The 64,733-nt window shown below is 40.7% G+C and overlaps 2 protein-coding genes across 3 annotated transcripts; one reads left to right on the forward strand and one right to left on the reverse strand.

Annotated features, from left to right (window-relative positions):
• Positions 1-408: 408 nt before the first annotated feature.
• ptpa (protein phosphatase 2 phosphatase activator) lies at positions 409-38,353 on the forward strand. Of its 2 annotated transcripts, none has more exons than XM_084383036.1 (10): positions 409-475; positions 1,369-1,478; positions 1,582-1,668; positions 2,399-2,524; positions 3,761-3,878; positions 4,816-4,915; positions 11,655-11,779; positions 14,608-14,708; positions 28,249-28,356; positions 35,916-38,353. In XM_084383036.1, exons 1-10 carry the CDS (start codon positions 439-441, stop codon positions 35,988-35,990), a joined length of 987 nt encoding a protein of 328 aa, XP_084239162.1. In that variant the 5' UTR covers positions 409-438; the 3' UTR covers positions 35,991-38,353. The 2 variants fall into 2 exon arrangements, with proteins under 2 accessions (XP_084239162.1, XP_084239161.1); XM_084383035.1 differs by having other exon boundaries at positions 422-475; positions 11,655-11,716.
• Positions 38,354-48,534: 10,181 nt separating this feature from the next.
• ier5l (immediate early response 5-like) lies at positions 48,535-51,029 on the reverse strand. Its single transcript, XM_084384022.1, has one exon. It carries the CDS (start codon positions 50,859-50,861, stop codon positions 49,980-49,982), a length of 882 nt encoding a protein of 293 aa, XP_084240148.1. The 5' UTR covers positions 50,862-51,029; the 3' UTR covers positions 48,535-49,979.
• Positions 51,030-64,733: the final 13,704 nt, after the last annotated feature.

Below are 64,733 nucleotides of genomic sequence, written 5' to 3' on the forward strand. Positions count from 1 at the left end.
TACATTTTTGCCGCTAATATTTTTGAGCTTATGTGAAATTGAATGCAGGGCATACTGTACATGTACGTATAATTAACTTTTACTTGAACTTTCACTCTATACATTTAATATCAGATATTTTATGACTTTTACTCAAGTGTATAGGTGATTTTCACTGTTACCAAAGTAATATATTTTACCATGACATTCTTTGAGGCACTTTTTACAACACCCGGCATTTATTTGTTTGTTTGTTTATTGTTAGATTCATCGGTTATTTTTTGCTGGATGGGTTGATTCATTGATTGTGATTATAGCATTCACAGAAAATAAACCATAAAACGTGAAACTGGGTTTGTAATTAGGGGTGTCACAGGATGTCATCAACGTTTTCAACAGTGGAGGGCAGTAATGAGCGATGTCTGTTTTTAAATCTGCCTAGAATACACGAAGAAGAGTATGAGCCTCGCCATGGCGGAAACAGAGAAGCAGTCAGGTATAGTAAACTGAATGATTCTGCTCAGTATTAACAAAGAACTGTGTCGCGTTTGTCTTGTTGTGTTAAAAGCTGGTGATGTTAGCAGGTACACCACACCGCCACGCTGGACATGTTACCAATTAACCTTTGGTTTAATGCGCCCAGAATGTATATCACCGGTATCTTAGAGCTCATAGATATACATATCTATATCTATAGCAAAGCTGTCCATAAACGTAATGAATAACGTACGTTGCCATTTTGGTGGGTTACACACTTGAATACCAACTTGAAGTCATACTCAAACTCTGAAACAACCCTTTATTAACGTCACTTGCTTTCTTGTCCAGATGTGTCAGCTAGCATGTAGAGTGAATGTGGAGAAGACTTCAGTGTTGCACCAAAGAACAACAAAAGCATCCTCAGGACAGACTCTTATTTGAAAGTGTCAGGGTTAGATTATTACATTATGTATGCTGTACACATGCAAACCAGCCGTGCACGAAGACTTATATGACAAATGGAGACAAGTATTCACCTTATCATTGATTAAAACGTTGCGATTAAAGGGCTGCTCCTGCACTTTACTGTTTGCCGTTTGTAGAGGTACCCCAGTTGTAAGAGACACATTTAAACATTAACATGTCAAAAGTGAAGCAGCAGATGTGGACTGCTGCTGGATACTGGATTATAGTCCCTATATTGGGACAAGCTCGAAAATACTGGATCCTACATATCCTGTGATGCAACTCAATTGCATATTTACATAAAATGTCTCTGCCTGGTACTCATTCTACAGTAATATTAACAACATCAGATTTATTGTTTACTTATTTAGAAAAGCTAATGTTAGCTTCCAAAAGTATCTCCTGCATATCTAAAACTCTTCAATCTCTACTTTACTTATTTAGGATCCACTCCTGAGGATGAAGCACCTGAAGTCATAGTCAGCAACACCTTCATGGTACCCAAGAAAGAAATCAGCATGGTTCCTGACATGGGCAAGTGGAAGCGATCCCAAGTAGGTGTTTCAATATCTTCCGTTTTTGTCTGACTTTTCATGTCATGTACAAAAAGTACTGAACCACGTCAACTGACCACATATATCACATCTCTTCTTACAGGCGTATGCTGATTACATTGGCTTCATTCTGACGCTGAATGAAGGTGTAAAGGGAAAGAAGCTCACATGTGAATATAAAGTGTCAGAGGTATGTTGTCCTTCTTATCATTGGCTTATTGCTGGACTATATTACTTTGTTGCGTGTGAATCAAGCATATCATTGACATGGACAGGTATAGAATAATGATGGTGTGCTCCGAACAAACCCAAACCTAAGTGAACATTTCCACTCTGTTTTGGCCTTATGTGCACCAAAGTAAAACATTTTTTCCACGCTCAAAGCAGAACCTTTTTTTAATGACACTCTCCAGAGTTGACGAACTGTTAGATGGGCATGTTGACGAAGAATACTGATGACGTACTGTCGTAAAAAAAATGCACATACCAAGTACCAGAAAACCCCATATGTACAGTGCACATAATATACACAGAATGTACTGGGCTCCATGTTAATCTATCAAGTGAAGGCCTTGCACAGCACCTAGGGTTAATCAGAACAACTTGTATATCAACATGGGATATTAACAATGTTTCTATCCCTCTCTCAAACTCGTTTACGTCACCTAATGTTACCCCCATGTGGAGCAGCATGCAGAGAGAGAAGATTTTTATTCCAACCAGAGAGAAATGGATTAAGGGTTTACATGCTTACTCAGCGATAATATCTTCCTGTCGATCAGGCTGGTTGGGCCAGTCTCTTCTGACGAGGCATTTTTATTCTGTTTATGTTACCTTTCAAATTATAAGTGAAATATTATTGTACTACATGTAAATGCAGCTTGTGTTGCTACAGTCACTGTTGTCTTGTTGTGTGACAGACAGTCGAGAAGTTACTAGATCTTCTGGGAACTCTAGACCGTTGGATAAATGAGACGCCCCCTGTCGACCAGCCATCACGCTTTGGTAATAAGGCCTACAGGACATGGTACAGCAAACTAGACCAGGTTGGTACACACACACACACACACACACACACACACACACACACACACACACACACACACACATATCCAAGAGCTCTATTTTCTTTCAAATAATTTATCAATACCTACCAATCTGATACCAGTCCTGAATGTGAAGTCTGAATCTGTTATTACTTTACAGCAGTTCTTAACTTAAGTTCTTAATCTTAAGTGAGGCTGTTCACAACATCTCATTTGTACACACAAGTTTGTTAAAAGTTTGCTAAAATCTTCTCCTGTGTCAAGATAATCCATCCACCTGACAGGTGTGGCACATCAAGATCTGGATTAGATTAAATTAACTAAAGTGCTGTGATAAACAGTGATCAGGGCCGATGATGAACTTGCTGTTCTCTGTGTCCACACAGCGGCTGGAAAAGGCTAACTGTAATGACATGTTTCTACATGGCTTTATCAAAACGCCTCACAAACCAAAACCGACCTGTTAAACAGCAAAGCTCTTCTGTAGTGCTTTATGACTCTAGTTGTTCAAGGTCATTGTGAATTAGATGTAACATCCGTCCTTGTTCTCAGAGCTGTTCTTTTTCATCAAGCTTTCATGTGATGACATAAATCAGATGTTTTGTCTATACAATGTTTTAAAACTCTTACTTGCCCAGAATCGCAGAAAATTACTAAGGCCCTGTCCACACATGTACGGGCATTTTGTACACTCATAAATGACATTTTAGGTCACCGAAACAGACCATTTGGAAAACTCCTTCCATGGTGAAGATAACAGAAACTCTGTTTTCAGTGTTCACGTCTGGACAGACAGATGGGAACTCAGAGTATGTGTTATGATATTGGAATATCTGAGTTTGTACCGTGACAGAGTCAATATTATATTGTTTGACATTATATTTAGGAAGATGCCTAAATCTACTTAACAAAACCGCACAGAGTATATTTAAGTTCATATTACCAAACGGCAGACATTTATAAGATACATATCCAATTTAAAGTAATGGTCGACCACTGCTTTCACATTAAAATGCATTTATCATGGAGCACAAGAGTGTGTTTACTGTGGATCAGTCACATCTGACTCATGGCCAATCATCTTAATTAGGTCAGTGTCTGCGCAAATACAGTGCATCTCTAAAGGACACTGCCACACACTTTCTTACACAGCCATACATATGACCACTTGCTCTGTATGAACATGCCTAGACTGACAGGTGATGTTGCTGCCTGTGTGTGTCTGTGTGTGTATAGGAAGCAGAGGCCTTGGTGTCAGCAGTGCTCCCTGCTGACAGATGTGCTGCAGCTCGTGAGATAGCTGTCTATCTGAAAGAGTCTGTCGGGAACGCCACCAGGATAGACTATGGAACAGGTAACAGTGCTGTTTTTCAGTATTATCTTTCTTCAGTTTCATGCTTCATTCAAAAAAACTTATATACTAATATAATGTATAAGGTGGTAAGGATGACATATTAGGTAGGACAACATGAAGCATTTACACGTTCACACACCTAAGACATAAACCACAAGATAAGTGACATTCGTATCACATTCATTTGTCTTATACAAAACACAAATCACTGTCATCCCATACCTGATCCCAGCACTTGTGCCCATAACCCTGCTGTCATCTGTCATGTCAAGCTGAGAGGTAATTGGGTAGCTGCTGTGTTGCCATATTTCATAAATGTGATGCTTTCTGCAACTTGATACCAAGTATATGATACTGTAGATATACATCACAGACAGTAGTATATGTTTTGCCACCAGGAGGTGCAATGATGCACTGAGATACTATCAATGATTCAGAGCTGTACAAAGGCAGCAGGCACTTAGTCCCACAAGTGAAAACCTAAGAAGAAGTTGCACTATGCGAGGAATAAGACTGAAAGTTCAGCTTTAAGGTTTACACATGGATTTAAAATATTTAAAAAACATATATGTGTATACCAATAGTGTGTGGAGCAGGAGTGTCACAAAGAGTCCAGTAATCCAAAATGGATTCCCTCTAGCTTTAGTAAAACATTTGGACAAAAGGCCAAATATCCTGTTAATATTACACTGAATAAAAAGAAATAATGAAGGATTGAGCAGGCACAAGTAAAAACAGTGGTAGTATCAGTAGTAGTACTATGTACATTAAAAGTAACGTAATTGATAATAGCAGTAGTAAGCTGACATTATTATCGGTAGTTCAAAGCAGAGGTAGTAGCTTGATTGATATTTTTCTTCCTCGGATCCAGAAAGGACCACTTGGTGATCCTGAGCATGTCAGAACATCTTTCAGGTGTGTGAATTTATCTTCTCAGGTCATGAAGCTGCTTTTGCTGCGTTCCTCTGCTGCCTCTGTAAGGTCGGAGCCCTCAGGGTAGACGATCAGCTGGCTATCGTTTTTAAGGTTTTTAACAGGTGAGCTGTTACTGCTGTTGTTTACTTCATGTTACTGTAAAGATGAGATTGTTTATAGGCACACAAACAGTGTGGCTATAAGGTCACGATAATTATGTTAACAACATATCATTTTTATCTTATCGACTGACTGATATATGTACATAACCTCCATCATTTCTGCTGATCTTGATACTGCCTGTTGTATTACATGTACATTTACATGTAAGAATGTGCCCAACATTTTATCCATTTTAAAACATTTTTATATGTTTTGTTTATTTTGGATAGTCCAATTCTAATAATTATGGTAACACTTTATAATAACCATCATAAATAAATGGTAGTTTAAGCGGAAATAGACAACTTTTCGTTTCCCTGTGGTATTACTGTTGGCACCACTTTCACAAACACAACATTTGTAGCATGGCTACAGCTAGCAGCCTGGCTACTGTCCACAGCAAATAACAACTGTAAGAATCCCAGTTCGACCTAGAAACCGTGGTCTCAGTGCTATGAAAAGGCAGAGTTACACAGCCCATAAGTTAACTCTTGTTTTACCTCGGTTTCTTCACCTTCTGTGCCCCCTCCATTAGTGGGCTTCTTTTTCTTTTGCAGCGTAAAGTTTCCACAGTTATTCCAGTTGTTCCACTGTTACCTGGGGATAGTGATCGGGGAAAACAAGGCAACTCTTCCTGTTTTGGTTGTGCAATGACAGTCGAGCTTCCTTTGTGCCATTATTTTGACTGCGTTTTTGTAGGAAACATCCATCCTGGTAGGCAGGCCAAATATGTGAGGCTAAAAGTGAGGCTTATAGTGAACCAATCTATAGGTGGATGATGTCATTTTACTTCAACCATTATACATCAGTATTCAGTATTTACTGTAGAATGAGAAGAAGAAGCAAAACATTTGTCTTTTGCCAGTTTAATTAAACTTTAATTTGACTGAAATCCTGTATAAACATCCATTGCAACTTCATAATGGCCATCCAGATAATGTTTATAGATGATCTACGCAGTATTTATTAACCATTTACTTATAAACGTCAGTTGCTTCAAGCATTTCATTGTTAACAGTCAAAAAACTGTTAACTAAAGTTTAATTAACTATAAATGGACCATTTATTAATAATTGTTCTTATAAAGTCTGAATGAAAAGTTCATCGCTCTTTGAAAGGGTCAACTTGCATTATTATGCTGTCTTACTATCATTATAATCAGGGGCAAAAATGGATTTAAAATGACAATGTAATAGTTCATCAAAGTTATTTTTGAGACAGTGTGTCGTCCAACAAAAAGTTAATATCATGGCTGGTCTACTAGGGAATTTAATTCTTTCTGTCAGTCACTGGCCACTACTTTGGTCCAGACTGAAACATTGAAACTACTGGATGGACTGCCATGAGAGTTTTTGCAGACATTTGTGTTCCCCAGAGGATGAATGCCAGTTATTTTGGTCGTCATTTGACTTTTCGTGTAATGCCGTCATCAGGCCAGAATTTCTTTGTGTAACAGTTTTGCAGGACTGCATTATATTTGCAGAAATAGGTTTGTCCAGTTTTTCAATCACTGCCTGTGAGGCGTTTGTGTGTAGTTGCTTTATTTAAACCTTCTCAACTGAATTTATTGTAATACACTGTATGAAGCTGCAATAGAAAGTCAATTCATCAATTGGTTGGTAAAAAGAAAATTAATTTCCACCTATTTCAATTAATCTTCTCAGTCATTTTTCAATCATAAATGTCAAACATTAGCAGGCTACAACTTAGAAATGTGAGGATTTGCAACTTTTCTTCATCACTTATGACAGTATGAAGAGTGTTCAGGTTTTGGACTGCTGGTTGGACAAAAACAGTGAAGTTATAAGTGCTTAACTTATAAGTGCATTTTTCACATTTTCTTTGACATTTTGTAGACTTAAAGATGAATCAATTAATCATGAAAACAATCAGCAGATTAATTGATAATAAAACAAAACGTAAGCTAGCTAGTAGCTCCTCCCCCTTCCAAGATGGCAGCATGTCCTTTGTCTCTGTCATGTGTCTGTCTGTTTTAGTGTTTTTATTGTTTTTTTAAGGATTTTTACCTAAGGTTTTTGCGCTGATGAATGGCCAACTCTCAAAGGTCTGTGGATTGTTCATGTTTTGTCTGCTTTGGAAGGCTGCTCTGCCTTGTACGCTCTGGCCTGCTCGTTCTGCTTGTGGACTGGTTTGCTAGCCGTGGCTTGTTCTGAGCTTTTTGGAACTGTGAGGTGTGTTTGACTTTCTGCCTGGAGCTGCTGTGGCGGGGCCTGAGATCGGTCCTAAATTACAGCAGCATACAGCAGCTTTTTATACACTGCTTTGGGGCCTGGGATCCACCTCACCCATCCTGCACTGCTTCTGAGGCCTGTTCCATCCACCCTGCTCTGCAGCCCGGAGCCTGTTTCATCACTCTGCTCTGCTGCCTGTGGCCTGTTCCATCAACCCTGCTCTGCAGCCTGAGGCCTTTCCATCAACCCTGCTCTGCAGCCTAAAGCCTTTCCATCCACCCTGCTCTGCAGCCTGCGGCCTGCTTCATTCACCCTGCTCTGCAGCCTGAAGCCTGCTTCATTACCCTGCTCTGCAGCCTGCAGCCTTTCCATCCACCCTGCTCTGCAGCCTGCAGCCTTTCCATCCACCCTGCTCTGCAGCCTGAGGCCTTTCCATCCACCCTGCTCTGCAGCCTGCGGCCTGCTTCATTCACCCTGCTCTGCAGCCTGAAGCCTGCTTCATTACCCTGCTCTGCAGCCTGCAGCCTTTCCATCCACCCTGCTCTGCAGCCTGCAGCCTTTCCATCCACCCTGCTCTGCAGCCTGAGGCCTTTCCATCCACCCTGCTCTGCAGCCTGCGGCCTGCTTCATTCACCCTGCTCTGCAGCCTGAAGCCTGCTTCATCACCCTGCTCTGCAGCCTGCAGCCTGCTCCATCCACCCTGCTCTGCAGCCTGCGGCCTGTTCCATCCACCCTGCTCTGCGATACACCGCTTCCTGCACGCCGTTTTCTCCCCTGGGACTGAACTCTGTGCGGGTACTATGCATTCTCTCTTCATGGTCCTCATCGATACTGTGACTCTCTTGGACTTTGGGTTAACCACCTACCATAGGGAGTGCACATCAGCTATTGTGCTTTCTCCTCCAATTACTCCAAACCCTGAAACTAATAACTTGCTCAGTGAACGAAGTGAACAAGTGCTGACCCATTCTTTTATGGATCCTTTTATCTTTGCACAATGGTTATGTCTTGTTTGCACCTCTGTCTTAGAATCAAACTTCACATTGTCCGATAAGTCTCTTGTCATGTTGCATGCTAGACTACACTCCAAAGCAGAAACACCTAGCAACCTTGAAATTACTAGGAAAAGATTTCTGTTGTTTATTTTACTCTTCTGGTACTCTCTTCTGGTATCCAGCCTAATCCTGGTCCTGGTACCGCTATTTGTAACACACCTGCTGAACTTAAGGATAGGACCGGGCTAGGTTTAATCCATCTGAATTTTCGTAGTCTGCCATCAAAGATTGATATGCTGCACATCTGGGCAAAATCAACTGATGCAGACGTCATTGTTCTGTCTGAAACATGGCTTAGTAAATCTTATTCTGATAAAGCCATCTCCATCAAAGGGTATAATGTATTTAGGGCCGACCGTCCCAAGAAAGGGGGCGGGGTTGCAATTTATTGTAAATCAAAATTTAATGTAAATGTCCTGCAGTCCAAATCAATCAGTAAACAGTTTGAGTTCTTAGCCATAAATCTTGAAATTTCTAATGGGTTTTTCATTACTGTTGTGGGCTGCTATAGACCCCCATCAGCTACTGCTGAAGCGCTAACTTCTCCGAATCAGCTAATAGCTGATCTGAACTATAATGAAATAATATTAACTGGTGATCTCAATTGGGATTGGCTAAATTCTAAATCCGATGCCTTCAAAGATTCCTGTGTTTCATTAAATCTTACACAGCTCATTGAAAGCCCCACACACCCCAATTTGAAGTGTCCAGAGAAATCATCTTTAATTGACTTGTTTTTGACTAATGCTCCACACAAGTATTCTATGTCAGGTGTCTTTGCAAACGATATAAGTGACCACTGTGTGATTGCTGCAGTCAGAAATGCCAAAATTCCAAAATCCAAACCTTGTATTATAATAAAACATAATATGAAGGCCTTTGTTGAACAGGGGTTCTTCCATGATTTATATAATAATAACTGGGATTGTATTGAATTAATTGATGATGTAGAGACTGCATGGCAACTTTTCTCTGAGGGTTTCTCTTCCCTGCTTGATAAGCATGCTCCCTTCAGAAAATATAAGGTCAAGGGGAGGGATAATCCCTGGTTCACGTCTGACTTAGCCGATCTACTGCATAATAGAAATCTTGCCTGGGCTAAGGCCAGAAAGACTCAGTCTGAGGCAGATAAACTTATATTTAGGCAACTCAGAAATCGTTCTACCTTTCTTATCAAAAAAGCAAAGTCCAGTTTTTATCTTTCTGCAATAACGAAAAATTTGAACGACCCGAAAACATTTTGGAAAGTGATCAAGTCTATCTCAGCCACTGATAATCATAGCGAACTCCCATCCTGTATTGTTAATGATGCTACTACTGTAACTGACAGGGCTACTATACTTGATTGTTTTAATAATCATTTTTCTGCCTCTGGTTCCCTATTCTCTAGGTCTTCTTCCACGATTGTTATGCCTGCCCTTGATCTTGTGTCTTCTGCCCTAGATGTTGGTAACATGTCTCTAGGCCATATCTCTGCTGGTCAACCTTCCTTTGTTTTTAGGTTGTTCTCAGTGGAAGAGGTCCGTAGAGCTCTTTTCTCTCTCGACATTTCTAAATCTGCAGGCCCAGACCACTTGGAACCATATTTTTTAAAGCTAGCTGCTGATTTTATTGCCAAACCTCTCCAATATCTTTTTAATCTCTCTATCACTACGAATTGTATTCCTGAAATTTGGAAAGTTGCTTATGTCCTTCACCTTTTGAAAGGAGGGGAACCTACTTGTTTAAATAATTATCGACCTATCTCCAAGTTGTCCATCCTGTCGAAGGTCCTTGAAGGTCTAGTAAATGACCAGTTGAAGGATTTCCTTCATACTCACAACATTCTCTCCCCATATCAATCCGGCTTCAGGAAACAACATAGCACAACTACAGCCACCCTCAAACTCACCAACGATATAATAGAATGGCTGGATCATAAAAAAATGTGTACAGCTGTCTTTGTTGACCTTTCTAAGGCCTTCGACACAGTCGATCATTCTATTCTGAAGCGACTACTGCTCGACATAGGTTTATCTGAGCAGGCCGTTGGTTGGTTTAATAATTATTTGTCTAATAGAAAACAATGTGTTTATTTTGAAGGCAGCTCATCCACACTGCTAAATGTTTTTACCGGTGTGCCTCAGGGCTCAGTTCTGGGCCCGATTTTGTTTGTTATTTATGTAAATACATTGGGCAGAAACATCCCAAATGCCAAATTTCATTTTTATGCTGATGACACGGTTATATACTGTTGTGGCTCCACTCTTGCCGAGGCCCTTGGCAACTTACAGACTGCTTTAACCTTGTGGAAAGTCAGCTCATTGAATTAAGACTTGTCTTAAATGCTGCCAAAACTAAACTGATGATATTTTCCAATGGCAGGGAAGTACCTGTGTCTCCTCCCAGCATTTTGTCATTACAAGGGTGTGAGATTGAACTTCTGTCCTGTTACAAGTATCTCAGTAATTTAATTGATGATCGGCTTTCTTTTAAACCACATGTAGAAAACCTGGTAAAAAAATTAAGACTGAAACTGGGATTCTTTTTCCGTCACAGATCTTATTTTTCTTTTTCTACCAGGAAAAAGTTGGTTGCTGCCACTTTCCTCCCTTTACTTGATTATGGCGACCTCTAATATATGCATGCCGCTGCAAATTGTCTGCATTCTCTGGACACCGTGTATCATGGTGCCTTAAGGTTTGTCACTGGATGTAAAGCCCTCACTCACCACTGCACTTTATATGCTCGAGTTGAGTGGCCATCTCTGGCAGCACGCCGCCTTATACATTGGCATATTTTAATTTATAAAGCCATCTTGGTTCTGCTCCCCCAATATTTATGTAATTATTTCTCTAAATCTCAAAGCAATTACCGCTTTGCGTTCTAACGAGTTTTATGTATTAAACGTGCCCAAAGTTAATTCTGAATTTGGTAAGCACTGCTTTAAGTACGCTGCACCTGCTGCTTGGAATGCACTGCAGAAAACTCTAAAGTTAAAGGAGCTCATCAACCTTGGATCTATGAAAACTCGTGTGAGAGAAATTGGAGCAGCTTCATACCGCATTTGTTCTTGTTTTAATGTGAATCCGGAGCTTTAGTCCTGTTGCTTCTATTTTGAAATGTATTTTATCTCTGTTGCTGTGTGACTTTTGTGTGTCTTGTGATTGTTGCAACTTTTCTACGCTGCTGTCTTGGCCAGGCTTCCCTTGAAAAAGAGACCATTGTGTCTCAACGGGACCGACCTGGTTAAATAAAGGCAAAATAAAAAAAAATTGTTAGTTGCAGCCTTAATATTATATAACAATACATATCATTACTGCAATATAAGATTGTATAGATCTTATCCACATCACATATCGTTTGACCAGAGTGTAGCAAGCATGATATCAGCTGTTAATATTGATCATGGTCTTTTTTGACTCCAACATCCTGCTGCTGCGTGTGTGTTTTTCTTTTCTTTGTGTTTGCAGGTATCTGTCAGTGATGCGGAAGCTGCAGAGGACCTACAGAATGGAGCCAGCTGGAAGCCAAGGTGTGTGGGGACTGGATGACTTCCAGTTTCTGCCCTTCATCTGGGGAAGCTCCCAGTTTATAGGTAGGAGAGTGACTACAGCAGGTCAGTAACAACTAGAGGTCGACTGATTAATCGGTTTGGTCGATTGTTCGATCGTGCTGTTAGGACCTTTTACAAACTATTGTTATCGGCTGAACTTGGCTGGGCAACATTACATCAGAGATATTTTTTCATAAAGTAATTCACCATTCAATGAAATACCTTCCACACATTACTCTGGCGTTAGGGTTAGAAAATATGGGCTGGCGTTAAATCTTTGCAGTCCAGGGGTAACATTAAATGTTGGAACAGCTGATTTCACTGGAGGCTGACAAGTGTGGAATTCAAGTCATATCTAGTCTCACATAGCCAGACCTCTCTCATCTGACCCGTTTTCAGTTTATCTGTTCTTGAATGTATAACCCAACACCATCACCTTGTCCACAGTAAGGGACAGGACACTGAAGGCAGCCAGGAAAAGAAACCATTCTGTTAACGTTATGTTACTTAATACTGTACTTACCAATAATCAATAATCCAGCCAGGTAACTATCCATCCATTCATAAAATGCACACTTTAGGATCCTCTTACCCCGGGAACATGCACAAACATTAATGGTTTGTAAGAGTGGCATTTAACAATGTAATGGGACGCACAACAGAAGTAATCCTGGCCAGTTCAGCCACAGAGCAGCTCATCGTCCATTGTAAACAGAACACATACCAACCGTGTATCGGGCAATTAATCGGCTATCGGCTTTTTCCTTCTCCCAACTATTGTTATTAAATCGGCCTTTAAAAATCCACTATAGGTCGACCTCTAGTAACAACTATTGAAAACAAGCATGTATCTGAGTGGGGCCTCTGCCTGTGTATTTGATGTTGGGACGTGCAGTGACATGACTCTTATGTGTGTAAAAGTGTAAAAGGAGCCTAAAACAGGCACCATCACATGCAGGTTGATGTAAAGTAAACACAGTTGCAATTCCAATCACAATTTTCATAATTTACAGTGTCTGAGCATGGTATAACAGGTGACAGTTTTGACTGGTGAGGCTGGCAAGTCTTTCTACTTAAATAATCTATTTAATAATAAACTATAATAAGACTAATAAAATAATGATAATAATAATTTTAGTAAATAGTTTTATGAAGTGTTCCTGAGCCATGTAGCAATTTCACAACTTTCACAGTCTTTTGTTGATCCTGTCCAAACTTGTTTGAAATATGTTGCTGGCATTAAATTCAGAATAAGCATAGATTTACAAAAATCAATAAAGATGTAATTTAAATTACCACAGGCATCTTTTGTGTATTTTAATCTTTATATTATGTTTTCATATTGGACAAAAAAAAGTATGCCAGTAGTGATATCTGCGATAGGCCAATATCAGCCGACCGATATATATCAGTCAGGCTCTAGTTGACTAGGTGAAACATTAAACATATTGTCTTTGTACTGTTGTCAGTTGAGTATATGTCAAAAAGGATTCGCAAATGATCACATTTCTTTCTTTTACACAGCGCCCCAACTTTTTGGGAGTTGGTGTTGTGGTGTACTGCTTGTCAATAGAGCATGTACTAGGTCAAACTGATATTTGGTTAAAGCTTATCTTGTTTAAATAGAATGTGGACCACAAATATAGGCCTGTAGTTATATTTATAGGATATACTTGTAAACACAATATTTTGTCAGAAAAATTGCAACTACATAATTGCCTCAAATCGTTTAGTCCTACTCAAGGCATCTAAGGCTTGCTCACCCCTGGATGTTAATCTGGATTCTGGGACAGCTGTGGTCACTTTCACACCTGTAGTTCAGTTAATTTGGTGCAGACCAATAAAAAAAAAATAGTTCTATTCTTTTCACATCAACACTGAAACTGACTATGGACTAAACATTAAGTCATATGGACGGACTGATAACTCATCAGTCGGGACAGTTTTGGTGATGTCAGCCTGCATCATCAGCGCTACATGAAACCACAAGGGAAAATCAGGTTGTGCAGCAGATCATTACAGAGCCTGATGTGTTTACTTATCTTCTATGTGTCACAAATAAATAAAGTCATGCTCATGTTTATGAGCAACTTGAGCTCCTGCATCATTATCATTAAGTATTAGTGACGAACAGACAAAAATAAGCTTTTTTGACCATAAAACTACAGGGGTCCACCATTGCTACCTTTCACTCGCTTTTTATTGGGAAACTGCTAAAATACTCTCACCTCTGCCTCAACTAATTTTAAAACTGATTAGATGACGCACATATGTGTTAGCATGGTTACCAAATTATCTTTCATAAATTCAGGCTGTGTACATTACTTAGAGCTTACAGGTCAGCTGGATTCAATAGTAGTCTAGCTTTTGAATGTAAGCTAAAACCATATATAGTATGTCGTCGTCGTCGTCGTCATCATCGTCATCATCATAGCATGTGGTTGGTCTACTCTGCTTTCACATCTATAAAAGTAAACACACCAGAGCATGAAAAGCAGTAAAACAATGACGCTCAGCAGTAAAATGTAAAACCAAACGTAAAACAAACAGGCTGATAGTTGAGGGAGCTAGCAGACATTTCCACCTGCCATAGCAGGGAAGCACACAAACGATGACTCTCGGATCAGTTCTTATGTTCCAGTGAGTCATGATCATTTATTTAGTTATTTACACCTGTGCTGTTCCTACTGCCACATGTCACAAAGAGAGCTAAATGAGAGCTACAAGACAACTCTAGCATGCATCTTTGTCCTGTGTGCTGCTAAAATGGCTCCGCAGAGCTGTGAGGTGGAGGAGAGCTCAGTTAATGTGAAGGTCAGTGGTGACACCTGGTGGTGAACATGTGCACTCACAGCTCACTCTCGCTGCAGATCATCCAACACTGGAGCCTCGGCACTTTATCGATGAGAGGGTGGTGAACGAGCATCACCCAGACTACATGTTCCTGGACTGCATCAAGTTCATTAATGAGGTGGGAAATGAAACACAGTCACAATCTGGACATCTAGTTTCATCTTCATCGGGTTTTTCTTTACATTAACATTTTAACATACTGCATATTCAACTTACAAAATGATAGTTGGGTATACTGTGACTAAAGGTTACAGGGGGTGGTCAGACTTACAGGAACACTTCTCAGTTTAATGCAGTTCAATACAAAGGTAATGCTATACATCCTCCTGTATAATTATTTTACTGTTGTTCCAACAATGTCTACTAGACTCCACTAGGCTTTGACTCAACTTTATAGTAAATTGGAGTCCATACTATGGTGGTTTTTGGACTCTATTGTATTATTCACATGAAATAATAAACACCTTACAATAGAATACTTTAAAGCTGCCCTATCACTGATGTTATATTAACAGCTGATCAAATGATCACTGAAAGGTTTCAGCACATTTCAGCTCATTGGTTTGGTTTTGTGGCTCACAACTTTACTGTTTTGGTTTCATTCTGTAAAGTCTCATTCTTTCCAGCAGCATGAGGCAGCTGTTTTAGTAAAAAAAGTTGTATTGTTTTGATGATTAACATTGGAATCATTCCTTTAGTGTGTTTTTACTGTGTAAGCACCTTGTAAACCTTGTTGTGAAAAGATACTATTTGGTAAAAAGGACTACATTATAGTACTGTCCACCAACCACTCAAAGCACTTTACAACACTTGCCAAATTCACCCATTCACACACGCACACAGTCTCACACACACACACACACACACACACACACACACACACACACACACACACACACACACACACACACAGTCATACATACATACATACACTGATGGCTGCCATGCAAGGTGCCGACCAGCTCATTAGGAGTGATACATTGCTTTCTAGTGTAGTAGTAGTAGTGGTAGTAGTAGTAGTAGCAAAACAGCTCGTCCGCTGTAATCCAAGTCTGCAGAAGCCCCAACATCACGAACTGATCTGAAAAGAAGTTATTTGCAGCCTTTATTAAGCTGAAAACTTAACTGTAGTTGCTAAGATAAAAGCGTTAGCACGCACCCCGTCTGAAGTGGGTGCACAAGTTCGACCGTGCATGAGAGTGTAAATGTATTTTCAAATCTAATGGACATGACCCTCATTGTGGGGCTGAATTCTTTCTGTTTCTTTAAATGAATTTAACATTACATTTTTTCCTAATGTACCCTGTCACCATTGACTTTTTAGATCACTTATGCGTCTGTGTTTTAAATAATTCAAATTAATATATATTCAATATGTACATACGGTACTATGTGTCCTGTATGTGTGTTTAAACATCGTACTGGTTTTGCTGTTGGATTTAAATTGGCGGTCCACAGCTGCATGTGGTTTTGTCCAGGAAAAGGAAGAGGGGGAAAGGCAGATGGATTCTGTTGGTAGAGTGCCAGAGCAGGAACCGCGTGCTTTGTTTTTGGTTTTAGAGGAAAAGGAGGGGAGGGAAGTAGAGGAGGGCGTTGGTGGAGCAGCTACATCCTTTTCCTCCTTCCCCCTCAGAGGCACCACCTCCTTCCCTCTTTCTCCTCCTCCTCCTGATGCTTTGACCTCTCCCTCCTCCTCACAGTCATGAAAGGATGCTGCTGTTATGTCAGAGGAGGGCCTCATCCATTACACTCTGTTTAGACTTTGTTTTGTCTTTTTAATTGTCTATTTTGTTTAGTTTAGTATTTTTACTGTGATTTTAGACCTGAATCCACTAGTTACACAGTTTGTGAATTGACAGAAAAATTCATCTGCAACTATTTTGACCCTCAGTTAGATGTTTGGGTCAGTTTACTACTCTATTGTCACAGCTTCTCTAATGTTGGGATTGGCTGTTTTTTCATTTTTAATCATTGTTAACTAAACATCTTTGGGTTTGCTGTTGGCTGTACAAAGCATTGTCAAAATGTCACCTCTTGTTATACAAATTGGAAAGGTGAAGTTTTAAAAAAATAAATTCCAACATTTATAAACAAACTAAACAATGAACGAAGAAAATAATCTACTCACGATTAATCAAAAAATGTAATAATAGTTATTTGTAGCCCTTACTGTGTTTTCTGCCCTTTTTGTTGAGCTTTCGTCCTTCTCCTCTCCCTTTTGTTTTTGTAAAGTTCAGTGTCAAGTACCCTTGTGCTAGAGTTCTCTCACTTTATTTTGCTGTCGGCTTGAAAAGAATCAGTATTATTTTAATTGCAAATTTGAAATTTATCTTTGGATAAAAGGACTGAAAAAAGACTAAGAAGTGTAGACATTGGAGTCCAACTCATACATATTGTATACGGCCTATACTAGCTAACCCACTAGGGATGGAAGGATACAGTAGTGGTTGAATCTTATCAATAACTCCTTTAGGTCCTATTTCATTTGTGCATGCACCTGCATTTTCAGTGGTGGAAAAGTGCTGAAAATTTGTACTCAAGTACGAGTGCTGTTACATTACTGAAATATTACTCAGTTTCAACTAAAACTAGTAGTATTTAAACATACATCATAAAAGTACAAAGTATTCTTGTCAAACACTACTCAGAGTATTCGTTACTTTTTAACCGCAGATGTTAAATGCATTATCAAAGGCAGACATTCAATCAAAGGACTTTCCGATTCTCTAAATCTTCAGTCTGAATGAGTGCCTGCTCTGTTCTGCTCAGTGGTTGTGGTCACCTCTCCAAACCTGTTCCTGCTGCACAGTTTTCTGTATTTGTCCATATGTCAGGTTTCATTGGCCCATTTGTGATCGGAGAGCCTTTTTTTGCTACAATATTGCAAATGAAAGGTTGAGATATTAATTCAAATTGTACACAGTACTCAATTATGATTTTAAAAGTAGCTATGTAGATTACATGGTCTAAAACGTACTTAAGTATGAGTAAAGTTACAATACACATTAAAACTGCAAGCAGTGATGAACGGGCCCTCGCCCCCCCACGTACGTTGGGCTGTGGCGCCATCGGAGGCCGTGCGCCCAGATGTGTGCATGCCCATTGCCTGTGGAAATGTCCTACCTAAATGGGATTCATGTCACACAAAACACAACAGTGACATCTTCAGTGACTTCCTGTGTCCAGTGGGTGGCGCTATGGATATGACGCAGTATTGATGCATAGACGTATTCAGGGTGAGTCCCTCTACATGTGTGAGCAATTTGATGACGATGGGAAATTGTATGTTGAAGTTATCAGGACTTCTTGCATGAAGGCGAAGGATTGAATTTGAAGGAAAATGGCGGACTTCCTGTTAGACTGAGGGTTTGTGTCCAAAAGGGTTTTTTGTGCGCCTGGTCATGATACATATGCGTACTGACCTTTGTTAATATGTGTGCATGTAGGAGGCGGGGCTTCAAGTTTGAAATATTCCAGGGGGCGCTATGGAGCCATTTGTTCACTTATCACAGTATTAATGCAAAGACCTATTCAGGGACAACCTCTCTATAATTGTGACCAATTTGGTGTAGATGGGAAATTGTATGTTGAAGTAATAAGGACTTCCTGCGCAATGGCGAAGGATTGAAATTGACCGCACCGCCACGCCCACCAAGCACAACACAGGCTGTTGAAGGTCTGAGGATTCTACTGAGTGAATGTGAAGTCTGTGGTGTTAAATATGTAGGAAAAGATAGTGAAACTACAAGCCATAGAACTTGGGTCCGTATAGAATGGCCATAAGGGGGTCATCGAAATTGACCGCACTGCCACACCCACCAGGAAAAACGTAGGCAAAAGCTTTTCACAACTTTTCATCATCAAGGCATGAGGATGATACTTAGTGACTGGGAAGTCTGTGGTGTTAAATCTGTAGGCCAAGTTAAACAATGTACGAGGCTTAGAAATGGTTTCCTACAGAATGGGAAAAGCCATGAGAGGGGTCGCGAAGTTGAACACACTGCCACGCCCACAAGGTATAATGTAGGCGAAAGGTTTTCACAAGGTGTCATCATCAAGTTCTGAAGGTGATATTTAGTGAGTGTGAAGTCTGTGGCGTTAAATCTGTAGGATGAGTTAGTTAAAATATGAGGCACAGACATTGGGTGTGTACAGAATGGGAAAAGCCATAAGGGCGGCATTAGGGGGCGCTACTGAGCTTTCGTGCTGCGCATGAGGGCAGTTGTGGTATCAAAATAACGTACTCATGGGTAAGAAGCTACATACCAAATTTGGTGAGTCTGCGAACATGCTAAAGTCCCGAAAACAGTGTCGGAAAATTGAAAATCGGCACACGGCATTCAAGATGGCTGACTTCCTGTTGCGGCAAAAATTCCAACAAAAATAATTCCGGGCTAAGTCCTTGAGACCCATAAGTCCTGTAAATTTCATGACGATCCGAGAAAGTTTTTGGTCACATGACCCGACGTTAGGTGGCCCTATGGAGTCCCCTGGCCACACCCACCCCCAATCATGCTGAATTATCAAATTTTTCACCACATGTGACGTATGTTCCAAGTTTGGTGAGTTTTGGAGTATGTTCAGGCCGCCAAATATGCGATCTTAGGGAAGGACAAAAAATAATAATAATTATTATAATAAATAATCCTTACAGATACAATAGGTCCTCGCACGAGATTCTTGATCGGGCCCTAATAAATAATCCTTACAGATACAATAGGTCCTCGCACGAGATTCGTGCTCGGGCCTTAATAAATAATCCTAGCAGATACAATAGGTCCTCGCACGAGATTCGTGCTTGGGCCCTAATAACCCAAAAAATGACTTAATTACAGTAATTTGAGAAGATGTAATAAGTTACTTCCACCCCTGATCTCTGCATTGTGCTCCACTGTTTCCACATTTCCATTACTGTTGTACAGTCAGTTAATAGAAGTGAATATAGTTCAACTGCACACAACAGCTTAGTTGAAGCTTAGTAGTCGATCTGATTGAAATGATTGATCTATAGTTTATAAAGTTTAGTTTAAAGGAGCTACTTGTAATTTCTAGCCACCAGCTTCAACCAAATTGGGGGCAGTATTTCCCCCTTCTCAAGGTTTAGTTCATACCCTTTTTGCCATTTATCTTATGTATTTCATTTGTTTCTTTGTAAATTCATTATTGCAATTTGTTAAAATTGTAAAGACTGAGATAATTGCTTCTATGTATACACTACCAGTCAAAAGTTTGGACACACCTTCTCATTCAATGGTTTTTCTTTATTTTTATTATTTTCTACATTGTAGATCAATACTGAAGACATCCAAACTATGAAGGAACACATATGGAATTATGTAGTAAACAAAAAAGTGTTAAACAAACCGGAAGGCTCAATGTGAACAGTGATGTGATCAGGCTCAGATATATACAGTGTGAACACATAGCGGAAACATTGACAGCAGAGAAAACCATGTTCATCAGACAGCCACATGGTTTTCACAGGGTACACAGTTTACAAAGTACAAGTAACTGAGATCTTCAGCCACTTTAGACTTACTTGTCATTGTCACTCAGTCCAATGCTTGATACAGCAGGATCTTCCAGCTCTGCAGGCCTGGTTGTTACTTCAATTGGGTAGAAACCGGAGCTGCTTCTTGTTCTTTCCTGGAGCAAGAAGATCATAATTTACTGACTGTACAGTGAAGTTACTTAACAGTTTCATAACCGTAATGCCAAGTCGTTGCAGTATAATGAATTGAATGACAATATTCGGTCTACTACAGGGTTCATACAATCACAATTTACAGTCAGCTGGTACAAATAAAGGCAACTAATAAGTGACAGCAGAGCAAGAATACAGCATTTGTGTATACAGTACATTTACATTACAGCTGACTTAGGTCAGCTTTAGCAACACCACAGTACTTAATTTCTCTGCAGTACTTTCCTCTGGCTGACTTCTTCATCATCTCCTGCAGCACACTAGAGGCTACAGTGACTCACTATTGCCCTCAGGCCAGACAGACTTATTACAAGAAGAGACGTCCTTTGGCAGTGGATATCTCTGTAATACAGTATATGGGCATCTTGGACATAACGCCAGATCTGTTACTTCTTTGCACTCTATTGATAGGGTTAGTTCATTTTTTAAATGTTTCAAACTTAAATTATGTCCAGATCTTACAAAGTGCACCTTTAAAGAGTAACTCATGAGCGACGATTCGTAGCAGCATAAACACTTTGGCGATACAAATTTAGCATGAAGAGGAGGACGGCTGAGGACATGGAGGGACAGAAGAGTGTGAGGGAAGTCTCTGAATGGTGTACTATGCCCCACGCAGGATTTTAATGTTGCAGTTATTTGTCTATTGGAACAGATTAAACATTTCTAAACAAACATTTTCTACTTTATCATCAATCCGAATAAACCAGAATAAATGTTGGCAATGTACCTTTCTGTAAACCAAGCATGTGTTACTTTCCATTTCATCATGTTGCATCTTCATGTGTCTTTAGGTTCAATTGATTTTTCAATTTTATCTTGTGACAGCGCTGTGCTTATTCAAACATGGCTGGAAATTGTCCCATGGTCTCATTTAAAATTACTGGTTTCACACCAACAGTCGCAAACTGTGGTCACTGACCGGGCAGCCTTTCTCTCCTGTAACTCCACCTCTCGATATGAAAGTCAGGTCATAAACACGTAACATGATATGACACATGTTGTAGAAATGTAAATATAGTATGATGTGAACGTGTCAGTGGTTAACACAAACATTAACTGCCAGTATTTTATTCTAGCGACTGAGCTGTCACCAGGTATTTTTTATTGAACTACTCAATCAATACACTCAATACTCACTACTGCTCTGTCGACTCTCGACACATTTGTTTTATAAGAGGGGGCGGGCAGGGGGGAATGGTTTGCTGACAAGAGCTCCAGACAAATATGTCACCTACCTTCAGATTCTCACATAGCAGTAGCCAGCTTTCAACCAGAAGGGGCAGTCGCTATGCATATTTATAACACAATATGCAGAATTAAATTTTTTTTTACTAAAATGTCCCGATTTTGGACCAGAATCAATCAACACTACTAAAGACCCATATACATTTTCAGTTGAAAACAAGTGGTTTGGGCTTTAGTTCCTCTTTAATTTTAATCGTTTCAATCCAGATTTATACCCTGACTCTGACCAAACTGTCAGAAACAGACTCAAAGGGCCCGACGTCCTCTAGTGGGACCTGTGCTCACAGCCCAGCACCGTGCAGCCGACTGGCATTTGTGAGAGAGCACCAGAATTGGCAGGTCTGCCATTGGTGCCCCATTCTCTTCACAGATGAGGGCAGGTTCACACTTAGCTTATGTGACAGGCGTGAAAGAGTCTGGAGACGCCGTGGTGAACATTAAGCTGCCTGTAACATCATCCAGCATGACCGGTTTGGCGGTGTGTCAGTGATAGTCTGGGGAGGCATATCCTTGGTGGGTCATAGCCAACACCACCCTGACTGCTGTTAGTGGGCCCTTGGATCCTCCTGGTGAAGGACAATGCCCGACCTCATGTGGCAAGAATGTGTAGGCAGTTCCTGGATGACGAAGACATTGATGCCATTGACTGGCCCTTTCGTTCCCCTGAGATAAATCCAATTGAGCACCTATGAGACATTATGTATCGGTGCATCCGACGCTGCAGTGAACTGCCACAGACTGTCCAGGAGCTCACTGATGCCCTGATCCAAGTCAGGGAGGAGATCTCCCAGGACAACCATCCTCCGACTCATCAGGAGCATGCCCAGACATTGTTGGGAGTGCATACAGGCATGCGGGGGCCACACACTACTGAGTCACATTAAAGGAATAGTTCACTCTAAAACAAAATTCAGTCATTATCAACTCACCCACATGCTGATGAGAAGTCCGGTGTAGTTTTTTATTCCTCAAAGTGCAGCGGTGCTTCCCTCCGGCAAGAGTAATCCATATAATGAGCAGAGGTGGCGACCCAGAGGAAAATGTCCATAAAACTACACAAAAACTTTGTAATATTCCTCCATACTGCTCGTCCGCTGGAATCGAAGTGTCCTGAAGTGGCGACATCCAGAGTTTACTCGAAACAACGTCATTTAGTACATTTTTACAGCCTAAACAGTCACTATGCTATGTTTACACGGAGGCACGCTCCGCGTTCACGCGAGTCTCCCTCAAAGCCGATTGCACTACGGAAGCCGTGCCGGACAAGATGAACGAGACTTGCGATAGATACACACAGGCATGTACTTCCTGCTGTGAGTGTCAAAGTTTCAAATCATAGTGCAGGCAATCCGTCTTGTGTTTGTGTGTCGCTTGGTCGCTCAAAACAGGAAGTAAATACCTGTGTGTATATATCGCGAGTCTCGTTCATCTTGTCCAGCGTGGCTTCCGTAGTGCAATCGGCTGCGAGGGAGACTCGCGTGAACACGGAGCGTGCCTCCGTGTAAACATAGCATAGTGACTGTTTAGGCTGTAAAAATGTACTAAATGACGTCGTTTCGAGTAAACTCTGGATGTCACCACTTCAGGACACTTCGATTGCAGCGGACGAGCAGTATGGAGGAATATTACAAAGTTTTTGTGTAGTTTTATGGACATTTTCCTCTGGGTCACCACCTCTGCTCGTTATATGGATTACTCCTGCCGGAGGGAAGCACTGCGGGTCTCCAGCTGCACTTTGAGGAATAAAAAACTACACCGGACTTCTCATCAGCATGAGGGTGAGTCGATAATGACTGAATTTTGTTTTAGAGTGAACTATTCCTTTAAGAGTTAAATCAATTAAGAGTTGCTGTGATAAAATTCATGCAAGTGTGATTTTGAATACGGTCCTCAATGGGTTGATGATTTTGGTTTCCACTGACTGTTGTTACATTTTGTTCTCAACAAATAATACAATGTACATCAGGAAAGATTCAGACACAGCAATCCCGTATCAGAGACGATATTTCTGTCCCCCAATATGCCGTCTTTGCTTTCGCCTGTGCCTTTCAGACTGCATCAACCGTAACGAAAAATCGCCGTGCTTGTGTGTCGCTACACACAGCGAGCCGACTTCCTGGCTGCTTTGTGTGTATAGGGGATAAGGCATCAGCTGCACTGCTGTGAAGAGTTCATGCGCGCTCCCTAACCGGCTTGGCTGATGGCTGCAGTTACCCTAACGGCCGCAACGGCCGTCGTGTCACTATTGAGTCTTATTTCTTGATCCTGCCCCAAGTTCCTTTAACTCCTGTCACTTAACTGTCTGCAAACTAGTCCTATTTTGTGAAGCAGTTTGTGCTAAGATAGGTGCGCTAAACATAGATGCTGCAACACAGCTAATAGACCACAATGACTTTTTGCCTCTTCATTTTCTCGTTGAACAGCACTGTCATAACTACTTGCCATTGGTCAACAACACAAATTTTGTGGTTACAAAAAAAATCAATCCCATTTGACAGCTGAAGAGTGACAGAATGATGCAGGTTACAGGACACAGCCTCTGTACATTGGGCGCACAATCTACCAACTGAGCTACTGGGCCAATTTATTTATAGCATGTACAGGGAAAATACCATTGTCTGATTGACCAGTAGGTGTCCATTACAACAGGGGGACACACTGAAGGGGGTTCCAGTCAACATTCTAACCTCTGTTATTACTCAAAGGGCAGGGTTTATTTAACTGTCGCAACCATGGCAACAATAACCAACAATACTGGTTTAATAGTTAACCAGTTAAGTCTGACTGATGAAGTCAACTTAGCTGTGGGTTAAACTGATTACAAAACATGTTAAATGCACTGTTTTTTTTCTTTGGCAAGTGACTCAGGTAAAACATGATCACTCACTCTCCTGTCTTGGATCGGTTACTTGCCTTATTCAGACTCCACTGCCACCTTGTTTTTTTGTTTTTCCTCTTGTGTTGACTGTTGCTCCAACAGGCCAGCATACATGCAACACTCCATATGTACACCCAAGTATTTTCCTCCTACTCACACACACATGTGGATACTTCGAACTCATGTTCTTTTTTAAATTCACACACAGAGCTGTGTGTGTGTGTGTGTGTGTGTGTGTGTGTGTGTGTGTGTGTGTGTGTGTGTGTGTGTGTGTGTGTGTGTGTGTGTGTGTGTGTGTGTGTGTGTGTGTGTGTGTGTGTGTGTGTGTGTGTGTGTGTGTGTGTGTGTGTGTGTGTCGTCCCAAACATGAGTCACTTCCTTCCCCACATGCTGCTGTGAATCACTCCTTCCTCCAGGGAATATGGGCTGTCTCCGCCCCCCTTTCCTCCCTCTTCCATGCCCTTCCCCCATGTGTTCTCATGCGAGGCCCTGGAAAGTGTCTGGAGCCGTGTGAGGAGGGGGGGATGGGGGGATGGAAAAAGGAGCTGGTTTTTAGATTGATGCCCGAGGGTTTGGGTTCCTCTGCCTCTTGGGAGAAAATGGTGGGAAAACGCTCTATAGTCCTCACTCATTCATACATTTGTTTTTGTCAGTGTCACAGTGACTGACTAGCTGGTGTTATTCTGTATATTCTGACTGTTTGTCTGTAAGCTAACACACTCAGTGTTGAATCAGTGTTATTCATTTTATTTAGGTGATTGCTGGAACAACAGTCAGCCTTTTGTTCTGCATGTTCTTTTGACTTAATTGATTACATTGCTGAAAGCGGAGTAATCAATGTAATAAAAAAGCAATGTATTCAGTAGCTTTTATCAACATTTTCAAGAGTGATTAAGGAAAAACATCTCTTGTTTTTCATATTATTTTAGTCACACTCATTCTTCCTCTTATTTTATTGCTTATAATCTTCAGGACAGACCTAAAGATTAGTTTGAAAAAGAGCCCCAAAAGAAGGAAAAAACAACAACCATCACAGTTTTATAGGCTACCTAACCCGGTTCAATACAACATAACAGGATCATTTCCACAGTTCACAGTTGCATTTCTAAACATCAACAGCGTGTAGCTGTAGCAAGTGCAGCTTTTAAGTTCCGGTTATCGATTAGCCAGCCAGCAGCATCAATGAACTCCACAGGGACTAAAGTCCCTGCAGTGCAGTGACCAGTTTTTCTTTATACTGTATGTCTTCTTACAAATTCCATCTCAAACCTATAATTTGTTTGTGTCTCCTCATTTGGTATTTATTATTCTTCCAAAAAACATTTCTTAGACCTGTCTTTCAATACCATCATGGAAATAAAGTCAAATATGAAGATTGATTAAAAAGTCTGCACAGATGATGCAATGGTAGCTATAGGAAAATTAAAACACCGGTTTGAATTTTTTAAGTCTGGCCCTTTTGGCCGGTCAGAGGGACTGCAACAGTCGATGAGTGTAGTATATTTACTTGGAAAACTACAGGTCACAATCCCCATTATTAGCACAGCCGCTAAGCACTAGAAGAGAAGGCTGAACATGCGATGCTTCAGAGCAGACCAATGATAATCCTTTGGTCTGTGTCGCTGCAACATGCAGTTACATTTCTGGGGAGGTTCATGCTACGCCATGGGTACATACAACAATTAACCACATCCCATTCTTGGTTTGAGTAAGAATGTTAACAGTTAGAAACTCTGGCTGGACGAGGTCTTTTCCATTCAGCAAGCCTATGCTCAGCAACGTTTAGTCTATTTGTTTTAATTTGTTTTTTTTTATGTGTTATTTTTTATATACATAAGAGCTCTTGCGTGTGTGTATATATATGTGTGTGTATATATATATATATATATATACATATATACATATATACACACATATATATATATATATATATATATATATATATATATACACACACACACACACAAATATGTACACACACTCACATATATATATATGTATGTATATATATATATATATATATATATATTTTCACAAATCGATCAAATGTGTAACCTCAATTGAATGTGTAACCATTTGCACAGAATTAGCTGGAGCCTGGCACTGGAGCCTGGGATAAATTAAACAGCAGGTTTATCTGTGGAGTCCTGACTGTTGTAAGCTACACAGTAGGATCTGTTCCTGGACATACTGACTGTACTTCCTTCATTATCACTTGCACAGCATCTCTGACATCCCCTTTTTGTACCAGCGGTGCCCTTTTAAAAACTATACATAACAAATGTTTAAGAAAGTCAGACTTTAAAGATACGTATAAAAAGTTTGTCATTTCATTGTTAAATTAGCTTTAGTGTAGTTATTTACAGTGGATGCTGCTGGTGACCCATTTTCACAGTGTAAAACTTCTCCACTGTCTATGAATAAGCTCATTATATTCCAAAAACTCATAGTTTTGCCAGAATATGGCTTTTCTGCCATGAAAATGGGTTATCATTGGAATCCATTGTGACTGACTCAACCCAGGCTGACCAAAGCTTCATGACTGAAAACTAGGGATGTCCCGATCGCGGGATCGGGACATGTCTGCAGTGTGGAAATATTTCAAATTAGAAAGCGAAAGTGAAAGCAGTCCAACGGCGACACGTAACATCTGCAATACGGCCGTTTCGCGAGCTGGTAACACAAGAGCTGCATTTAATACTACACATTTGATACGCACATAAACAAAAACATGAGTTCACTCAAGCAATACAGGCAAAGGCACCGAAGCAACAAACACTCGTGGATGCTTTCAAAAGGAAAGAGAAATATCCTCGAGTAAGCGACATGGCAACAAATATTACAGAGAAGGGAACTGAATTCATCGCTCTTGATAACCAGCCCATCTCCGTGATAGAGGAGCAGGGTTTAGTTACTGACTTTGTTTACTTGGTGTTTTTGTTAAAAAAACAAAAAACAAATGAAAACCAAAGTTGCAATAGGATATGCAGAATAAGAAAGAGACATATGAAGGTGTTTACTTTGTTTCAACAAAATAAAAAAAGCTATTAATGAACAGCTTGGATGCAGGTGATTTTTTCTTAATGCAGCTGTATTATCTAGGAAAATATTAGTTAGGGCTAAGTATTGGATCGGGACTCGGTATCGGCAGATACTAAATATTAAATGACTCGGATCGGGATCGGGGTAAAAAAAAACCTGATCGGGACATCCCTACTGAAAACTGAAACTTTGTAAAGCCACTTATCAGCCTACAGAGATTCTCTGAAACTGATTTTGGGTTTTTCCCTTTAATAATGATTTCAAGATGACTGAAGAAGTTTTAAAAGTTATCTTATTGAAATAATTTCAATCTTGCGGTGTAGTCGAATGAACTAAAGAAATGAACTATGATTCATACACTGGCTGAAGTGCGATGGTTATCAAGCATCATTGTTTGTCTTAAGCCTGGTCACACACACACACACACACACTGCGTCCGCTCATATGCAATAATGAACATGCTTGAATTCAGAATCAGTTTCATTGGCCAGGTATGTGTACACAAACAAGGAATTTGACTGGTAAAGTTTGCTCTCAATGTACAGGGAATAGTTTTTTTAACAGGAGTGCAGAATTTCTTGTTATCCTCCAACGTAATTAACAAAGTGAGTGAGTTTTGTTTTGGATCCTTGTCAAATCTACTGTTTGTCACAGTCGTGGACGAGTTACTCTGATTATGACTCACTTGTTCCTCTTTATCTCGTCTTCCTTTTGCCCCCCCCCCCCCCCGGGGACAAATAAAGGTATTTTTGAATTTGAATTTCTCACTCTCTCTTTGTTCTGTAGATGAAGACAGGTCCGTTTGCAGAACACTCCAACCAGCTGTGGAACATCAGTGCTGTTCCCTCCTGGTCCAAAGTCAACCAGGGCCTCATCAGGATGTACAAGGCAGAGGTACTTAAATCTCTCTCATTGTCACTGGCCAGTCCAATTTTTTAGTGATTCATAATACTGATGAAAGTAGTTTGGTGTAGAAGGAGTTCATGTTTTAATCTTGGCTGACTCAAAACTAAAAACCTAAAGGCATAAAAACATAAAGAATGCTATAGAAGATCTTTGTCTGTGCTTTGTGCTCTGCTTTGCCACAGCAGAGCAAGGTTATATGAAAGTGGATGTATATTCATCCAGTTTGATTCGCTCTTGGTTATCTCTATGGTCAGCTCTGTGGGGATGGTTTGCAATCACTGTACAAATTTTCCAGATACAAAAATTTTCCTCACCTGCACAAACAAATCCACTGATCATGACATGTTGTTGAAACAAACCGATTTCAGTCTAAATTGTTGAAAATACTGGTGTGATTAAACCTGTATTAAACAATTTTCCCATTAATTTTTTCAGCAAGACTTGGCTCACACTACTCGTCTTTCAAAGTCGTCAGATTACTGTACTATTCACACAGCACAACTTTCTGTCTTGTAAACTGAAGTCTTGCAGTTGTGATTTTCTCACTACATGACTGATCAGCAACAGGGGGTCACATATTACAGGATTACACATTCAGGACGTGACACAAGAGTGATGCAGTCCAAGCATTCAAGTTGTTTGTGTGCTGATTTGCAGTGAAAAAACAAATACACAAATAGATGCAGAAGACTTGATTCAGAGAGTTGCTGCGGATGACAGCAGAGGAGAGAGGAGAGGAGTGTCTGCTCTCTGTTTGTAGCTCACCCCTGGCTCCAACTCTGTGATGCAGCCAGGGATTTAGCCTGCTAGATATCCAGTGGACGTCTGCGACACGCCGACAGGCTGTCCCTGGACTCCTGGATCACATCTTTGAACAGTTCACACATACTGACCGTCGTGAGTCGTCGTCGTTGTCTGCCTCTGATATGGGGCTTTTTGTTAGTTATCTCCAAAAAACGTTGGCGAGTGGAAGATCAGGACTGAAGTCTTGTAATGTGAACCTAGCTTAATACTGTATAGCCATGCTAGTACCCAAGCATTGTTAACAATGCTAACATGCTCACAATAATAGGCTAATTTAGACTTTCTAGGCTTCGTTACCTTCATTATAAGACACAAGTATGTTTTGCGGCTCCAGACAGATTTTTTGGGCGAGGGACAGGGGCAAAAATGGCTCATTAGATAGTAAAGGTTGCTGACCCCTGACCTAGATAGATCAGCAATGGCAGTTGTTTAATAATGAAGACAACTCCCATGATCCCACACTACTTTTGTTTCGTTTTGATTGAGAGACTTTTACTGCTGTGCGTTTGAGTTAAGAGGAACAGCATGTTTTGTGACACTAAAGTTTGACTAGGCATGGGCCGGTTATCGGTTTCAAGGTATACCACGGTATGAAAAAGTCAAGGTTTCAAAACCACTAAAATTTTCCGTCATACCGTTCCTGCGGTACCGTAAAAAGCCAGACGGCCACGGCTCGGAGGAAGAAGGTCGCCCGTGCAAAACGTGCTTGCGGACAGTGGCAGCGTGAGGAGACAATACAATATGATAGCGCATCTACGGGAGCACCACCCGTCGCTGTATGCTAAATTCAAAGTAAAGTTAATGTTGTCTTGAAAGCGTATTAGCGTCTGACATTAGTGAAATGAGCTTGTTACTGAGGCAGATGGTAGTTACCATATCTTATCTTTTCTATATCTCTATGATAGTAACTTTTTTTTTTTTTTTACTGTGGCAGATATGCTAACTAGCATGCTAAGATAGATCCATCTTAGCATGCTAGTTACCATATCTGCCTCAGTAAAAAAAAAAGTTATCCATAATTTTTTTTTTTCATCAATCTTTATTGCTAAGATGGATAACACCAGCTAGTTTCTCTGACATGAGGTGAAGAAGAGAAGCAGATGTGAAATGTTTTTTTTAAAAAGTTTTTTCCTTTTTTTGTTTTAAAATACAGACATTCAAAATACACATTTTAGAGCTGTAATCATAATACCGTGAAACTGTGAAACCGTGATATTTTTGCCTAAGGTTATCATACCGTCAGAATCTCATACCGGCCCATGCCTAAGCTTGACGGTGTGTTTTTTTAATGTCCTAATTGGAAGTTTTGGACCGACTGGACTTGAGAGTTTATATCAATTTTAAAGGGATAACGTATTTCATTCACTCAACAACATGATTGTTTTGTGTACAGAGATGCACAACATCATGTTATTGTCTTTTGTTACCTCCCTTAGCGGTAGGGCTGCACAATTAATCGAATTTTAATCACGATCACGATTTTGGCTGCCACGATTAAATTAAGATGATCGTCGCGATATTAACATTTAAAAAGCGGGCTCTGTTGCATATCAAATCAAGCACTTTCTCAACCCAATAGTCAGCCAACCACCAGGGGGTGAACGAAAGGTTAGGGCTTCATTAAGCTGCCTAAATAGCAAGCGAGCGCACCCTGCAGCAGCGGCAGCCTCAAATTATATTCAACAGTGTGACACCCCGTCCTGACATACAGCGACGCGAGCAAGGAAAAGTGATTAGAATGTGTACTTTTCAATCAGCCTGTCCTGACGTGTCGCGAGCGATATTGCTCCGTCCAGCGATGTCGCTCAACCCTGAAATAATCGCTCACTCTGTCTCTATCTGGACGACATTTCGCGGCGGTGTCCCGCCCCTACACTTCTAAAACTTCTAACTTCCTAAACTCCTTCTCTTTTCAGAGTTGTGTCTGCGCCACAGGGCAACACAACTAACTTATTCAACCACCTGAAAAAACACCACAAACCCAAATATGATGAATGCATGAAGGCCAAAGCTAACGCTGGTCCACTAAATCCCCGTCCGTGTCCAGCGCCAACCCATACAACCCAGGCACTTTATGATTGCACTCTGCAATGGCATATTTATTTTTTGCCCTTTGTCTTTGTCTTTATTTTATTATTTATGATTTATTATTATTTTAAGTTTCAATTTGAAGCCTTGTTCACATACGGTTTGTTTAAAAAAGAAAGTGCAATAAAAAGATATGTTTTGCCTAACATAATGAATAATTGTGATTAATAAAGTGATTTCAATATTGATAAAAATAATCGTGATTGTCATTTTGGCCATAATCGTGCAGCCCTACTTAGCGGGCATATTTTGCCTATGAAGGCTTTTGAAATGCACATATTCAAACAAGAGGCCCGTTAGAAACCATGTTAAACAATACATGGTCAAGAAACCAGTGAGAGAAATGTAGCCGTACAAACTTGATTTCTTGTAAATCCTTCACCCTGATTACTGAAACTGTGTTTTCTTGTTTACATGACATTTAAGAAATCAGGTTACTGCTGAAAGCCGACTGTGAGCAGAACGCCCTGACACACTGCTGCTGTGGGTAGTGGAAGAGAGGCAGGAAAGGGTTAATAGAGGAATGGAGAGAATGGAATTGTGTGTGTGTGTGTGTGTGTGTGTGTGTGTGTGTGTGTGTGTGTGTGTGTGTGTGTGTGTGTGTGTGTGTGTGTGTGTGTGTGTGTGTGTGTGTGTGTGTGTGTGTGTGTGTGTGGGCGGGCGGGTGGGGGTGGGGTTGGGGGGATGTCTAAACCCGTTCTCCCCGCCTGCATGCCCACATCCTGTGTTTTCCAGAGCAGCCTGTGAGTCTTCCCAAAGAGCTGAGGGGCCAAGCTGTCTGCCTCTCCCTCCCCCACCTCCTCCTCCTCTGCGTTCCCTCCATTAAATCCTCCCCTCCCTCTGTCCCAACCTTCCTCCAAGCCTGGAGCAGCCATCAGCAGACTTGCATTCCTCTCTCCCTTTTCCTGGCCCCACACAGGGTTTGGGGCAGAGAGCTGAACTACAAGTAGAAGGAGCCGAATGCACCATTTTCTGTGTGGGAGAGGAGGCGATTCTGGAGCCTGTATGGAACATCAACTAAATGTGTGAAGTGGCACAGACTCAGGGAAACAATGGGAGGTGGACTTGGCTTGTTAGCTTGACTTGAATGGACAGAATTACACTGTATGCCTTGTCCATACTTGAAAAGAAGAGCAGCCACACAGCTCTCACCTGTACACTTTAAAGGCCCCATCCTGTGTTCAGCAGATTGTAGCCTGTTTACTGCAAGTCATGTGTAAGTGTTTGTCTTTGTTCTACTTCTTAGGGCAGCTACAGGCTTCAGTTGAATTCAGCACACTATAAAAGCTCAACTAGCACAGACATGAAACTTGCTTGAGAGGGATAATTCATCCCCATGAACGTACATCATGTCTGATTTATTGTTGTCAAAGACAAGCGAGTTGTACGTCTCAACAAGTTCATTTACATACTGGAGGGAAATGAATAAAAGCCAGACTGCTTTAAAGGAAGGCAACTCACTCAAGAACCCTTAGCCTGGTGGCATTCTATATTTTTCTCATCGTTAAATGTTACGAAAAGACCCAAACTGTCTGTGGCTCTCCGCTTTTAGTTCTCACTGAAGATGTGAGTCTAAAAGATTCACAAATATCGTTGCACTTTCAAAAAGGCTCAGGAAAAATATTTGGACTCTAGTTTTTATTAAACGCTACTCAAACAGGATGAAATTGTGTATTTACGGGGGACTTTTTTCAGTTGCGTATTAATCCACATTTCATGCCCTAGTGAGTGTTTGTGGCATGGTATGTGTTCATGGTGGTGAGGAAACATGTCACTCAGTTAAGGCTGGGCTATATATCAATATTATATGGTTAAAGCATAGGGGTGTCTGGATTTGATTTTATTTTCCATTTAAACATTTCAACATTCCAACATTTCAACAGAAATTCCAACATTCAGCTTTTGAACAATCAACAACAAAAGATAGAAATTCAGTTTGTTACAAAAATCTGTCCAGAGTAAACCCTCTTCACAAACAAATCAATAAAAGATCCACAATTGGAAATTTAGCATTTAGCCATCGTAACAGTTTTCTTGGTTTAAAAAAACAACAACAACAACAACAAAACAATCACATGGAAAATGTTTATTTAAAATTCTTACTCATGGTTTTCCATTTTTAATTCTCTGTTGCACAGTATAATGTCTCCGTATGTGCTTTGCACAATTTATTTTACTATAGAAGTATGTGCATTGCAGTATGCATGTGAATGGCAGCTGTAAACAATACTGCAGTAACCTTATAGGGACAAGTTGACAATTTGAAACTTATGAAGTGCTTTCTTTTAAAACTGAATGAAATTATGGAAAATAAATTATGAAGATAGAAAGAAAAAAACAGTCAAATATATGTCCTTAAAGAACTGCTAAACTGATGATGGCTACTATCACTTATTTACAGATGCTGTGTTGTTACTTTGGCCAGGTCATCATCAAGAAAGCAAACAAGGACATTCATGATTTTGTCCATGTTGAGTTTTTTCTTTGCTTTTCTTAGCTTTTCAGATAGACGTCTAAACTCTGGGCAACTCTGGGCAACTCTGGGCTGTACTTTGCCTCTGATTGGCTAAATTTACCCACATTTGGCCAGTGGTGGGTGCTAATTTCTCACCCTGAAAAGATCTCTGAAAAAGAAAATAAACCCAACATCTCCTATGCTGCCGGTGGCAATCAGTTAATTGTTTTCCCACAAGGGATAAGTGTCTGGAAGTGCAGCTGCAGGCTAACGCTAAGCTAGCCTTTGATTTTCGATTAATCGAAAGTCTTTTCATCCATGTTACTGATGATTATTGATTATTATTAGTCACAATTGTCATACCTACAGTATTGTCAAAAATATTGTGATAAATGATTTTATCGCCCAATCGTGGCATTTATGGAGATTTCAAAATATCAAGATGCATTTTATGTATTGTGACCTAGCTTAAAAGTACTTTGACATGATTTTAAGGTCGTTCAGGCCCAGCCCTACTCCCAGTGCAGCAGTGTGGCTCACTGTCTGTCTTTAAAGAGGTCATATTATACAAATTTTCAGGTTCCTACTTTTATTTGGGGGATCCTAGTAGAATAGGTTAACATACTTTAATTTTCAAAAACACATTATTTTTCTCATATGGTGCATTGCTGCAGCATCCTTTTTCACACTGTGTCTTGAATGCTCCATTTTAGCTACAGAGTGAGACATCTCGCCTCTGTTCAATCTTTAGTGAGAGTTGCACATGCACATTACTTAACAGGCAGAATGTAACCAATCAGAGGCAGAGTAGGCTGGGTCATGCCAAGCAAGGTGGTGTGATCTAAAATAACGCTGCTAGAGCAGTAGCAACTGTATGTCTGCTGACTGACTGGAGTGTATATATTTTATTATAAATGTATAAAAATATATATTTATAGATCGCCTGTTACATAGTGATGCACATAAGTTACGAAAGGCTTGACTCCAAACCAGGCGTTTCAGGCAGAGTAGTGTTTTATGTGGGAGAGAGTAACTCCCTTTGGCATGGACTTGGGGCTTTTTCACTTTGCGGAGCTTTTACATGCACAAAAATGCTACATAACACAATAAAGCAAAAACCCAAAAAGTAGAATATGACCTCTTTAATCGTTTTTCGACTACAGTGGAGCTTTATGGCACAGAGGAAGAAGATACATCAGGCTATGATAGACACACCATTCTTGTTAGTAGAAAACATGTTTTGTATGAAGACTTTATCAATGACCCTTTAATGATTTTACAAATCTTCATTGATGTGTGTGTATATGTTCATACCAACGTTCTCTGAGGCCTGTTTTTCCACCCCAGTTCTGCTCAGATGATCATGACTGATAGTGTCACTGCACAGACAGAGTTCAGTTCCACAGTGTTCCCCCAGCGCAGCCTCCCAACCCCCACCGCAGACACCCTAACCCCCACCCCTGCTCCCTAAAACTGGGTCTGTGTCCGTAAGCACAAAGAGCCTCCTCAGGACAGGTCCATGACCATTTTGAACCCGTTCAGAGTGAAAGGCCAGTGTAAAGAGTGAATGGCAACACTTCAGGTCAAGGTTAAATCTCCGGGTTTGGGCTTCGCTGAATGTCTGCTGTAAAGACGAATACCTGTCGTGTGTTTACTCCATCAAAGTCCTGTTTGGTCTCTTCACCTCTGTCACGATGTCTGTAGAGTTCTGCTCTCCATTCCAGTCCCCCTTTTGCAAACCTCCTCCCAGTGGTCCAAAGCTGCAGTATTATCTTGTAGCTACAGTACACAGCAGCTAAAGGTTGCTTTCAGGACACTGTATCAGATCAGAGAGTTGAGGCAGCACACCGGGACGACATTAGAGCTAAAACCAGAGAACATCTTCATAGAATATGATCCTGTTTCACCAAAGTCCCTGATAGTTGCTGCTGTGTGTGATGTACTGCTGTAAAGCGTTTTGATGCTAGTAGTGATGCTACTCTCTCACTGAAGTTACATAGTGCAGAAACAAGTGAGCGGAGTGGCTGTGATAGAGACACCATTCACTCTATTATAAGTCACTGTAAAATGAAAATGATTTTAAAGCTTCTTTTTTTTTTTTTTTTACACATAATATCACTGAAGTTTAATTGCTTCCATGTTTTTTCCTCATCTTTCTCATGTGAGTAAAATGGTCTCTCTCTTTTCGCCTCCATCTCAGTGTTTGGAGAAGTTCCCCGTGATCCAGCACTTCAAATTCGGCAGCCTGCTGTCCATCCAACCAACGAAGCATTGACGCTCATGCCGTGCACACAATGGAAAGACCAAACTCTCAACAGTTTCCCAATCCTCTGGCATCCTCTCAAGCAAATGCAACGGTAGCAAAAATCAACCACATGTAGTTTGAAACTCACATTCCCACATGTACACACGCATGTGGTAATGAAGGCTTATAGGCCATCCATAACTTGAATGCAGCGTATGTTGTGGATGACCTTTGTGATTTTGGAGCATTTATATTTTTGTCATGGTATTTATAGAATGGATAGTTTGAATCGGCTCCTTTTGAGGGTTGGAGGTTGAATTTCTTTTAGAAGTATGCTCATTTAAGTTTCATGCTTGAATTTACCTCAGAGTTTGGATCCTCATGAGCAGGAGCCTCATTCACACAGTGGATTTAAGGAACTTTCTTGGTTTTGCTTTAAGGCCAAATGTTTAAATTTTGTTGCAGATGTACCAATATTTGAATTGCCCACTTCTCCCAAAATGTAAGTCACATTAACAATTTGCTAAGAAATGGCTGTGAGTATTGATTTTTTTTTTCCTAAACAAAATGATTTCAATGTCATGTTCAGAGGGAAAAGTAAAGGATTCGATCTGAAAAGCTTCCAGAATAGCTCATCCAAAATGGAGTGTACAGACTTTTCACAATTTCATGAAATGTTAGTTTAGGTAAGAATCTCTGCATGAATCTAGTTTTATTTTTCCCTCAAAGTCTGTCCCCTAGCAGTCCCTCTCAAAAGCCCCCCAGTCTTAAGTTAAGTGATTTATTTTGTATCAGGTAACATTGTAGATTGATAAACCGTACCTGAATAAATTCTTGTGGCTGTGCTGTGCAGCTTTTTCCTCAAAATCCTTAGTGGACTCAGATTTGATTCCAGATTAAATGAGTCAATTCTGCATCTTTCAGTTGGCACAGATCTTGGCATGTGTTTTTTAATTTAATTAAAGAAAGGCTATTTTTGTGTTATATACACAACTGCCTCTAATGTTGATAACACTAGGCCACATTTCAACCCAGTAGCTTCAGTAAGACAACAGCTAAAGTTAGCATTCAACCATTTCCTAGCTAACAGTACCATTAGATACATGTTACACAATGCAATAGGAAAGGTTTAAATTAATTATAAAATATGAATGCACATCTTAGACACATTTAATAAAGCCTGAAAGTAAATCACACTGGATGTAATCAAATCATAATGTAAACTAGGAGGTGGTTGAATGCTGATGTCAGTGAAAAGGTTTCCAAACATATTGCTTTACCTTTTTATACTGTATGGCCCGATATCTTTTCGGAGCCATTGTCTTTTCAGTTGCTGATCAGTTGGGAAGCAGTGAAATGATAATGATTTGTCAGGTTCCTTGCCATTTTCAACTTTAAACCTGGAACACAGCAGTATGACATTTGAGTTTCCCAGCCTGATTGGATGACAGAGGAAAATGGCCGCCATGTGAATACTGTCTACAGTTCAAACTGTTTACCACTTTGGCATCCACCAGTCATTGTGTAATAAGACAGCACTGATCGCTGCTAGTTCGAAAGATATGACGGTGGTCTGGAGATCATGGTTTTAAGTGAGAAATTGTTAGTTTTCTTTGCATCACATTTAAGAAGCCTTATTTTGGGGTCAACAAAAAGTGCCACAAATTCTTTAAGATGTTACGACCTAATAACAATAGTGTCTGTACGGGTGCTTCTTGCATGAGCCTCATTGTTTTATCTGAAAAAGACTTGGACTTGCTTGTGACCAAGAGATGAACCAAGCAGTGAGGCAGATGGATTCTGAAATGAGGGAAGAAAGTGTTGAATATTGTATGAGTCAGAACAACTACTTCTCCATGTGAAGGATTTCTTTTAACAGCTGTGGTTACCAGGAGTAGGGGAACTCCAAAACAACATGCAACAGTCCATTTTTTCTTTACTTACTATGAGTCCTCATAAGGACGGAGATGGAATTCCCCTTACATACAGGATGTTGGACTGCATTGCAGAGAGGGGTGGAACGAAGCACAGCAGTCCAAAGGCGACTGAGGGACTTGCTGTATGACGCAGCCTGTGAAGGCGTGTCCTTCACAAGAGTGAAGTCTCTCTACCAAACGCTTTACAGATGAATTAATGTAGTATCATGAGCTCGACTCTGAGAGAAAAAAAAAAAGCACTGGTGCATTCAGGTGATCCTCTTTAACCCATTTGTGACAGTCATCAGTTTGTATCAGCAGGTCTTTGTGTTTAGTCACTGGTCAATACATCACATGAAGAGCAGGGTTGGGTTACTTTAAAAATGTACTACGATACAGTTACTATGTAATTAATTGTTAAAAAATGTATTCACTAACTAGATCCAAGCATTAAAGTAACTACTTTTGGATAACTAATCTATAACATTTAATCTTATTTAATCTTGATAACGAGTGTGTGTCTGTAGGAAATACACACTTTTGTGTCGGCTGTTCAGTTTCACTCACTGAATGTATCTGTAATCTAATTACATGTTCTTTTTGGTAACTTTGCCAGAATACAGCTATGTTTTGTATTGTGTTTAATCTGCTACTCCCCAGCCTGATGAAGTGGTCCACTGAAAGCCAGGCATAATCTCCAGTGTTTGTTCTTATCAGAAGCCTGAACATGTTGCTCACCCAGCAGGTCCTAAAAAGAGCTGGTGGCACAAAACGCACCGCCCCTCAGCCAAACAACGAGTGAGCAGCAGCGACAGTGACAAACTGTCGTTCAGCCGCCAACCAACTACCACAAAGCACACAGCCCCTGAGCCCAATAAAGGGCCTCTGTGACAGCAATGCACTCCTGTAGTGGCTTACGTTAGCATAAAACACACAGCTCCTGAGCCAAGCTAACCTTATAGCCAAAGCACACACCTACAGTGAAGAGTGACTGTCGTGCCGGGGAACCTTTTCAGATTGAGGTGTGTTCTAGTTGGCTATTTTGCTTGTGCTTATCAGATTGCTTGTGCTCGTGCAGGCTCTGATACTACCTCCACTGGCGGATCAGAAGCTGAATGAAACTTTCCCCCCTTTCCACCTCTGTAACTTTCACACAGACGGTGTGGTGGAGTATTGATTCTGCATGATTCCCACCTTGAAAGGGCAGTGTGAAGTGGGCTTGTGTCCATGTAGTCAGACGTTCTCTGAGGAGTGGCTCTGGAAGGAGGCCTGACCGGAGGAAAGGGTTTTTTTCGGTTGGATACTTTCAAAATGTAGCTCACTCTTGCTGGTTTCTACAGTCTCCCAACCCCAGCTTTAATCTCAGTTTCATAATTCGTAGGCCCTAATTTGAATATGTGGGGTCTTATTTGCCAAAAACATTTGATCTTGTTTTTCTGTCTCTTAATTTCTCTGGTAACACCTTATCATATCCATCGTTCATAAAAATATATGTTAGTTAAACTTTAGTTAATGGGGCGGCTGTAGCTCAGTGGGTAGAGCAGGTGACTGGTTCGAACCCCGGCTCCCCTGGGCGGAACCGAGCTACATGCCGAAGTATCCTTGAGCAAGATACTGAACCCTGAAATTGCTCCTGACGTGCAGTTGGCACCTTGTGTGACAGCCTCTGCCGTCAGAAAGTGCGATGAGCTGGCGACTCGTCCAGGGATATACCCTGGCCTTCGCCCATATGACAAACTGGGATTGGCTCCAGTAACTCCCGCAACCCCCTGAAAGGGGGGATAAAGCGGTAACATCCCCGCGACCCTCACGGACAAGCGGTCAAGAAAATGAGATGAGATGAGATGAAACTTTAGTTAATAGTTATTTGACTGTCAACAAACTATAAATTCTTTATAAAACATTTATTAAGCCAGTGGTCACTATAAAGTTGCAACTGTTTATAAATCTTCAAAAAATCTACAACTACTTAAATAATTGATTATAAAGCATTTCATTGTTAACAGTGAAATAACTATTTAGTACTGAAATTAACAATAAATGTAACATTTATTAATGACAGTTATTATAAAGTGTTACCACTCCTTTATTTCAAAATGAGTCAAGCTCTTTTGCGTGAATGTCCTCATCTGTGATGTCACACATGCTTAAACTAACAGTCTTTTCATTTTATATTTGTACTGACTTGTTGAAACTGAAAAATGTAGATTACTCTCACTCACTCTAATCACCATATTAAACATAAAGCCCACCACTGAACGGGACTGCATGTATACTTTACTACACCTTTATACTTGCAGTGCTTTAAAAGAGCACTATGTAGTTTTGGATAAGAAATTCAAATTCAGAATTTCACTAATTTCAATATTAATGAGGTGATAATACAAATTTTCTCCATCAGCGAATAAACAAGCTGATCTCAGAGCAAAATAAGGTCCCAGAACACTGTTTGAAGCTACAAAGGTGGCAGGGTCTGCCACATATAAACAAAGTAAAACAGTATAAATTGTGTTGTCCTTTACGGTCAGTTTGTTTATTCAGTCATGAAACAAAGAGAGTTTGATTATTTACTTTGTTTAGACACAAAAAAAATCAGCCAATGAAGATCTGTCCCCTCTCATTAACATTTCTTCAACAAAACTACAGAGTGCTCCTTTAATAAGAAAAAGGTTGGTCTAAAAATAAGTCTTAAATTTGGTTTAAAATGATCTTGAAAATGTTTTGAAAAGCTTTAAGTTGAAGTGTCTGGTACCTGTGCACACACCCTGCTCATCGCTACATGTGGACTGTTAAACCAGCAGTCTACTCAACCTCTTCTCACCAGCAAACTGGTGGATTTGCAAATAAAGTAATATGCTAACTATGTGGCCTTGCACTCCTATGCATGTTGTGATAGAGAAAGTGATATTGACAGTTAAGAAGTATTGTTTACGAGTTGTCCTTTGTGTTGGAGTGAAGCATCACAACTAATAAGTTGGGGCTATCACAGACGTTGTCTACCACAGAGATTTACCAGTCAGGTGTTAGCAAGCAACAAAGAAATGGCAGACTATGAGTTGATGGTGACCGCCTGAATTCACGATTCATAAGTGAGTGTGTATGGTGGATTTGGGGGTGCAAACCTGAGTGGGAACAGGGCTGAATTTCTTGGCCTCATTTGGAGGAATGTTTGGAATGGGACAGCTGCGTCAACCCGTTCTGACTTGCCTGGGCTTGAAATGTGGACTTCATGTAGGAAGATTCTGAAATGAGATGCAGCTGCAGACTTTGTGACAGACTGCGAATAGCAGTGGTGGAAAGCAGCTAAGTACTCAAGTACTTTACTTAAGTATCATTTCAAGTGATTGTACTTCTGACAGATAGTTAGTTTCTCGGTTAAGATGTTACATATTACACTTTTTAAAGCCCAAACTTTCTGGCTTGTCACCACTGAATTTGGGCCCCTTGTTAAAGGTTTCAAGTCTGTGAGTTGTTTTAGTTCCACCAAAGGGAATTTTCACTCAACCCTCTCAGATGGTTCCATTTAAATAAGGCTGAAAGTTAAAAATTATAATTTTTCAAAGGATATACATTTTTGTGTAGCAAGACTTATTATCTAACACATGAATTATTTCCCGTCCCCTCAGATTTATCTTGTGACCCTTTGGAGGGATCTGTCTCTTGGTTGAGAACAGTAAAAACCCTTAAGGGTCGAATATACTACTCCTACTATATAATTCGTAATCCGACTCCGTAACCACGGAGACCCCTCGAGCCTTTGCAGTTCTCCGTCGTGGTGCCGGATACGCAATGCAATTTCCAGTCCGACACAAGCGTCCTTGTATGTCTTTAAGGAGGTTACATAAAGGTTCTCGTATTTTTTGGGTGCTATTATCTCACAATTAGTGAAAGTGAGATCACCTGAGTGCAGTGAATGTGTCTCAACTGATTGTAGTATAAAGACACCTGTGTCTGAAGGTCCAGTCACTGGTTAATCAGTATTGCTGGCTACAATTACACCATGAAGACAAAACAACATACCAAGCAACTCTGTGAAAAGGATATTGAAAGTGTAAGTTGGGATGGATACAAAAACATTTCATACAACAACTGTTGCCGGGTTCTTCAGCAGTCAAAGCTTTATGGGGGAGTGGCAAAGAGAAAGTCACTGTTGAAGAAGGCTCATAAAATCTCAACTAGAGGTCACCCAAAGGCATGTGGGAGACTCCGAGGTCAACTGGAAGAAAGTTCTTTGGTCTGATGAGACCAAAATGGGGCTTTTTGGCCATCAGACTAGACGCTATGTTTGGCAGACACCAAACACCGCACATCACCACAAACACACCATCCCCACCGTGAAGCATGGTGGTGGCAGCATCATGCTGTGGGGGTGCTTCTCAGCAGCAGGCCCTGGAAGGCTTGTCAAGGTAGAGGGGAAAATGAATGCAGCAAAATATAGGGACATCCTGGAGGACAACCTGATGCAGTCTGCAAGAGATCTACGACTTGGGAGAAGATTTATTTTCTAGCAAGACAATGACCCGAAACATACAGCGAAAGCTACACAGAAATGGTTTAAAGACAACAAGGGGAATGTTCTGGAGTGGCCGAGTCAAAGCCCAGACCTCAGTCCAATAGAGAATTTGTGGGTGGACTTATTTTTTCTGCAGAGGAAGTACTTTTACTCTGATCTTAAAGGTGTACATTTATTTAGCTGATACTTACTGTATTTCTACTTAAAGAAACAGTTCACGCAAAAATGAAAGTTAAGTCATCTCAACCCCCTTCTCCAGGGTCACTGAAGAACCCTGAAACATCTGGTAAACAGCAAAATACTAATACGTGAGGGCAGGACCTCTTCAGATAAAGACTTCAGCACACACTTCTAGAGGGTAATATGCGATGCTTGAGAGAAGTAGTTTTGTGTGAGTCAATACATTGTTTTTTAGGATAATCCTGCATAGTATAGCTTTAGTAGGATTTGAAATGCAGGACTTTCACTTCCAATGAAGTATTTAATGTATTAACACTTTTTTATCCCAGCGCAGCAACACACTCGGCACAATCATCCAGTCTTCATTTGTCTTTACAGTTCACTCAAAGATCCCCTCCACACATGTATTAAGACATACATAAAGATTCTCTAATGTGTGTCTGACAAAAAGAAGTATAATTACCACATTAAAATCCTGAAGAAAGCACCTACTTCTTCTCCCTCATTAAAAATCTCATACTTCACTCAAAACTATTTGTGATGACACAACTCATGCTCGTAGCTCCGCCTCTTATTTTAGATTTTAATGAGCTCAGAGAAAATTTACACTTTGAGCAATGAACATGAAAATAGCCTCCTATCTCTTTTTGTGCCCACACATACATCAGGAACAAATGATCGTTCAGTGTCTTGCTCAAGGGCACTTCAACATGTGGACAGGAGCCACCAACCTGAAAATTAATGACCGACCCTCCACCAACTGAGCTCCAGCCACAGTACTTCCATCTTTACAGGCTTCCACTCCAGCAGGACTGGTTGTTGCCCAAAGATCACATGAACTGTTTCCCAAAAGTTCGAGTAAGTACAGTCGAGGAGTCAGGGAGTTCAACACTGACAGGTACAGTATCAAAGCCCCCAATAAGCTGAAAAGCTGTCCGTTGAGTAATAATAATTATGTCATGCTATAGTTTTTATTAAAATTACAAACAGAATGATCTATTTCCAGGGGAATGTTCCGGGTGTGGGACCTCATTTGTTTCTATTATGATATGCAAATAGGATGCAGCATATTATCCCTAATATGCAAATAAGTGGATAATAAGTTTTCAGTATGCAATAATATCCAGTGGGCTATTAATATTCAGGTGGGAGTGGCCTGTTTCTTTCAATGTTAACGTGTGGCCACAGATTGTTTCTTCATCATATGTATCATCAATTCAAGCAGGTGAAGGGGGTGTGGTCTATTTTTCCCTTTAATGTTTTGTTGGGGTGTGGCCTATATGTTATTGATATGCAAATGATATGCAAATAACGGTCCGCTATTGGTATTATGCAAATAAAGGAGAGGCCCATATGTAAATACAGACGTGGTCTATTTTTTCTCCACTGTGCAAATAAGAGTGTGAGCGTTGGGGTGGAACATAATCTGTGTCATCTTACGTTAGTATAAATACCTGACTGAATGAAGCATGGCTTGGTTTTTTATTAAAAAGGACAACTGCTGTGTTTTACTCAAATATAATCTGCAGCTCATTTGTGTTTCTACCAGTTTTTTCTCGCAACTTGCCACTTTATTTCTCTGTGTCGACTGCAGCGAACAGTGTCATCTTTAAAAGTTTTGTATGTGTGGAAACAAAAAAACATTCCTTTAACTGTGACAACTGTAGCTGCACTTGTACATAAAATCATGTTTTCTTATGAGAATCAGATTACTTCAGAGAGCACACTACATAAACACACATTCACCGAGTTACTTGAACCTGCAGTGATGTACAGGTAAGACCCAGTGACATCACAAAACATACTTCTGACCCTACCCCACACATCCACCAGTGATAGTGGGTGTGGCTGGAGGTGGAACAGGCTTGAAACTATAAACCAGGGAGGGCAGAAGAACGCTGCTCATCACAGTGCTGTGAACCTGCTCTTGAAGATCCAACAGAGAATGTTCCCCCTCTGTTATCAGCACCATCACGGAGGTTAAATATATAATATTTTGAACATTAATACAGCTGCAAACAACTCTTTTCTATTTAGAGATAGTGCAGTAATGATGTGCTCTCATCTGAACTTCTTTATTCTTTGTTTTGTTCGCTGGGCTGGCCGTGTGTTGATATTAGTGTATATTAGTCGCTCTTAGCCCTCCCCGTGTCTGTTCTTAACATGGCGCCCTGGTAATAAACATTCTCATATTGTAGATCTTGTTACAGTGAATCAGTACAGTAAAACATGTTTCTGAAAACACTTGAAGTGAGAAATGCAGTAACAGAGTCTTGGTCCATATTTGATCAGCACTGGCTCATTTTACAGTTTGGTCAGCAGTGTGTGATCAAATGCTGCTGTCTTTTTCCCAGTTGGTTTGTTCTGAGATGCTGGTGATCTTGTGCGATATCTAGTGCCACTGAATTTCATATGTTTCAGCTTCAGCATTACATCAAGCAGAAACATATGGGGCTACATTCAGACAGAATCAGGTGTTGCTGCAATTAGCTGCGGTGATGTGGGAGTGTCATCCCATGGTCCCTTTAACCAACCCGCCAATCCAGAAGGTGGTGCTAATGCATCTAAAAGCGGTTACCAACCTCTGTCAAACAACAAGGAGAGGCTGCTGTGTCGTTCTGCTGCTAGCATGCTGGTCTCGCTCATAACTGTTGGTCCATTTCCACAGATAAAAAATAATAGTTAACCACCAGGATGTGAGGGACATCATTAATCATTAAAATGAAACATTATGTGACACAGAGAAATGTCTGCTGTGTCCCCCTGTAGCATTTAGCCACGCTGCTAGCAGCATGAGACTGACCCGTCCTGCTCAGCCTGATCTGTTGACATGCCTTAATCATAGTTGATTTGTAAATTTGTGTGCCGTTCCTCCCAGTGATTGTCTGCATCAACAGATCATAATTATCAGTGTTTAAAACTGCACGGCCACATGGGGTGGGTTGTTTTCTGCCTCCCCCTATGGTCTTCACCGCAGCAGCATTAACACACTACCCTCATTCAAGTGAACGGAAGGACTGGCCGCATCATCTGATTCAATCTGAGTGTGGCCTTAAAGGGTCGGTTCACCACGTCTGTGAAAGCCTGACCATCACGCAGATGTTCAGAAGGCTGTTTACTCTGTTCACAGCACTGTGACAACATTGTTCCAACTGATCACACTTGGAGAGAAAACATTCATAAAAATATCAGAGCAGCTAAAAGACGTCAGCTGTTTTACAATACGGGTGAGAATGGAGAGTTTTCTGGTGTTCACATCAGCCTGGACCTGGTCTGCATCAGATCCTTTTGACAGAAACCCCTCCCTGACCTCCCATCCCCCCGCCCTCCCCCGACAGACCTCTGTCCAACCTGGCTGACCTGCACAATGTGGCCTGACACAGTCTGGCCCCCCTCCGCCTGTACACCTATTCCCTACAGTCTACCCCCTACCCCCTCCCTTCTGCTGTTACATGTGGCCTCCCCCCCGACACATCGACCTGACAAAGCATGACTCCTCCCCCCCTGCTAACCCCCCTCCCTCTGTTGTCACCCCACCCCCACCACCTGGTATTGTCCTTTAATATGGATAAGGTGAGTGATGCATAAAATAAACAAAATGACTCTGAAATAAGTTCACCATCATTTGTTTTCTGTTGTGCTTCAAAGTTTGAGCTTTAACTGAATTCTTTTTCTTTTTTCCTCGTATATGCCACACTATTCAACTAGCATGTTCAGATATCTACGTTTTTGGTTTTGTGGGTACATTTTTTATTTTACATACAGTATGTTATGTTTATCATATTATATATCACATATATCATATATCCAAATCAAAATATTGAAAGTAACTGAAGTAAATAAAAAATTAAGGGAAAAAGTGAAATCAATCAAAAATCAATGATGCCAAAATGTCAATCAAAGATTTTGATTGTGTGTGTGTGTGTGTGTGTGTGTGTGTGTTCATGGGTGTCACTCTTTTCCAATCCAGATGGAGGAGCTGTGTATACACCATTGTCCACCCCATTTGTGACATTTACATTTAGGGCATCTAGCAGATGCTTTTGTCTGGGGGGGGGGCTGCCTTCGTTAGTGTCTTATATCATTTCACATTGTTTTATTTTTTTGTTAGTCTTTATGTTTAAGCAAAGATCTTGCAGTAAATACTCTGATATTGTAACCTCCTGCAATACATACTTTATAACCACACAATGCATTGTTCACATTGCCTTATCACTTCCATTACAACCTACCAACTGCAAGTTATTATGGGTAGAGGCAGCTGGAACAAGGCTGCAGAGGTGGAGGAGCGAGCGAGCAGCAGCGATGGATGTGATGTGTCTCACTCTAAAAAAACGAGCCAGGCGGGAGGAGGAGGAGAGAAAGAGGAGGAGGAGGAGGAGAGAAGGAGGGTGTTGGGGGCTGGTGAGTGGAGAGTTTGAGGGAGGGTCAGCCTGAGGTGGCTCTGCTCTGCATACAGCCCCACTGATATCTTCATTCATTGATTTTAAAGAACACCACCAAGTGGCACACAGGAGAGATAACAGGACTCAGAGTTTTGGGAGGAAATTCCAGCTGAGATGAAGGCTAACAGGAAGTATAGTCAACGTAAAATAATTTAGAAATGATTTCAAAATCAGTTAAAAATCATAAATAGCAAGGTCTATTGTTTGTTTCATATAAAGATACGATCAGTAGCTGGTTAGCATAGCTTAGCTCAGAGACTGGAAGTGTAGCAGGTAACAGCTAGCCTGGATCTGTCCCAAAGTATCAAAACCTGCTCTCCTCTACAGGTCACTAATTAACATTTTACATCTTGTTTGTTTCATTTCTCAGAAAAACTGAAGAATGACTGGATAATTTCTCCAATTTCATACTTGGAAAGTTAGACGCACCTCACCAACCCTGACCTCAAGATCCAAGAGCTGTAGAATAAACTGTTTATTAGCACGTCTGTCTTATATGTTGTCTTATTAAGACAGCCTTACACGCAGTACTGTCCAACTTCTGTCTGTGGACAATACCATGTAATGCAGTGTTATCAATTGGTATTGCAACAATAGCTAACAATAGCTAACCTTGCTAGAACTATTTTTCCGACTTATGCTGCAATGTGGTCAACTGGGGTATGACGTCATTCCCAACTCTGACTTCCGACTTCTGAGGTAAATGGAACACACAATAAAATTGTAGTTAAATTAAACAAACAGGATGTGACATAGTCAATGAACTTTTGACGTGTTGGTAGACAGATTTTGTTACCTTTCGACAGATCCAAGCTATTTTTATCTCCATTTCTATCCCTGTGCTAAGCTAAGCTAACCGTCTGTGAATATGTGTATTTCCCAAACTTTTCATTTAACCTTTAAAATTACAGATAAAGGATCCTGTGTTAATAATGTATAAACAGTTATAACTAAGGACATATAGCTTCATCTTTGAAAGGATGCACCTTCCCACTATTTTGTTTTGTGGTGCTGAAGTCATATATTCCAAGTGCTGAATAAAGCTATGAAAGCAGCACAAATCTCAGTTTCACAAATGAATTCTGGCCATGTCAACCAACATGGTTATGTTTCATTAGCTAACGTTTTTCTGGTGAAATTGAGATTTGTCAACTTCGTCCTGAAGATTTGTGCGTGAGCTACCATTATACCTCAGCACTGGACTTGTACAGTTTATTAGTGAGAACTCGGTGACTGTTTATTATGATTAGTTGGTTAACATTTGAAGCATTTATTGCTGAACAGAAAGGACACACACCAGTCAGGGGGATTTTTCAATATGTGCTCTTTTCAATTGCTTACATCCGATCTGTGACACTTTGATAAAGATATTACTTATAAACACTTTAAAATGGTATCTTGCTTCTGTGTATTATAGATAAGTGAGTGTGTTTGTCATCATGTGTGACAAAGGTCAGTAACTCCATTAGCCTTTCTCAACAAACAGCTTCATCACTGCAGTCAAACACAACAGTTAAAGATTAAGATTTTAATTTTTTATTAAGATTATAAATTTTTAACAAATATTTTCTGGAACAGTTTTACCCGGTGATATACAATTTAGTAAGCACAAAAATACAAGAATAACAACAAAATATGTAGAGAATGGCTGAATACTCTCTTTATTTTGGTACACATAGTGCTCATAAAGCTAATGCGTGGATTCTCAGGTCATGGCTAAAATCATGAGTTTGCCTTTTTAAAACAAAAGGGCTAAGATCATTATTTTACAAAACAACGGAAAACTCACAAAACCAAGACAAGTTGGAATTATGAACTGCTGTGAAGGCTTTGAGCGACAACCATGATTTAGAGAGGAGGATGTTTAAACTGCCAAAGAGTGGAGGTGAAGTGATGAGCGCAGACCACAAGTGTTACAGAGTTGAAGTGTTGGCACTCGATGAGGTGGCAGAAGCTGGTTCAGTCCATGTACCATGAAAGTGTTCAGGAGGGAGTTTTGAATGTGGTGTTTGTTTCACATGACAACAAGCTGCTCAGAGTGTGCAGGGTTCAAACTGGAGACGGTGTTTTTCCAAAGAGACAGTAGAGACATTCAGTCACTTTCAGTTCATAACAATAGCTAGCAGTAGTGTGCATCAGATTTAAGGCAACAGAAGTCAATCCATTTCATTAGTTACAGAAGTGTGTAGTGCGTCTCCCGCTCTGAGAGCAGGAGAGCCTGTACATGATACATATGGCACAAACTCTTTCTTCTCCCTTCCAGAAGTACTCTCATTAAATATCTTTTCTTTTTTCTGCAAAAATAAAGTTGATTCAGACCTTGTGGGGGAGACAGGGTCAGTTGTAACACCTCTATCTCCTCATGTCTGGAGCCAGCGTGAGTGATGTCACCCAGTGTGCACCAACGAACCGTGCTCACATGTTTCTGATGGGTTTTAAGACAAAGGTGTGCTCTGAGGTATAATATTTGATACTTTGATCCTCTGTATTATTTGAATTGCCGAATCTATTACACGAGTATGGAGGCTGGCTAATGTCAGCGCTGGGACTTCAGCTCATTTTAGAGAGGCTGACACTGTGGGATCAGGGTGCTCAAATGGATTTTGCTTAATGTTCCTTCTCAATGTTTTAACTAAAACATTAACATTTGCAACGTTCAAAAATGAGGTTATGATATGTGATATGCTAATTTATAAACCCCTTCACCAAACCAGTGGTGACAAATTCATTCACTGATTCTTCTGTGCTCATGAAAAAATGTCTCCACAGAACATTAGCTTCATGTTCCTTTATGATTGCACAAATGACATCTTATTCTACATGAAACATGGTTCATATGTAAACTTTCTGTGTGAGAACAGTTCTTTAACAGGAAACAGTTCTCCACTGGCTTCTGTATGCTCATACTTTGAGGAAAAACATCTTACAACTGACCCAGGTCCCCCCAAAAATTAAAGTGTTTGACTCAAAACGCCACGATCGCCCGAGTCCATGCTCCGAGACTGGCCAGGACCTGTTTGCTACAGATCTGCTCCAAGTCCGTCTGTCTGCTCAGCAGCCCTGAAAACCCCGAGCCGAAGATGGAGATCAGGTTGGAGATGTTGGAAGTGTCCGTGTAGTCCGGGTGTGTGTACGAATAGTCCTCCCGTTTCGCCCTTTTGCGAGCCGCTGTAAAATCTGATACTTCTTCAACGTCGGATACGCAACAAGCGAACTCTACCTTCCGTTTCTTGGCCGGGGACTGGGCGCCCTGGCCGCACTGGAGCGCGTCACAGCAGCAGTCCTGGTGGAGGTAGCCGTTCTCCACCGTGGTCACCACATGCGTATCCAAGTCCAGGACTGTGGTTTTGTTGCAGTGCGCGCTGCTGTTCGCAGAAAACTGGTCACAGTGTGACACAGGGGAAGCCTCCATGCAACAGCTCCGGTAAAAGGAGGGCTCCTGTTCTTTACTGTCGTCTTCCAGGGGAGAGCAGCCGGGGAGGGCGCTCGCTGTCCGGGCGTGCGCCGCGTCTCTGTGGCACGCAGAGTCGCACAGACTCACCTCCTCGCCGCAGCAAGAAGCCCGCGCCTGCTCCTCATCGTCGGCGTCCTCTGCGTCCAGCTCCAGCGGGTTGAGCTGCTGGATCTCGTTGCAGACCGTCATCACCTCCTCGTACTGCTGCATCCTGTAGATCTCCGCGTATTTCTCCTTGATGTAGACCTGCCTGGCGTTCCTCAGCACATAGGAGACCAGCAGGTTTTTGTGCAGCTTGATGCCCCCTCTCTGCGTCCTGGAGTTGTGGATCTTCATTAAGGAAATAGAGATTAGGCTTTGCGCGTCCACTGCGCATTCCATGGTGTTGATCATTATAATGTCCCCCCAGTCCACCTCCAGCCCCTCTCTGGGAGAGCAATACCGACTCTCGGCTATCTGAGCAGGACTCGTTTTGTTCGAGGAGAAAGGCTCAAGTCAGCTCTGTGGAGACACATTGGACACAATGATCCGCCTCCCTGTGTGAGCCAGCAATCATTAGCAGATGGCCTGAAACCAGAATATATATAGTCAAGACAAAAGGTCCGACCTCTTCAGGGTGAGCCAATCAGCTGCATGGGATCTGATGAGTGACAGACTGCCGCTCTGGAAATATGTCGTTCTCGACCAATGAGCGTCAGGCGGTTCCTCTGTACTATTCAAATTCACCCAGGCTGTCTAACAGGAATGCCCTCATTTCAGCTGCAGCAGAGCTGGTACTTCCAAAAACCAGCTCCTGTTCCAGGTAAAGGCTAGACTACATGTTTCAATAGAGATTGTTCTTTTTATCCAACAACACACACAGTTTCTGTTAAAGACTGGTCTTCCAAGTTAAAATATTTGCTTCAACCTTTGAAGAAGAAACAGAAGCATAAGTTTAGTTTAAATCTGTCTGTAGAACTATGACAAACATGACAAGAAAAAGACAGATAAACATTGGAACATTTTCAATTGAAAAAGGAAGATCTGCTTTCAAAATAATAGTCCTTATACCCCAGCAAATCATTTCATCTTGATATAATGTGATACAAGATGTTATTTTTGTGTTAGTATTGCATTGTACTGTTCTTGTACTCATTATTTTTGTTTTTTTCCTGGGATTTGATGATAAAAAGGAAAATGAACTATAAAAACACATCTATCTTAGGGGTCATTGTATTTCTGAGAATAAATCTATTACATGGAACCATATGTATAGTAGAGAGCAGGCTGTTGGACACAGTGAGGAGTGTGGTAGATTTGTTGAAGTCATTGTCTTGTGCAGATTTCACTTCTCAGTCGTCTCATATTAGTTAAGGCACAAACTGAAACACTTATATAACTTATAACATGTCTAACTTATAACTTATATTTTCTTCACTGATGGTATTTAGTCATGCAGATAATTTCATGTTGTCCTACTTCTAAGATAATATTACTCTCAGATTTATACCTCCACCCCAATACAATGGAGAAACTGAATAAGTTCAAATTCCGGTGTGCTTATCATCTTTTACAGAGGAGCAATAGAAAGCATTCTGACTGGAAACATCACAAACTTTCGTGGTTCATCACGGCCCAGGACAGGAAGGCTCTAAAGTGAAGTGAGATGTCTGCACAGAGCCCAAAGATACTAAAAGACAACACCCACCGAGCCGCAGTCTGTTCACCCTGCTGCCATCTGACAACAGATACAGAAGTATCTGATGCCGTACCACCAGACTACAGAGCAGCTTCATTACAGGAAACATTGTCCTTGTTGCTCTGGATAATCCACATACCTCACTGTCAACTGTTTACATTTGGGACTTTCTACCACAGAAATAGTCCCTATGAATTTGTTTTGTAATTTTTAAATAAAATAGCGTTGGGGTGGAAGCAGACACAGACACATATCTAAGACCTGAATAAATAAAACAGTAACACATTGTCACCAAACACTGACCCATATCAGAAGCAGTGAAGACATATAAGCAGTCAACAGCATGGCTGAAACTGTGCCACTAATGACCACTAGATGGTTTCTCCAAAAATTCCCCAACTGCACTGCATTCCACTCCAAATGTCCCAACTCTTCTTCTACCGAGGCTCTTAGTTGACTCCTTCTATTTGTCATGGTGGCATTTGATCAGCCAAGTGCAGAGCCTTTCAGCAACACAGTTGGTACATTTAGCTCATCTAAGAGAATGAATATCAGACTGAGATTTCAGGTGACCAGAAGCATCACTCCAAATGAATGCTGATGTTGCTCAGCGTCTGCGTGTGTGTGTGTGTAAACGTTTCAGATACATTTGTAATGATACACTTTTTTTTTTTCCAAGTACTGCATCATAAATGACAAAGAAGATGTTCTTTTTTCACAGACAATATTCCGACAGGCAGATACACTGGAGAACATTTTGTCCAGTCCCTAAGGAGGACCAACTTTTCACTAAAATGCTGCTGACTGTTTACTGTGAACCACTGCTCCTGGATCAGAGTCATGCTTCTGAAAGTAGTAATTTAGTAACACTGTAAATAAAACAGAGCACGTCTTCAGTAACTGGGAGGAGTTAGAAGATGCACAAGCTGCTAACGTAGGAGAGCTGTGAAGCAGGTATGTGATTGAGCAACATAGCAAACCAGCAGGAGACAAACAGGTTGCACACACCAGTGGCACAAAGAGACTGTGAGTTACTTTGAAGTATCAGTTTTGACTAATAACTTGATTTTACTTTCTCCCAAATTTCATGCAGAATTTAATTGTGATCTGCAGCTGTGTATCGATCTATTCCATGTCTGACTCCTGTCTTAATTTTCTGATACTTACATCTTTATAAGCTTATTTCCAGTTTTAATCAGTATTTAAACTTTATCAAATAAAAATCTATCAATGTTGCTTTACAATTGAGCCCAATATTTTCCTTGCCCTACTCTACCTCTGATTGGTTGCCTTCATTGGTTGGGTTGGTCAGATTAAAACATGAGCAGTGAGATTGGTAAGGGTAAGAATCTCAGGGTAGGCCAATCAGAGACAGAGTACGGCCAATCAGAAGCTGTGTAGGGTGTGTCTTGGCAAGAAAAGAAGTGTGATCCATAATGATGTGCCAGTGTTGGGTTTGTGGTGGTTGAGCTGCCCCCATGTGGCCAAAAATGATTGAATGCAGCTTTTAAATTGAAGTGTGTTCTAGAGGCATTTGGCACATTGATTCCTTACACAAACAACTATATAGGTCGACTGTGAAAGCAGCTTATTATGGCACATATGCAAGTTTCTTGTTCGGCAGTGACCTCTTGTCGGTGTAGTAATTATTACAGCAACAAAAAAGGAAGTTAGGGGAAGTAGTATAAATAGTGTCAAGTCCACTTTGGGAGGTAGTTAAGTTACATCACATACGTTGCGAAACTGAAGTTAAGTATGTAATATAATGATTTTAAGCCCAACCAAAATGTTTTCCTCAACCTAACCACATAGTTGTAGAGCCTAAACCTAACCAAGTAGTTTTGTTGCCTAAACCTAACAGAGTAGTTTTAGTAGTATCTAGTAGTATGAGGATGTGTTGGAATATCAGACTTGTCATTATCAGCAGTGCTGGTCTCAGAGTGCACTCTATGACTGAACTCTGGTTTTCTGGTTAAAGATGACAGATGGTCAGGGTTAACCTTACCTGTCTGTGACATCACAGACACACTGTCAATGTTTCTTCTACAGAATATATATGGCAGCAGCATGACAGTCGTGGTAGGGCATGATACATAAACAAAGACAGAAAGTTTCACATGACATCAGAGCAGATTGATGTGCTTGGAGTAGTTCTCATTCCTCAAACTGAGTGGTCTGCCGACCTGAATATACATGATTCTATTGTCGATAAACATGTTGGAATAATAACTGATGAACAATACAATTTCTGATAATTCACAGTGTGGGTGATCATGTAAATGTAGCTGAAAACCTGGAATGAATAAAGGATGACAGGATATTGAAGAAAACAGAGTCTGAGCGATCCCACAGTTACAATTGCAGGAAACCAGCATTGCAGTGGCCTCTACAGGTTTAATCATAGGTTCAAATGCTTGCCAAGAGAGTGCAATAACCTGTGTTGAACCTGTAGAGGCCAGTGCAGCACTAGTTTTCTGCCCTTTGTGATTAGTACTTTGTTACTGTTTCTACCTCAGAGGTGGGACTGTGCTTCTACAGCCTGCAGAAAGCAACAACATATTTATTTTCATGCAGGATGAAGTAGGAGTGGAGCTCCCTCTGGATGAGACCAAGACCATGCAGAGGGATGGCTGAAGGACGCCTGCTTGTAATGTTCCCTATGAGTGATGAATGAACGATGCAGAGCAGGACACACACTTGATTTTTCTTCCAGAGGAGGTAGCTGTTTGCAAAGAGGAGCACACCCCAGAGGGTCCCTGTGATGGAACAGGTTTCCTTCAGTTTAACGTATAGAGATCACCGCTCGTGAGATAAAGGCTTGTTGGAGGTGCTTGAACTAGTATTCAACGTCTAAGGAAGAGCATCCCCACACTGCAGTCTGTGACATATTGATTTATGGAGGAAAGCTTTTTGTAAGGAAACTTCTGCAACCTTTGAACAGAAGCTTTAGGGGGAAATAAGCCACTTTTTCAAGCACAATGAGTTGAAAAAATAAAAGAATGCCTGACAACATATTCAACAACAGACAATTCATCACAATTACAGCAATGCATTGTAATAATGCATGTGTAGCCACAGTATGTACAAATAGTGCACTGCTTTACCATAAGAGTACCTGGTTATTACTGTACCAGCAGGATTGCGATGACAGCTGGACCATCAGAGAAGCTCCATGCTCTCTTTATCCATGTGAAAATCTGCCGAGAGATTGTGTCACGTTTCAAAGTAAAGGGTCAGGTCACCCAAATGACAAACAAATATATTTTCTCACTTACCTCTTGATGAATGTAGCCATGCACTAGATAGTTTTAGCTTTATTTATTTAGCTTTTTTTATTTCTGCCTCCAACCCGCTAATAATGCTAATAATAACTATAAGGATCAAATTAATTTGGTAAGCACTACTCATAGTTTTTTTTCTAATCCAACAGCAACATGTAATTGTAGTTACAACATAGATAAAGCTTCAGGTTCTTCTCAAGGGAAAACGTTTTATTACTTTACATGTTTTGGTTTGTTTTTCTTTTTAACCATTTATATGCTTACCATCTAATAAGTGTTTTAAATACATGTTGTATATAGGGATATTCCGATACCAGTATCTGAAATGCCTCTAATACAGTCTAAAATGCTGCAATTCCGTATTGGTGAGTACACAAGCCTAACACTGATCCAATACCACATCATTTATTTAGGCAGTTGGAGACGGGCACCTTTTTTCTTAAGCCGGGTTAGAAGGGGCCACTGAATATCTTGGGATGAAAACCAAAAGCCGGGGATGTGACAGTCAGCCATTTCTCCATCAAAGGGTAGGGCTAGGTGCGACAGTGGGGTAGCTGTTAAAAATCTTGGACTCAGTATCAAGAATGAAAAACTGGTATCAGTGCATCTCTAGTTATATACCTTGTCTTTTAAAGTAAACAATTCAAACACATGTACAACATTGAAAGGAACAGTTAAATAGTTTTGGAAATATGCTTATTTGCTTTCTTTGCATGATGAAGATCTTGTCTGTGTGTTCAGTACAGAGCTGGTGTCAGGATATGATTAGCCTAGCTTAGCATAAAGAAGCAGGAGGAAACAGCTAACCTGGCTTTCTCAAAAATACACCTACAAACATCTAAAGCTCACTAATCAACCTTTCATTTATTTAATCTGCTCTACAAGAAACAGTTTCAGTCTGAACCCATAAAGTTTTTCATTTCTACTAGTTTACAGACTTCATTCACTTAATTTCCACAAGTGACTTTGTGTCTGTTAGCCCACACTCATAACTTTCAAATGGATTTTGTTTGCATTTGGATCATTCCATGCCAACTCACCCAAAATCCAGAAAGACACACGGAGCAAGATGACATCACCTATTTGCAACTATCTACAGATGAAATAAAACCACTGAATGTGATATTACAGCCAGTGAAAAGTATGACAAATTAGCTAATAATATAACAGCTTTACATTTTTTTACATATATACAATGAATATCAACACTTTCACATACTAAAGTGTCAAGGAAATTAAAATAATCCAAAGTCATATTTAACAAGATCTGTGGCACTCAATCTTTTTTTCCGGACCAAATAACTTCTAGATGTGACAGAACTGCATTAAAGGGGAACTACCGTTTTTTACAACCTGGACCTTATTTCTAGCATAAAATACGATCATTTACTCACCCAGATAACTTTGGTGTCATTTGGAGTCGTTCGGACGAAATTAGATCCAGTGGAGCGCCGCGTATATCCATATAATGCGAGTGATTGGGGCATTGAAGCGCAGCCTCTATATAACGCATTATCTGCTGTAAAACTAGTTCATTTCACCAATATTTTGTTATGATATGCTAGTGCTATTCCCCTCTGAGTTGCCTGTTATCAACATCCGGGGTCTGTAGGTTGACCTACTAACCTCTGACCTGGATGATGTCATCTCTGAAAGCCGCGTGCACCCGCGACAGCCGGCTTGTTTACCTGTAGTTTGCTACTGCTAGTTTTTTGCAACATGGCTGAATATTTTTCCGATTCTGAGGTGGTGGACGATGACTTTGTTTATGATGGACGTCCTTACCATTTTGAGCGAGAGTACACGGATGAGGAGCTCGTTGAAATGAGGATGCAGTGGCAGAGAGAGGAACAGCTGGCCAAAGAACAACAAACGGCTGCGGCTAGGCTAAACAGCTAGGTCAACCTACAGACCCCGGATGTTGATAACAGGCAACTCAGAGGGGAATAGCACTAGCGTATCATAACAAAATATTGGTGAAAGGAACTAGTTTCGCGGCAGATAATGCATATATAGAGTCTGCGCTTCGGTGCCACAATCACTCGCATTATATGGATATACGCGGCGCTCCACTGGATCTAATTTCGTCCGAACGACTCCAAATGACACCAAAGTTATCTGGGTGAGTAAATGATCGTATTTTATGCTAGAAATAAGGTCCAGGTTGTAAAAAACGGTAGTTACCCTTTAACACTACACAGAATTACATTCATACTACACAGAACTAACCAAAATGTGGTTGCAAGAAAGTGAAAACTGGTGGAGATACACATTTTTGAAAATGACAGATTCTCTTTATTTTGGTAAAAAATTCCTGTTATTAATTTGATTACTGTAACCATTCAGCAACAACTATTTAAATGAATGAATATTGCCACATTTCCTTAGTGTCTCTTGGATATTCAGGACCAGTTCCATCCCAATCAAGGGAAAAAATGAGCAATTGGTGAGGTTCAGAATACACATACAAAGAATCACAAAAATGCTGAAATAGAGCTCAGATGGCCAAACTTAACTGATAAGGTATTTGGAGTACAGTTGTAGGATTTTACAAGGTCTCATGAATTTAATTGAAGTTTCAACAGGATTTCTTTCCCAGAAAATCCATGACATGAACTGGCAGGCCATAGGTGAGTTGGCATGGAATGACCCATTTGTGATGTACCTAATCACAGCTTAAGGGGTGTTGGTACTTTTAAACTTTGAAGAGAGCCAGACTAGATATTTCTCTCTTAGTAAGTTATGTTAGGATTGCTGATATTGTTCTTTATGAGTGACTCTTTAAGAATAATGAGTTAATCCAATGCAGATGTGCATGAGAGCCTTCATTTTCAATTTGGAGAGACTCTTAGTCATTCTGCATACACCCGCTGAGCCGAATAACGAGTGAGACAGACTCTAGTTCAGCGAGCTAACCTAGTACACTCCCGCTAAGCCAAAGAATAAGTCGTTGACAAGAACAAACCTGCTGAACCAAGTGTTGAACACCAAGTGAGCCTGACTTTAGTGTCAGGTATTTGGAACTCTGAGTCAGAAGGGAACAGTGACTACTACAAGGTTCAGTGTGTAGGATTTAATGGCATCTAGCAGTGAAACCAACTGAACACTCCTCACCTCACCCTCCACTTCCAAACATGAAGGAGCCCCTCTGGTACTGGACCTTAAACTGAGTTGTTTTTCATTGGACTACAAAAGCTACGCAAGCTTGTGGAAAGCTCACAGACATCTATGCTATCAGAAAAATACGGAACTAAAAGAGAAATTCATGTCCCGGTTCAACCAAGCTTCTAATCTCGACCCTCTGAGAAAGACAGCATGTAATTCCAAAATGGTGAACTATTCCTTTCTTTCAGTAATTCTTGAAAAAGACTCTGAGCTTGAAACATTAACACACCATTTCATAAAATCACAGTCGATCACATTTGGACAGTTGTCGCTGCAATTGTAGTTCATCCAGCTCCAGTTCAACCAGTGAAGTCAATGTACCTTCACTCATATGTTCCCTCCTACCAGTACATAATTATATATCAATATATACAATAAGTACATATAGATCTAAACTCTAAAGCCACATGAAATTGATAATAATACATTTTCATAAAACATACTGATTTGATTCCATTAGCTCTCTCTCTCTTTCTCTCTAGACTCTGACTGCAGTCTCTTTCTATTTTCAGTCTATCCTTGTTGTATCTGCACTCCCCTGTTCCACCCTCGCCTGTCTCCTCTCCTCATCTTTTCAGCCTCACTGCTCGATTGTCGGGGGCTGCCTGATTTCTGTATGGCTATCGCACTAAATATATCAGATGTAATATAAAGATATCAGGGTACTAAGAGGAGTTTTAAACAAAAACATATTTCACCTGCCATAAGGAATATCCAGAAATGCAGTTAAGCTTTTATTTGTCCCAGGTTTGAGTCATTTGTCACATAATGGAGGTGAGTGGTGAAACAGTTGCTGGCCTCCCCAGTGAAGTCAGATACCCACTCTCTGTTCTCAGTCCCAACACATCCAAAACAGCAGCCTTGGTCAGTGGCCCTACACTTCTAAGTTTGACGCTGCAGTTTCCCCTCCAGTGTCACTTGTTGAAGCGCCCTCCAGTGCAGTAGTTTAAAGAGCAAGAAAAGTCATACAGTGGACCTTACGTCCCGAGTATGATTAAGGCTACATTTACACCAAATCTGGTGAGGCGGCAAAACGCTGCAGGTTGGTGCAGCAGTGTTGGAGTATCACTCCATGGTCCGTGTGTGTGACGGGTTGGGGACCCCCGCTGATCAGTTTGCCAAAAGATGAAGCTGCTATGTTGTTATGCTACTGGCATGCTGGTCCCACTAGTGATGGTTTGTCCTCATCGACGGATTAAAAATAACAGAAACAACCAGGATGAGGCAGATCATTGCCGTGTGTTTTAAACCTCTAAACTAAGTAAATATACACAAAACATTACATGACAATTCACTGTGGTTTCAGTCATGCATGCTGCAAGTCTGATCGCCAGCTTATTGTGACATGGGCTGCATTTCTCCAAAAGTTGAATCGGCTTCAACCTTTCCACCACAGCCAGCTGCGTTTTTTTACCGAGCCCCCTGCAGCAAGCACCGCCACAGCCAAAATGGATTACCCTCATGAAAATGAATGGGAAATCTGCTGGATTTGGTGTGAATGCAGCTTAAGTGTCAAGATTTGAGTTGTTTCTACGTTGTTACAAGAGGTACCTAAATGACCTAGGTTGAACGTAATTATTTTTACCCAAAGTATGATCTTATTCTAAACCTAACCAAGTAGTTTTTGTGCCTAAACCTAACTGTTTCACAACGTTAATAACAGTCCACAAGTCATAATATGTCATGGCATTTTGTACTGTTTGTCAGCAAACTTTATTTTGAAAGTCTACCCCTAGAGGGGTAGGTAGCGCATCATAGTAGCTTTAAGCCCCTGACCAAGCTGCTGTTTGATGAGTCAGGAGTGAGAACGGGTTGACACCAAGTCTCATGGGAAATATTCTGTCTTCTAGCAACAAAATAATCCACTATGTTCACCAGTTTTGTGTGGAGCTGGAGATGAGATTGATTAGAGCAATGAGACTGAACTTAAACAATAAAACGGAGGATGATAAAACGAAACAATGAGCCGAAAGATGAAAAAATGCTCTGTGGTACTGAGGGGAACAGCAGACATGATTCTCTGTGGGTTGAACTTCTTTCATATTAAATTTCACATTATCATTTCAAGTTTCTCAATTATCACAGTCATTTGAACAATTGTTGGTAGAAGAGCAATCTTAATTAGTAATAAATTCGATGTATGCACATATTCACGAATTTAATCATATTTCCTGAAGTAGCACAAACCCATTCACAGTGGCTGTAACTAATATTTGCACTTTTATTAACAAAAGGTACAACCACAGTCCAAGTGCAGCACTGCACAGGCTGACAGAGAGGCGGGAGCAGCATGAATACATTATTGGAAGGAGAACTGCAGTATCAGCAGGTGGAGTTTTAATGATGGTGAGCTCAGTAATGACCAATCACATCAGCTCTTCTAATCCCTTTAAAGGAATAACTGCAACCAGCTTGAAAATCCTGCTCATGTAGGAGTTTCTGCATGCTCTGCCACACCCTGCCTACAACACTTCAGAGGGGGGGGAGTGGTCCCAAGTGTAACCATTCACACCTAACATTGTGATGCTAGGTGTGGTCAGAACAAATTGAACCGTTCATCCTGTAGAGGTCAGCAGCACGTACACCATTTGCTAGATTTACCGTGAAGTCTCCTCTTTAAAGCAGCAGACAGTTTCCGACATTCACACCCACCTCACACTGCGATTGGTGAACAGTCTCTTTTTTGATATTAATCACAAAACTATTCCTGTCACGTTTCATGCGAACAAGCAAACACTTAATGTCGTCCATGAGAGAATGTCTGAAAATGTTCATTATCTGCTCTTGAAATCATATTCTGTATGATGGATATAATTTGGGGTGCTATACATTATATGGTCTCATCATGCCTAAGGCGCCACCTAGGCTAGAACTGGCATAGCAAAGTAGACACTGTTTCTTTTGCAAAGAGAGATTATAAGCAGCTTTATGGCTGTGTTCACTTTCAGTTTGAGCCCTGAATAAACTGCTGTTCTTCCTGTCAGATCAGCTGACCCACTGCTTGCCCTGGTGGACCTACTTTTGCGATGTTGCTGCATTCCTAGATTTGAGCAATTACTGTAATGAAATTAAATGAAAACAGTGTTATAATCGCCAATATAATAGACTGCCAGAATGTTCTTCTGTAGCACCACCTTCAGGACAAATCTTACATTTATAGCCCACTAACAGGAACGCTTCATAATGTGGGTGGTAATGAACACTGCACATTAGCTCCCTCACTGTCTAAGAACACTTTGTCTTGTTCTTTCTCTATATCCCTCTGTCCACAACATGCACATTTCATTTTCCAGTCCAGCATTTATCCCCCCCTCCATTATCAGGTACTGAATGCCACCATTTCTTGAACTTCCGTTCTCCCTGTCCCTTCTTTCTTTAGAGAGTCCTGTTCGTTATAAAGAGGTTCTTTCCCTGTTGCCAGTAGAAAGAAAATCTGTTTTCTTTTTCCTTTTTGTTTCTGTCTGGGTCCCTGCTGCTCTGCTCTGCTTCTCCCCCCTCACTCCCTCCCTCCCTCTTTCCCCTCCTCCCTCCCTTCCTCTGCTTTGCTGGCTCTGCTTTCATTCCAGCCTCCTCCCCCTCAGCTCCTCCATCCCTCCGTCTTCCCTCTGGAGAATAGGGGTCATTGCACAAATGATTACTCAGACCCCGGTCGCCATGGCAATGCTGCCATGTAACGGGCGACAGGCATGCATCTAGCACAGCAAAGACGCCGATTAGTAAGCTGGCGATGGAGAAAGCAAGCGCTGCCTTTGTGTAGCTCCGTTTTGCCTCCATTTTTTTTCTCAAACAGCCTCTGTTTTTCTGTGTGTCTCCAGCTAACTGGGGTGGAGGGAATGAGGGAGGGGAGCAGTGGGAACAGAAAGAAAGCCTGCAAACATTCTGCTCACAGCCCTCCAGCTTTGTCTCCTTTTCTTGCTTGCCTTCTGTGTCTGAATGGCGACTGCTGTTGGTTTATCTCGGCAGCCGTTTAGAAATGGTCCTAACGGTTCTGTTAGCAAATATCAGTTAGCCAGAATCTAGAATTTGTTGGTTTGGTGTAAAAAAACATGTAAGTCTACATGCAGGATAAGATAAAAAAAAAAAAAGAATTCTTTGTGTTTTTGAGCAACAAACAGATTTCCTATCTGAGAGTTTTCTTTAGTGGGAGCTATGAAAGTTCGTAGAACCCACAGAATCAGTCCATATTTAAAGGTTAGAATTCACCAACATTTTTTTTAAAATCCTATTTTCTCACTTACCCCCAGTGGTATGTAGCTACACTGAGATTTTTTTGTCTTTATTTTTAGCAGGTTTTGGGATACCTACCTTTGAGGTTTCTGGCTCCAGCCCAATATAGTGAAGGGTACTGAGATTTTATTTATGACACTGTCCACAAATAATGTCCTGACATGTGATATTAAACCACAAAAGACCCAATAGCTTTAATGAGCTACTTTCTACCAAGAACATAGAGAACTTAAAACAACATTATGTCACTTTTGACCTTAAACTAACAGGTTCAGAGTCGTGTTGATGGTACAGTGTCTTGTAACAGGGTGAATGGTGTTTAACAACACATCATTATTATGACACAATGAGTTTTGTTTGTAGTTAGCTCCTATATTACGTCTGACAAACTGTTACACACCTGGGATTTGTATTTACCACAGAGGTGTTGCACTCAGAAACTGTGGGGGGCGCCAGATCACACAAACTGCCAGAATCATCCATGTACATCCAAGAAGTAAGAAAACTTCATTTAAAACCAAATTAACATGTGCCATAAACATCAGTAAATAAAATCCTGCCTTTGAACATAACCCTGCATCACCAGAGAATGTGTTCATATCATTTGTAGTTCTTCCTTACCTGCCACAAATGATCTATATATGTAAGTTATTTACAAACTTTTCAGCAGCCCTCTAATCTTAAATTTCAACTGTTCATGTACCAAGGAAGTAGCATACCATTTTAGTATGGAAGAATTATCCTATTTTTAATCAAGAGCATAGATTTTCAGTTTGAGAGCATGATTTCATTCCTTTTCAGTGACAGCTTCTTCTCGTGCTCAGATTTATTCTCCTCATGCTCACATTGTGTGCTCGCACTGAGATGTCTGCTGCTTTCTTTCAAAATGAACTCAAAAATCACATGCTTGTGCTCACATTTCTTCTTCTTGCACACAAAAATTTCGCTCACATTCAAATATGTCCTGTGCTCGCTCAGATCTAAAGTCTACGCGCTCAGATCTAATGTGCACGCACTCAGAACAAGCTCCTCCTTTCATATTGAGGTGTCTGCTCAGACTCAAGGCTGTCCCTCCCTGCGCAGTAGGGAGACAACTAGGGTGTGGACCAATCAAATGACGGATGCTGCTTGGGTGCGTTCCTTTGCACTTTCTTGAGTGCTCCGTAGGGGCGGGTATATGGTCTGTTTGTAAAACTGCTTCTCTCAAAATACACCAATTTACCACATTAGCCAGCTATTTGAATCGTCACCTATTTAAGATGCCAGGATATTTATGTATAATTAAACTTAAGTAATCCTAAAAAGAGTTATCGTAGTTTAGATTTTTTAAAATTTAATATTAGCGGATATATGTTATATAGTATACTCACACTAACATAGGTATGATACGATAGTCGAGTGGTTAAGTACCCTGCCAGCCATTGCATTTTAAACCATGGGACGCCGGCCGCCGCACTAGCCCTTTTCACACAGCCGTTTGCATGCGGGGATCCTGCACCAATTCTCTGCATCCGCCTCTGTGTGTGAAAGTTTCAGATGCGGCGAGGGGTGTTTACACTTTAGATGAGGGGGATGCAAAAGCACTTGTAAATGACTTATAGATGATTCAGTAATACATTTGCACATGCGTTATAACAGATGAAGAACAGACCTCTTTCATTACATAACAAATCATTAGGTAAACATTTACTAATGATTATATTCATGAAATATTCATTTCATGAATATTTCATAATTAACTAATCAGTTGTAGATGACTTACAACATATTTGTGGTATGTTAACAGCATTCATTAATAATAATTTCTTATAATCACTTTGATTGGCTCACAAGTCATTCATAATATACTGGAACCATCTTCCAGTGTCGGTTCTGGAGGCAGACACCCTCTCTGTGTCTCTTAAGAGTAGACTT

Source organism: Pagrus pagrus (assembly GCF_965226575.1).
Source record: "Pagrus pagrus genome assembly, chromosome: 19".
NCBI classification, from domain to species: domain Eukaryota; kingdom Metazoa; phylum Chordata; class Actinopteri; order Spariformes; family Sparidae; genus Pagrus; species Pagrus pagrus.

Coding starts and splice junctions, on each gene's coding strand:
- ptpa (XM_084383036.1), top strand. CDS start 439: ATGAGCCTCGCCATGGCGGAAACAGAGAAGCAGTCAG. Junction 476..1,368: donor GGAAACAGAGAAGCAGTCAG/GTATAGTAAACT, acceptor TTACTTATTTAG/GATCCACTCCTGAGGATGAA. Junction 28,357..35,915: donor TCAGGATGTACAAGGCAGAG/GTACTTAAATCT, acceptor CCTCCATCTCAG/TGTTTGGAGAAGTTCCCCGT.
- ier5l (XM_084384022.1), bottom strand. CDS start 50,861: ATGATCAACACCATGGAATGCGCAGTGGACGCGCAAAGCCTAATCTCT.